Genomic DNA, 60948 nt, shown 5'->3' on the forward strand with positions numbered 1-60948 from the left:
GCCTTAGGGTTAGGGTTGGAATTAGGGCTAGGGTTGGAATTAGGGTTACGATTAGGCTTGTGGTTAGGGTTATGGTTGTGGTTAGGGGTGTGTTGGGGTTAGGATTATGGTTAGGGTTGGGATTAGGGTTAGGGGTGTGTTGGAGTTAGAATTGAGGGGTTTCCACTGTTTAGGCACATCAGGGGTCTCCAAACGCAACATGGCGCCACCATTGATTCCAGCCAATCTTGCATTCAAAAAGTCTAATGGCGCTCCCTCCCTTCCGAGCCCCGACGTGCTCCAAAACAGTGGTTTACCCCCACATATGGGGTACCAGCATACTCGGGACAAACTGGGCAACAACTGTTGGGGTCAAATTTCTCCTGCTACCCTTGTGAAAATAAAAAACTGCTTGCTAAAACATCATTTTTGAGGAAAGAAAAATTATTTTTTTAATTTTCACGGCTCGGCGTTATAAACTTCTGTGAAGCACTTGGGGGTTCAAAGTGCTCACCACATATCTAGATAAGTTCCTTTGGGGGTCTAGTTTCCAAAATAGGGTCACTTGTGGAATTTTTTACTGTTTAGGCACATCAGGGGCTCTGCAAACGCAACGTGACGCCCGCAGAGCATTCCATCAAAGTCTGCATTTCAAAGCGTCACTACTTCCCTTCCGAGCCCCAACGTGTGCCCAAACAGTGGTTTACCCCCACATATGGGGTATCAGCGTACTCAGGACAAACTGGACAACAACTTTTTGGGTCCAATTTCTCCTGTTACTCTTGTGAAAATAAAATTGCGGGCTAAAAAATAATTTTTGAGGAAAGAAAAATGATTTTTTATTTTCATGGCTCTGCGTTATAAACTTCTGTGAAGCACTTGGGGGTTTAAAGTGCTCACCGTACATCTAGGTTAGTTCCATGGGAGGTCTAGTTTCCAAAATGGGGTCACATGTGGGGGAGCTCAAAAGTTTAGGCACACAGGGGCTCCCCAAATCGACATGGTGTCCGCTAAAGATTGGAGCCAATTTTTCACTGAAAAAGTCAAATGGCGCTCCTTCCCTTCCGAGCCCTGCCATGCGCCCAAACAGTAGTCTCCCCCTCCCCCCACATATGGGGTATCGGCGTACTCAGGACAAATTGTTCAATAACTTTTGGGGTCCAGTTTATGTTTTTGCCATTTGGGAAAATAAAAAAATTGTTGCTAAAAGATCATTTTTGTGACTAAAAAGTTAAATGTTCATCTTTTCCTTCCATGCTGCTTCTGCTGCTGTGAAGCACCTGAAGGGTTAATAAACTTCTTGAATGTGGTTTTGAGTACCTTGAGGGGTGCAGTTTTTAGAATGGTGTAACTTTTGGGTATTTTCAGCCATATAGACCCCTCAAACTGACTTCAAATGTTAGGTGGTCCCTAAAAAAAATGGTTTTGTAAATTTTGCTGTAAAAATGAGAACGCGCTGGTCAACTTTTAACCCTTATAATTTCCTAGCAAAGAAAAATTTTGGTTCCAAAATTGTACTGATGTAAAGTAAACATGTGGGAAATGTTACTTATTAACTACTTTGTGTCACATAACTCTCATTTAACAGAATAAAAATTCAAAATTTGAAAATTGCGAAATTTTCAAAATTTTAGCCAAATTTCACAAATAAATAAACACAAAAATTATCGACCTAAATTTACCACTAACATGAAGCCCAATATGTCCCGAAAAAACAATCTCAGAACCCCTAGGATTCGTTGAAGCGTTCCTGAGTTTTACCTCATAAAGGGACACTGGTAAGAATTGCAAAAAACGGCAAGGTCATTAAGGTCAAAATAGGCTGGGTCATGAAGGGGTTAAAGGGAACTGTCACCACCCCCTGGCGTTTTTAAAAGAGCCACCTTGTGCGGCACTAATGCTGCTTTCTGTGAAGGTGGCTCTTATTTTTGTTGTCCCTTCCAATGCTGCAATATAACTTTTTATAATTTGTGCGCCATACCTTTAGTCTGTCCGGGGGGCACATCTTTTCCCCAGGACACAAACGACTCCCAGCCATCACTCAGGCCCTCCATGCGCCGGCGCCTGCAATGTGCTTTCCTTTTGCGGGCATGTGCAGTTTGCACGAAAAAGGAAAGCACAGCACAGGCCCCGAGTACGTTACTGAAGGTAGAGGAGGCGGCGCACGGAGGGGCTCAGTGATGGCTGGGAGTCCAGGGTATGGTGACAGTTCCCTTTAATGCTTATTTGTTAGTGCGCCGGTGACATACACAGGAGCTCTGTCTATAGTGTACAGGTAATACCTGGATTACCAGTGAAATTATACGCAGGAGCTCTGTATATACTGTCAGTGTACAGGTAACACAGTGATCTCCGGGGACATTATACACAGGAGCTCTGTATATAGTGTACAGATAATAGTGATCACCAGTGACATTATACAGAGGAGCTCTGTATATATTGTATAGTGTACAGATAATACAGTGATCACCAGTCCACAAGATCCCCTCCCCAGGGTCAGTAGTCCCACTGCTATTTTATCAGGAGATACAAAAACTGTGGGCCAACTAAAAGTTTGGAGACAGTAAGTATCTCCTGCCAGTATAGTCTGTAGTCACAGTCTAGGCTCCTCCAGATGACAAAGACCACAACCCACATTCATGTATCCAGGACCCAAAATCCTTAAGAATGTTTGTGAAATCCAGATGACAGATCTCTCAACCGTAGAACAGGGAACCAGCCCAGCTGGCAACTGATCTCCAAAACTCCATAGGCCATCCATCCATGGCTCAGCCTAGATTCTATCCCGTCATCACTCCAACAACTGTCTACCTGACGAAACATATGGCTTTTCCTGCCTCATCCTTAAACATTTTCTTTTAGGTCAAAGAATGAAGAATATTTTAAAAGCCCTTCACCTGGGACTGCATGTGAGACCCCTGTGGTGATGGCTCCCCTGGGTCTACTATCCCCATACACACAATAGGCCTAGTTTCTGAGAGCACAATGACCTGAGACCCTGAGATACTGATGAGATTAATAGAATGATTGCTTTACATTTACCTTTATCAATCTCCTTTCTGGCCTTAAGGTACCGTTACACTAAGCGACGCTGCAGCGATATAGACAACGAGCCGATCGCTGCAGCGTCGCTGTTTAGGTCGCTAGGAGACGTCAAACACGTCAACACCAGAACGATGCAGGAGCGATCCAGTGACGTACCTATCGTTCTCGCCGGTTGTTAGCTCCATGTTAAAACGTTGCTGGCATCGTTGCTTTTGCTGTCAAGCATGACGAATCACGCCGACCTGACAACCAAATAAAGTTCCGGACTTCTAGCTACGACCAGCAATATCACAGCGGGATCCAGATCGCTGCTGCATGTCAAACACAACAAAATCGCTATCCAGGACGCTGCAATGTCACGGATCGTTGCCGTTCTTGTTGTAAAGTGGCTCAGTGTGAAGGTACCTTTAGGCTTACATAAGATCTAGCCTGCACGCTGTCCTCTGCTCACTGTCAATGAATGAAAACATTGATTCCTGAGGCTGAACTAACGAGCAAGCAAATCACTCAAAATACATGAATAATATAGACATAACCGGTGTTCCGTGCCGGAAAATGTCTTTAGCACTTAGAGCTATGGATTCTGCTCTACAAGCATTGATCCAATAATCTTTAATAAGTGGCCTGCTCCTCACAACAGGGAGCACTTGTGAAAATATACACAGGTGCTCTGTATATAGTGTACAGGAAATACAGTGATCACTGATGACGTCTATAGCTGAAGCTATTCATGTTCGCTTTTCTTCATACAGCACAGACCACCCTCACTTCTTCCAGCCAGGACTCGTCCCTGCAGAAAATAAGTTATCTACAGCTGATCGCTTTCAGAGCACATTCCACACTTTACCCCAACTTCTACACTGCCCCAGATGAAGAAAGAAAAGCGACAGTGCCAACCTGCACATTAACAGGACCCCCCACTGAAAATTGTATCTTCAAAAATAAAATATATCATGGCAATAATATCCCTTAATTAGCCCCTACAGTAATCACGTCCTACATCCTGCCATTTTCCTGTTAGGATGTTCCCCATCCAGGTCCCCATGTCTTATTACTGCCCCCCCCCCCCCCCCATTTTGCAAATTTCAGTGCAAAAAAACAAAAAAACAAAAACAGTTTCTCCTTACCTGGCCGTGGCCCAGCACACAGTTACTGAGTGAAAAGATGCCCCAGAGGCAGGATTCAGCTGGAGGGGGGGGGGACCTGGAATGGGCCACTCTCCTCACCTGGCCCCATACACCAGTAATGGCAGTAATGTCCTGATCCGCATTATTGATTATTGGCAGACAGATGAAGATTACATTTTTATCCTAATAAATGGGAAAAGAGGGTAATTGTCAGGGAGTGTTTTGTTCAAACAAAGGACTTTTTTTCTCCTCATGTGTTGAAGTTAGTAATGAGGGCATCTTAGTTGTTGGGACCCCTCTATTTTTGATAAGCAACTACTATAAAGCTGACCACTGCACTGGATCTCACACACAGCAGACCATGGCTTTAGTGGAATGGGTGTTATACGCCTACATTTTTATAAAGAAGAAGTTTTGTTTTTTTCTTGCAAGAGGATTTTATTCTGTCTATAAGATTAGTAATGGATATGCTTCTTATAGACACTTCTCAATTGCTAAGCCATAGGTTTGTTGTCACCGGACAAAACAAAAGGTGACATCAACCCCACTTGCCACTGTTCCAGGGCAAGTGGGAAGAGCCAGGCAAAGCACCAGAATTGGGGCAGCTAATAGATGTGCCTTTTCTAGGAAGCTGATATTTTGCCATGGCACCTTACCAGCCCCCAGCTATTTTCCCTTACTTGACTGGTTGTCAAAAGCAGGATGAATCCAGTTTTATTTAAAAAAAAAAAAAAGTTCTCTATTTTTGATAGCCAGGCAAAACTCACATCTGCAGGCTGCAAGGCCAACTATCAAGAGTAGAGGGGTCCCCATGCTTGGTGTGTGGGGTTGTTTTTGTTTTTTTCATAAATAGGACTGGCTGATAAGTGCACCCATCAGTGGCACCTGCTCTCACTGTTAGCAGCCAGTGCCTGTGACCAGAGGTAAGCTTTACTGCCCGTCAATTAGCGTCAGAACTGACCGGTGGTAATGATCCTACTGTCGTTTAGAGTCGCTGGTGTTTCTGCAGGAGACACTGGTGTTTGGGGTGCTGAATCTGAACTGCTAACACCATCTTCCTGGTGAAGTCAGTTTTCAGGGTCTGTGTCTGAACAGTAGGTGTTCGGTACCGACTCCACAATTACTATTTGGGATCAGCCACGCCTAGTTTTGGCAAACCAGTAACAGTTACCTTTGGCTTGCACAGGCTCAAGGCCTTCACAGTACAAGGCCACACACCCAACCGCGTTCTTCACTTTCATGTAGCGCGCCAAGTGCCTTAGACAAGTACCTTGCCCACAGCTGCTGCCCTGCGCCATTTTGCACTCTTTCAATCTTTGAGGGTCAGTAAAGACAGCGCTGCACTGGTGGAGGAATGAAGACTGCCCTCAGCCCTCCTACTTCTCCTTAGACAAACAGCACCCTCTGCTGCCCATGTGCAGAGCTGCCTTACATGACTAGGTGACTCCCAGATAGATGGGGCTTGGCCCAGACACTGCTCTGCCCCTAGTTGTAGCTGCCCAGTGGGGTCCAGCACTTAGCCAAAGAATCTTTTGTTAGAAATATATATAGTTTTGATCCAGAAGATGTGAAGAGCTACAAGCAATGCAGTGGAGGAGTGTCCAGGGACAAGAAAGCCATTGACACCTCCACGGCCAGTTTGAGGAGGCAGAAGCTGTGACCAATGATAATGCAGAAGACGTGTCTCGGACTACCACAGACTCCCTGCGTACACTGTATCTGAGCTGTAGTCACAATCACAGCTGGGAACTAATGAGAAGGTAACAGCAGCCAAGCAACAAGATCTAAGGACAATGAGCCGGTATGTGCACAACTCACGTCTGAGCTCCTGATTGGACATCAGTAAGTAACGAAGACATAGGGATGGCTTAAAGAGAACGGTTTATTTTGAGATTTAGACAATTCAGAGGTCATACACCAAAAACCATCAGCTGAAGGCAACGATGTGATGTTCCACCTCTACCAGCAGACAATGCTCTTATTCCTGATAGTGACCGAGTAAGAATAAGCCTCAACCTCGCACATGGACAGGTACTCTGAGCGTCCGGGAATCACCACGCTGATGTACCGACCCTCCATCCCAGTACAGCAGAAGGTCAAGGTGGAAGAAGCAACACTGGAGACACTGCCGCACCTGAAAAACAGAAAATTATAATATATATCTCCATCAGCAGATCAGATCCATCACGTGCAGATCAGAAGGCCCTGAGCCTAGCAGATAAACCACCAGGAAGGCCACCACCTTACCTCCTACCCTAAGCCCAGTCTGTTCACCCCACCACCCACCAGGATTTTGTTGCATGAACTTACACCGGGTTGTTGTTGTCAGGGGAGTTTCCGATTCGGACCTCAGCCCCCATCAGTTTCTCCGGACAACAGTCCATCCTGTTTGTCAGGACAACGATGGAGATCTTGTAGCTCTGCTTCAGGTCCAGCTTCCACCAGGGATCCTTCTCCAGGTTGGTGTGAGTGCAGGATTCACTATTGAAGTCGGTGTCTTTGTTCCCATCGATGGCGTTCTTGGCCACTCCGCTCCTGGTGGAATACGGATAGTCCGACACCTGGGAGGCCACGCCGGTCCGTGCTAGATTCGTGGCTGAGGAGAGAACAGAAGAGATCACATATGGAGGAGATGTGGGTGCTGCCAGCACCGGTGACATCTGTTCCCACCACGCCATAACCAGAAAATGGTGACTGTGCCCCATGGGACATAGGAAGGAGATAAGACGTCCTGCCAGGCCTCAGTCTACTGGAGGAGGTGCCACATTACACCATTGTCAGCCATGTCACCCAGCAGTGCTTGGTCATTATATGTAACTACCGGGGTGGGGGAGGGTACAGGGGCAGTTTTATTGCTCTGGTCACAGACTACTGACAGTATAGAAGATACCAAGAAATGAATCCACAAGTGTTACCACAAGAGATCCCTCCTAAAAGGTGGAAGCCCTCTCGGACGCTTGTGTCACTCACCATCTGGGGATTTATTTATAAACTTCAAATTTGATGTTAAATTTAGGTAAAAAAAAAAAAAAAAAAAAAGAAAGAAAACTAGAGACAAGTGGAGAAGATGCGAGTGTTAGACCCCACAATGCGGTGGTGAGGGTGCAGATTAGCTGCCCGACACTGGTGGTGGAGTCACCGAGTAGAAGCAGCTCCAGACATCTCATCTATCTGCACAAGCAATGATCCAACCCCGGGTACAGGATCTCACCTCCAGGTGCAGGATCACATCCCAGAACCACAGATGCCAGCAGAACCAGACACAGCAGAGGATTCATCCTGAGGAAAAAGGAGCAGAGACACCAGAGTCAGTGACATCCACAGATGAGTCACTGGTCCCCACTTCTGGCTTTTCCTCCAGCCAGTTACTTATTGCTCCTTGGAACACGTGAGCGCCGAGATGCATCGGTACTGCCGTCAGCTCCTCAGCCAAGGTGGCCGATAACGGAGCAATAGCTTGTAGGACAGATGAGTGCAGTCACCTGTACCCAGTAATGGCTGATAATCTTTTAGAGGGACTCCTCAGCGCAGGATGACTGTTCAAACCAAGCCCTGCCACTCGGTGCTTTGACGTGGCCATTTAAATCCACCTGCCTCTTTCTAGCAATCTCCACCCCCACATCTGTGATTGACAGCTCTGTCTTATAGAGGCACAGGAGGTGGAGATAGAGGGAACCAGGCAGGTGTGAACAAGCACTGAACGGTTTGGCCGCCACAATGCACCAAGCACCTGATGTGAACGTGCTGAGCAGACAGACTCCCACTAATCACCTGGTGTAGTCAGTCAAGGCTGATAACAGAGGACAATAGCTTGCATTTACCTGTAGGAGACGTAAGTGAAGGTCTTGTGCGATCTCCACACCTGCTGGTTCCTTGTAGTCAGTGACTATTCCCTGCAGCATCTGGGACTGGAGCCCTCAGTGCTGGGTATTTATACCTTCCTAGTCTACAGCCACGCCCAGTCCTGGCCATAACCACGCCCCTTTTGCCAATAGCCACACCCTCATGTTCATAGCTCCACCCCCCTGAGATCACAGTCTGACAACCTGTGAGTGCGGAGCAGCCGATGTCCTGTAGGTTAGGCTACTTTCACACTGGCGTTTTTTTTTAATACGTCGCAATGCATCGTTTGGGGGAAAAAAACGCATCCTGCAAAGTTGTTTGCAGGATGCGTTTTTGCCCCATAGAGTATCGTTACCGACGCATTGCGATGTATTGACACACGTCGCAACCGTCGTGTGACAGTTGCGCCGTGTTGTGGCGGACCGCCGGGAGCAAAAAACGTTACATATAACGTTTTTTGCTACCGACGGACCGCTTTTTCCGACCGCGCATGCACGGCCGGAACTCCGCCCCCACCTCCCCGCGCCTCACAATGGGGCAGCGGATGCGCCGGAGAAATGCTAGCGACGCAATGCGACGGGCCGAATCTGACGCTAGTGTGAAAGTAGCCCGACGCACGTTGTAAAAGAAATGAACAACGGGGGCAGCGGATGCAGTTTTTCAACGCATCCGCTGCCCCATTGTAATGTCCGGGGAGGAGGGGGCGGAGTTTCGGCTGCGCATGCGCGATCGAAAATGGCGGACTTGACTCACAAAAAAACATTACATGTAATGTTTTTGGCTACTTTCACACTAGCGTTGTATGGCGTACGTCGCAATGCGCCGTTTTGGAGAAAAAACGCATCCTGCAAATGTGCCAGCAGGATGAGTTTTTTCTCCATAGACTTGCATTAGCGACGCATTGCGACGTATGGCCATTACATGTAACATTTTTTTGTGCGTCGAGTCCCCCATTTTCCGCCCCCTCCTCCCCAGACATTACAATGGGGCAGCGGATGCGTTGAAAAACTGCGTCCGCTGCCCCCGTTGTTCATTTCTTTCACAACGTGCGTCAGTACGTCGGGCCGACGCATGGCGACGGTCCCGTATCGACGCTAGTGTGAAAGCAGCCTTTTTGTGCCGAGGGTCCGCCAAAACACGACGCATCCGTCGCATGACGGATGCAACGTGTGGCCATACGTCGCAATGTGTCGCTAATGCAAGTCTATGAAGAAAAAACGCATCCTGCGGGCACATTTGCAGGATGCGTTTTTTCTCCAAAATGACGCATTGCGACGTACGCCAAACAACGCTAGTGTGAAAGTAGCCGTAGTCGCGGTTCTCCTGGCTCGGTGCTGCTGATGTTCGCTGTTCTCTGTGCTCCTCTCACTGCCCTGGGAGAATCCGCCATGAAAAGTGTTTCCTGTGCCAGTTATCGTCCTCGTATATGACACCGCTGGAACCGCGCCCACTGCACACTCCGCGCCATCCCTGAGGCACGTGGCTCCCCTGGGCAGACCTCACCTGGAGCCACCAGGATGGAGATTTTTGAATAGTTCAAACAGTACAAGTTTTACAAGCAGAAACAGGTTCAGAAGTTCATCCTTTTCGGGCCACGTGCACACAGTGCCCCCCAGACCCAGCGCAGCCGCCGAGGTGTCCCAGGTAGAATGGCGGTGGTCGTCTGCTGACGGTTCCTTCTCAGAGTTGGCAATTCTCGAGAACGAGAGGTTTCTGAGCGAACGCCACCTCAGGAATGAGCGACACTTCTCTAAAATGCCGCAAGATCTCCAAACCCTAAAGTGGTAAAAGAAGCAACCGAAGACGGAACGACGTGAGCGCCGCGGTTCTGACATCGCTGAGCGCTATGATCACCTAATGGGGTGAGAGGTGCAGTGTGCACACACCCCACAAACTCAGTAGAAACTCCATGGATTTTAAGATTTGGAGAGTTTTCACTCAGATTCTATTCAAAAAAACTCCTTGAAGAGCTCAGTGTGCACACAGCCATAGGGAGCGTGGGGGAGGTTTTACTTCCCTGGAGAGTTTTGGAAGTTTTGTCCGGCAGCGTTCTTTGCAGTTTTGAGATTGGACACTGTCCAGTTTGTGGAGGTTTCTTTTAGGCCTCGCTCTCTAGAAGCAACAGGGACTTTCCTTATTCCACCAGGAGATTTTTAAAGTCTCTTCAGTAAAAAAAAACTCCTATGAAAAGCAAAGTGGATTTCATACAGAAATGAGTAAGAAGACATTTCCAAGAGTTTTTGAAGCCTTTTTTGATGAGAATCTTGGAGCAGCGCCCCTCCATAAAAATCCTCAAAAACTGTGTGTGAACAAAGCAAAAGGTGACGGTCACAGAGAGTTTTTTTAGATGGATATTTCATACTGAAAAACTCACACTTAAGATTTTGTGCTCACCAAGTGAGTTTTTGGAGCATAGACTGAGTGAAAACCTGAGCAGGACCTCTACAAATCTTCCTCCAACTGTAAAAACTTTTTTTTTTGCTTGAGAACTGAACCATGAGACGCCATGTGCACACGGCCTAAAACCACTTCTTTAAGACCTTTATTTGCAGTGTGGGTTTTGGTGCATTTTATAATATGAGAGGCAACACTAGGGGGTTTCTCTGCACAACTCTTACCAAAAAGCATAAGAAACCAAAATGTGCACGCAAAGTCACCAAGGTGTTTCCACCAGCCTTGTGGCTTTTTTTAACCTTTGGTCACCGATCCTTGACAGCTTCTCCAGAGTGGACAGCGCTTGGGCGTGATGTGGCCGGTCGAAGCTCTCCCGATAAATTAATAAAAACTTTGGTCATTTTGATGGTGATGCTTGTAGGGCGCAGTTTTGTAAGTAGATTTAGGCTTGGAATCTGCACCATGTCGACCTGCCACACCCCAAGGTTTAGCTCACACTGAGGTTTTTGTTTGTAGAGTTTTCGAAGCAGAAATTCTGCAGTCAAAACCCAACGTTTTTGAATTCCTTGCGGTTTTGGGAGAGTTTCTGCTAAGGATACTGTATGTGCTTATGATATTTTTTAGGCTGGCAAATCACTGAGTATTTGAAGAGATGACATTTCAGCAAACACTGGCAGCTTTTGCTTTCTTTGACGTTGTCCTGTCCCACGGCTTTGGAATCGTACAGTATTCTATTGCCATTGTATTGTTGCTGATAATCTGCTATGATATCAGTTTGCTATTTCTAGAAGTTTGTCCTGTCTCTCTCCCTGTAGCCCAGCTCTGATATAAGTGTCTCCCCTTCTTTCCCAGTTAGGGTTTGTCAGCCATCTTTCTAGGTTCATCTCTGGTTCAGAATTGTGTATGGTATGGTCTGAAGCCAGAAGATAAACACCTCACGGGCACCCAATTCTGGACCAGACTGGGTCAGTGAACTATGGAAGGAAATATGAGAAATCAGAGGAGAACTACGGAGAATAAGAAGAACCCCAGCAGCATCCAGTACCCTGGCATGAGAAATGACTAGAGAAGGGGTACTCCCCTCCTGGAGATCAATGATATAGATCTAAGCCCCCACCAGACAAGCACAAAATTGAATGTGGAACTTGTGGAAGAATAGGACATGTCAAGGAATTGCCCCACGAGAAACAGTCCGCAGTGATCAGCCATTAAACTAATGTGCCTCGTGTCCAGGGAGCAAACCGCAGGGCTAGATCCCACAAGACTGAGGACTGAAGACTCCAACAACATAGTTTCTGAGTTAATTGGACAAAGGATGTGTTGCTTAATGTATATTGGGTCTCTGATAGGGTTGAGCGAAACGGGTCGTTCATTTTCAAAAGTCGCCGTCTTTTGGCAAAGTCGGGTTTCATGAAACCCGATCCGACCCCTGTGCGGGGTCGGCCATGCGGTACGCGACTTTTGCGCCAAAGTCGCGTTTCAATGACGCGAAAAGCGCCATTTCTCAGCCAATGAAGGTAAACGCAGAGTGTGGGCAGTGTGATGACATAGGTCCTGGTCCCCACCATCTTAGAGAAGGGCATTGCAGTGATTGGCTTGCTGTCCGCGGCGTCACAGGGGCTATAAAGGGGCGTTCCCGCCGACCGCCATGTTACTGCTGCTGATCTGAGCATAGGGAGAGGTTGCTGCCGCTTCGTCAGAAGCAGGGATAGCGTTAGGCAGGGTCCATTAACCACCAAACCGCTTGTGCTGTAGCGATTTCCACTGCCCAACACCACCTTCGGTGTGCAGGGACAGTGGAAGCTACATTTTTTTTTTTCCTCAGCGCTGTAGCTCATTGGGCTGCCCTAGAAGGCTCCCTGATAGCTGCATTGCTGTGTGTACGCCGCTGTGCAAACCAACTGCTTTTTTCAAAGCACAAATCCTCTTGTTCCTTCCTTTCTGCACAGCTATCTTTTTGGTTTGTACACACTTTTTATTTAATTTGTGCATCAGTCCACTCCTTATTGTTGCCTGCCATACCTGGCTGAGATTACTGCAGGGAGATAGTAATTGAAGGACACTCCCTGTTTTTTTTTTTTTTTTGTGGGAGATTAAGATTGGCATTTCTGCTAGAGTGCCATCCCTGTCTGTGCCATCTCTCACTCAGTGGGCCATAGAAAGCCTATTTATTTTTTTGCTTGATTTGGGTTCTAAAATCTACCTGAAAAAATCACTACATCAATCAGTGGGAGACTAATATTGGCCTTTGGGCTTGTGTGCCAGTCCTGAGCGTGCCATCTCTCTCACAAATAGTGGGCCATAGAAAGCCTATTTATTTTTTGGGTTGATTTGGGTTCTAAATTCTACCTGAAAAAATCAATAAATCAATCAGTGGGAGATAAATATTGGCCTCTGGGCTTGTGTGCCACTCCTGACTCCTGTGTGCGTCATCTCTCACTCAGTGGGCCCTAGAAAGCCTAGTTTTTGTTTTATTTGTTTTCTAAATTCTCCCTGAAAAAATCATTTTATTTTATTTGGTTTCTAAATTATTCCTGAAAAAATCATTTTTTTTGTATTTTTTTTTTCTAAAGTCTCCCTGAAAAAAAAAAAAAAATCAAATCAGTGGGAGATTAATATTGCCCTTTCTGCTTGTGTGCCAGTCTTGACTCCTGGGTGTGCCATCTCTCTCTCTCTCTCTCTCCATTTGTGGGCCATAGAAAGCCTATTTATTTTTTTGCTTGATTTGGGTTCCAAAATCTACCTGAAAAAATCACTAAATCAATCAGTGGGAGATAAATATTGGCCTCTGGGCTTGTGTGCCACTCCTGACTCCTGTGTGCGTCCTCTCTCACTCAGTGGGCCATAGAAAGTATTTTTTTTTTTTATTTGTTTTCTAAATTCTCCCTGAAACAATCATTTCATTTTATTTGGTTTAAAAATTCTTCCTTAAAAAATCATTTTTGTTTAATTATTTTTTTTTCTAAAGTCTCCCTGTTAAAAAAAAAACAACAAATCAGTGGGAGATTAATATTTACATTTGCGCTTCAGTGACAGTCCTGTGTGTGTGGCATCTCTCTCATTTGTTGCCACCAACAACAGTGTGTAACATTGTGCCTGATTTTCGTTGTGGTCTCACCCACCTGTAAAGGGGTAGCTAAATCATACTGAAGTTATAGCTCACCGTGTAATTTGTGTGACAGCAACAAATACCGTTAGTTTGGTAACGTTTTTAAAACAATGAGGAAGTCTGGTGGAAGAGGTCGTGGCCGGGGGCGTTCATTGTCAGCTGGTAATGAGGGTAGTGGTAGTGGTGGAGCATCAGGTGGTCGTGGGAAAAAAAATATTGCACCTAAGTCTGGAGCTGTGGAGCCACGTTCGTCGTTTGGCTACACAAGGCCTCGAACGCTCCCTTTTCTGGGAGTATGAAACCGCTTTTAAAGCTGGAGCAGCAAGAGCAAGTTTTGGCTTATCTTGCTGACTCAGCCTCTAGCTCTTTTGCCTCCTCTCGTGAAACTGGTAAAAGTAAAAGCAGCGCGTCGTTAGTGGATGTTCACGGTCAGGGACAAGTCGCTTCCTTGTCCTCTTCAGCAAAAACAACAACAGAGAAGAATGCAGCAGGCGACACAACGGGTTACTCCATGGAGCTCTTTACACATACCGTCCCTGGCTTAGAAAGTGAAGCAGTTAACAGTCCATGCCCATTACAAGTTGAATCTGACATGGAGTGCACTGATGCACAGCCACAGCCAGACTACTATGCTGGTCCTTTGACTCAGACCACAACATTGCCCTCGCAGGGTGCTGATCAAGAATCAGACCCTGATGAGACTATGTTGCCCCATCACGAACGCTATACCACCGACCGACACGGTGACACAGACGAAGTTGCACACGAGCTACAAGAAGAGGTAATAGATGACCCAGTTCTTGACCCCGACTGGCAGCCATTGGGGGAACAGGGTGCAGGCGGCAGCAGTTCTGAAGCGGAGGAGGAGGGGCCGCAGCAGGCATCAACATCGCAACAGGTTCCATCTGCCGGGCCCGTATCTTGCCCAAAACGCGTGGCAAAGTCAAAACCTGTTGGAGGACAGCGTGGCCATCCGGTTAAAGCTCAGTCTGCAATGCCTGAAAAGGTATCCGATGCTAGAAAGAGTGCAGTCTGGCATTTTTTTAAACAACATCCAATTGATCAGCGCAAAGTCATCTGTCAAAAATGTTCAACTACCTTAAGCAGAGGGCAGAATCTGAAAAGTCTCAATACAAGTTGCATGCATAGACATTTAACCACCATGCATTTGCAAGCTTGGACTAACTACCAAACGTCCCTTAAGGTTGTAGCACCCTCGGCCAATGAAGCTAGTCATCAACGCAACATCCCTTCCGGCAGTGTAGGGCCACCATTTTCTGCACCACCTGCAGTATCTGTGCAGGTTTCTTTGCCAGGCCAAAGCAGTCAGGGTCAGGGAATCACCAGTTTCGTAGTAGGAAACACTGCATCTAGGGCACCGGCGGCAACAATACCATCTCCCACCGTCTCTCAGTCTGCCATGTCCACCGGCACCCCCGCTAGTTCCACGATCTCCAGCTCTCCAGTCCAGCTCACCCTACATGAGACTATGGTTAGAAAAAGGAAGTACTTAGCCTCGCATCCGCGTACACAGGGTTTGAACGCCCACATAGCTAGACTAATCTCGTTAGAGATGATGCCCTACCGGTTAGTTGAAAGCGAAGCTTTCAAAGCCCTGATGGACTACGCTGTACCACGCTACGAGCTACCCAGTCGACACTTTTTTTCCAGAAAAGCCATCCCAGCCCTCCACCAGCATGTTAAAGAGCGCATCGTCCATGCACTCAGGCAATGTGTGAGCACAAAGGTGCACCTGACAACAGATGCATGGACCAGTAGGCATGGCCAGGGACGTTACGTGTCCATCACGGCACACTGGGTAAATGTGGTGGATGCAGGGTCCACAGGGGACAGCAAGTTTGGGACAGTTCTGCCTAGCCCACGGTCTAGGAAACAGTTGGCTGTAGCTGTTCGCACCCCCTCCTCCTCCTCCTCGTCCTCCTGCAGAAGCGAGACCTCGTCCACAGACCGCAGTCGCACAACCACTCCATCCGCAGCTGCCACTGTTGCACACCAGGTCTCCCATTATGGGGCAGCTACTGGCAAACGTCAGCAGGCTGTATTGGCTATGAAGTGTTTGGGCGACAACAGACACACCGCTGAAGTTCTGTCCGAGTTCTTGCAGAAAGAAACGCAGTCGTGGCTGGGCACTGTAGATCTTGAGGCAGGCAAGGTAGTGAGTGATAACAGAAGGAATTTCATGGCTGCCATCTCCCTTTCCCAACTGAAACACATTCCTTGCCTGGCTCACACCTTAAACCTGGTGGTGCAGTGCTTCCTGAAAAGTTATCCGGGGTTATCCGACCTGCTCCTCAAAGTGCATGGACTTTGCTCGCATATCCGCCGTTCGCCCGTACACTCCAGCCGTATGCAGACCTATCAGCGTTCTTTGAACCTTCCCCAGCATCGCCTAATCATAGACGTTGCAACAAGGTGGAACTCAACACTGCACATGCTTCAGAGACTGTGTGAACAGAGGCGGGCTGTTATGTTTTTGTGGGAGGATACACATACACGGGCAGGCAGTAGGATGGCAGACATGGAGTTGTCAGGTGTGCAGTGGTCGAAGATTCAAGACATGTGTCAAGTCCTTCAGTGTTTTAAGGAATGCACACGGCTAGTTAGTGCAGACAACGCCATAATAAGCATGAGCATCCCCCTAATGCGTCTGCTGATGCAAAGTTTGACGCACATAAAGGATCAGGCGTCTGCAGCTGAGGAAGAGGAAAGCCTTGATGACAGTCAGCCATTGTCTGGCCAGGGCAGTGTACAGGACGAGGTAGCGGGCGAACAGGAGGAGGAGGACGAGGAGGATGATGGGGATGATTATATTTTTAATAAGGAAGCTTTTCCGGGGCCAGTGGAAATTGTTGGCGCGGCAAGGCCGGGTTCTAGTTTTTGGAGGGACACAAGTGACGTGGATTTGCCTGAAACTGCCCCTCAACCAAGCACAACCACAGATTTGAGAACTGGAACTTTGGGCCACATGGCGGATTATGCCTTACGTATCCTCAAAAGGGACACACGCATAACAAAAATGATGAACGATGACGATTACTGGTTGGCCTGCCTCCTTGATCCTCGCTATAAAGGCAAATTGCAAAATATAATGCCACATGAGAACTTGGAACTAATATTAGCAACCAAACAATCAACTCTTATTGACCGTTTGCTTCTGGCATTCCCTGCACACAGCGCCCGTGATCGTTCTAACACGAGCTGCAGAGGCCAGCAGACCAGAGGTGTTAGAGGGGCAGAAATCAGAAGTGGCGTTGGCCAGAGAGGTTTTCTGACCAGGTTGTGGAGTGATTTTGCTATGACCGCAGACAGGACAGATACTGCAGCATCAATTCAAAGTGACAGGAGACAACATTTGTCCAGTATGGTTACAAACTATTTTTCATCCCTTATCGACGTTCTCCCTCAACCGTCATTCCCATTTGATTACTGGGCATCAAAATTAGACACCTGGCCAGAATTGGCAGAATATGCATTGCAGGAGCTTGCTTGCCCAGCAGCTAATGTCCTATCAGAAAGAGTATTCAGTGCTGCAGGTTCAATACTAACAGAAAAAAGGACTCGTCTGGCTACCCAAAATGTAGATGATCTAACCTTCGTTAAAATGAACCACAACTGGATTTCGAAATCTTTTGCCCCACCTTGCCCGGCTGACACCTAGCTTTCCTATGTAAAGGTCTTGCCTGTGGACTATTCTGAATGACTTTTCCAATCTCGTAATTTGCAGCACCTGATTGTCCAGCATCCGACATGTTAACACCTCCCTAAATGGCCAAAGTCCCCACACGGGGCCGTGGTATCGCCACTTGGCGCCAGCACCCGTGAGAGTACTGTTTGTCTGAAGAGGTGGGTGTGCCCGCTTTTGGTCGACGGCACTGCCACTAGGTCCCTCATAGTACAATAAAGTGTCTGGCGGTGGTGGTGCGCACCCAACGTCAGACACACCGTTGTAATATGAGGGGCCCTGGGCCTGTACCGCCGGCCACAAGACAGTCCCCCCCCCAGGTCAAACAGTGCTCTACCACTTGCAAAATTTTCTCTCACAGCTCCACCAATGTTTAGTCTATGCGCTGACATCCTTCAATGCCTGGCACTGTCAATACCATTGTATTGACATTTTTCTTATGTTAGGCCTTCGAAGACTGTCTGCGGTCACTCCTTCCACTAGGCCTCCACTGACCTGTCTACTGTCGCCCGTGTTCCCCTGGTACCAATTTTAAATTGCCTACAGCCCAATTTTTGTTATGTTAGGCCTTCGAAGCCTGTCTGCGGGCCGTTCTTTCCACTACTACTACACTGACCTGGCTACTGCCGCCCGTGTTCCCCTGGAACCAATTTTAAATTGCCTACAGCCAGCCCAATTTATTATGTTAGGGCTTCGAAGCCTGTCTGCGGTCCCTCCTTCCACTAGGCCTCCACTGACCTGTCTACTGCCGCCCGTGTTCCCCTGGAACCAATTTTAAATTGCCTACAGCCAGCCCAATTTATTATGTTAGGGCTTTGAAGCCTGTCTGCGGTCCCTCCTTCCACTAGGCCTCCACTGACCTGTCTACTGCTGCCCGGGTTCCCCTGGAACCAATTTTAAATTGCCTACAGCCAGCCCAATTTATTATGTTAGGGCTTCGAAGCCTGTCTAAGGTCCCTCCTTCCACTAGGCCTCCACTGACCTGTCTACTGCCGCCCGTGTTCCCCTGGAACCAATTTTAAATTGCCTACAGCCAGCCCAATTTATTATGTTAGGGCTTCGAAGCCTGTCTGCGGTCCCTCCTTCCACTAGGCCTCCACTGACCTGTCTACTGCTGCCCGGGTTCCCCTGGAACCAATTTTAAATTGCCTACAGCCAGCCCAATTTATTATGTTAGGGCTTCGAAGCCTGTCTAAGGTCCCTCCTTCCACTAGGCCTCCACTGACCTGTCTACTGCCGCCCGTGTTCCCCTGGCACCAATTTTAAATTGCCTACAGCCCAATTTTTGTTATGTTAGGCCTTTGAAGCCTGTCTGCGGCCCGTTCTTTCCACTACTACTACACTGACCTGGCTACTGCCGCCCGTGTTCCCCTGGAACCAATTTTAAATTGCCTACAGCCAGCCCAATTTATTATGTTAGGGCTTCGAAGCCTGTCTGCGGTCCCTCCTTCCATTAGGCCTCCACTGACCTGTCTACTGCTGCCCGGGTTCCCCTGGAACCAATTTTAAATTGCCTACAGCCAGCCCAATTTATTATGTTAGGGCTTCGAAGCCTGTCTGCGGTCCCTCCTTCCACTAGGCCTCCACTGACCTGTCTACTGCCGCCCGTGTTCCCCTGGAACTAATTTTAAATTGCCTACAGCCAGCCCAATTTATTATGTTAGGGCTTTGAAGCCTGTCTGCGGTCCCTCCTTCCACTAGGCCTCCACTGACCTGTCTACTGCTGCCGGGGTTCCCCTGGAACCAATTTTAAATTGCCTACAGCCAGCCCAATTTATTATGTTAGGGCTTCGAAGCCTGTCTGCGGTCCCTCCTTCCACTAGGCCTCCACTGACCTGTCTACTGCCGCCCGTGTTCCCCTGGAACCAATTTTAAATTGCCTACAGCCCAATTTTTGTTATGTTAGGCCTTCGAAGCCTGTCTGCGGGCCGTTCTTTCCACTACTACTACACTGACCTGGCTACTGCCGCCCGTGTTCCCCTGGAACCAATTTTAAATTGCCTACAGCCAGCCCAATTTATTATGTTAGGGCTTTGAAGCCTGTCTGCGGTCCCTCCTTCCACTAGGCCTCCACTGACCTGTCTACTGCCGCCCGTGTTCCCCTGGAACCAATTTTAAATTGCCTACAGCCAGCCCAATTTATTATGTTAGGGCTTCGAAGCCTGTCTGCGGTCCCTCCTTCCACTAGGCCTCCACTGACCTGTCTACTGCCGCCCGTGTTCCCCTGGAACCAATTTTAAATTGCCTACAGCCAGCCCAATTTATTATGTTAGGGCTTCGAAGCCTGTCTGCGGTCCCTCCTTCCACTAGGCCTCCACTGACCTGTCTACTGCTGCCCGGGTTCCCCTGGAACCAATTTTAAATTGCCTACAGCCAGCCCAATTTATTATGTTAGGGCTTCGAAGCCTGTCTAAGGTCCCTCCTTCCACTAGGCCTCCACTGACCTGTCAACTGCCGCCCGTGTTCCCCTGGAACCAATTTTAAATTGCCTACAGCCCAATTTTTGTTATGTTAGGCCTTCGAAGCCTGTCTGCGGCCCGTTCTTTCCACTACTACTACACTGACCTGGCTACTGCCGCCCGTGTTCCCCTGGAACCAATTTTAAATTGCCTACAGCCAGCCCAATTTATTATGTTAGGGCTTCGAAGCCTGTCTGCGGTCCCTCCTTCCACTAGGCCTCCACTGACCTGTCTACTGCTGCCCGGGTTCCCCTGGAACCAATTTTAAATTGCCTACAGCCAGCCCAATTTATTATGTTAGGGCTTCGAAGCCTGTCTGCGGTCCCTCCTTCCACTAGGCCTCCACTGACCTGTCTACTGCTGTCCGTGTTCCCCTGGAACCAATTTTAAATTGCCTACAGCCAGCCCAATTTATTATGTTAGGGCTTCAAAGCCTGTCTGCTGTCCCTCCTTCCACTAGGCCTCCACTGACCTGTCTACTGCCGCCCGTGTTCCCCTGGAACCAATTTTAAATTGCCTACAGCCAGCCCAATTTATTATGTTAGGGCTTCGAAGCCTGTCTGCGGTCCCTCCTTCCACTAGGCCTCCACTGACCTGTCTACTGCCGCCCGTGTTCCCCTGGAACCAATTTTAAATTGCCTACAGCCAGCCCAATTTATTATGTTAGGGCTTCGAAGCCTGTCTGCGGTCCCTCCTTCCACTAGGCCTCCACTGACTTGTCTACTGCTGCCCGTGTACCCCTTGAACCAACATCAGAAAATATAAAAATAAGTATTTTGCTTATAAAAAAAGAAAATACTGGAGAGATATCAAATGCAGACATTTTAACATTAAAAACAAACACATACAACAAAAATCTGGTACAGTACTAAAAATGGCCACCAGCTACAATAACTTTCTCCTGCAAGTAGTTAACTGAAAGTTTTTTTCAATTTAAAACACAGATATGGCATTCACCGAGTGTTGTCCTGTCGCGTCTTCTTTATATTATTGCCAAGAAGATGCAAAACAATGAAAATAATAAAATCATTATTTACCAAAAAAATAGAGTAAGTCAAAACCACATTGCAAATAAACATTCATTACAAATAAAGAAGCAGGGCGCGTCCGAGGGTGAGTATATACCTAATAAGAATATAATCACCCTCGGACGCGCCCTGCTTCTTTCCGACAGCCTTCCTTCCTAAGAATCAGCCCTTTCGTGGTGTAGAGAGAGGGTGTGTTACACTCCAAGGTGTTCCCCAGGTTGCCTTGCCATTGCTTCGGTCTTCCGACTCTCGTTTAGTAGTTATAGAAAACTACACTGCATTAGGCCTACAAAATGGGTATCGGGTGGAGAGAGATGGTGTGTTACACTCCAAGGTATTCCCCAGGTTTCCTTGCCATTGCTTTGGTCTTCCGACTCTCGTTTAGTAGTTGTAGAAAACTACACTGCATTAGGCCTACAAATTGGGTATCGGGTGGAGAGAGATGGTGTGTTACACTCCAAGGTGTTCCCCAGGTTTCCTTGCCATTGCTTCGGTCTTCCGACTCTCGTTTAGTAGTTGTAGAAAACTACACTGCATTAGGCCTACAAAATGGGTATCGGGTGGAGAGAGATAGTGTGTTACACTCCAAGGTGTTCCCCAGGTTTCCTTGCCATTGCTTCGGTCTTCCGACTCTCGTTTAGTAGTTGTAGAAAACTACACTGCATTAGGCCTACAAATTGGGTATCGGGTGGAGAGAGATGGTGTGTTACACTCCAAGGTGTTCCCCAGGTTTCCTTGCCATTACTTCGGTCTTCCGACTCTCGTTTAGTAGTTGTAGAAAACTACACTGCATTAGGCCTACAAAATGGGTATGGGGTGGAGAGAGATGGTGTGTTACACTCCAAGGTGTTCTCCAGGTTGCGTTTCCTGAGCTTCTATCTTCAGGCTCTCGTTAAATTGTGGTTAAATGGAACAACTGCATTTGGCGTACTAGTTGGTTTGGGGACTACTAACAGTGTCTGCCGCTGTTCTCCTGGTTTCCTGTCCTGAAATTCCGTTTTCAGGCGCTCGTTAAGTAGTTGTTAATGTTAGACTGCATTTGGCCTACTAGTTGGGTTGGGGCCTACTATCGGTGTCTGCCACTCCTTGCTGTTCTCCTCCACTGAACAAAGCTGTGCCGCCTGTTTACTACTGTTGCCAATTTTGAACTGCATTTCGACTACTTACTGATTTGGGCCTACTCTCTGTGTCAGCCTCTCATTCCAGTTGTCCTCCACTGCAATGCCCCCTGATTAGTCCTGTGTTACCAATTTTGAACTGCATTTAGCCCACTTTATTATTATTTGAGATAGTCGGGTTTCGCGAAACCCGGCTCGACTCTAAAAAGGTCAAGGTCGCTCAACTCTAGTCTCTGATAACCACAATGCCAGAAATACGGAATATTTCCATCAGCAGTTTCCAAATGTTGCCCAATCCAATTGAGGCACAATTATACAACTAATGGCAGGCAACCAGCTACCCATCCCAGTAGCCGGGGTGGTATGGATGGAGATACTGGTGAAACCTGGGAAAGAAGGGGATCGTTCTGGTAAAAGGCCCCGTTGTGGGGTGGACCCATCATGATTTGGGGGATAAATGTCCTTAAGGAAGTAGGACAGTTTCTATGGAACAGCTGTCAGGGAAGCTTCTGGAGGCGGACGAGACGACATATTCCCAGTGGCAGGGTATTCCAACAGCTAATTTGGTCTAGTCAAATCCAGAGGTCTCCAGGCATCGCTAAACCCCTGAGAAAAGAGGTGGTACAACCTACTACCCCCGTGACACTATCACATGGTCAGACAGTGCTCATTATGCCCGTCTGGGTCTGGACACCTCTGGAAGGAGTGGAGGTGCAAATTAAACCCCATGGAAAGGGGGAAGTAATGCCGGGGATGCTTGTTGCCTACTCCCTGGTGACTGCGTGGCAGGAACGTGTGTTGGAGAGATGCATTCATTTCAGCAGGACAAGCCTACTTCTGACTCCCAGGATGGAAGTGGTGCAAGTCTATGTCTATTGCCAGAATGGATGTCATGAATTTAATCCTTGTGAATTCAGATCCATGGACCTTGTCAGTGTCCAGGGACCGGAAAAAGGAGTACAAAGTGAGTAAAGGCTGTGAAATACTGAAGCAGATTGCAGTAGACTTATCCGGGTTTACCCCCAGACAAGTGGCGCATGTGGAAGACCTGTTAGGGCGATATCAGGAACTGTTCACTCGTCATGACTTCAGGTGTACGGTGGCTATCCAACATGAGATCCATACAGGAAGTGTGGACATCATGTGGAAAAAATATTGTCAAATTCCGCCCCAGATGTATCAGGAAGTGAAGGATCTGTTAGGCCACATGTTTCAGAACAGGTGATACGAGAGAGCCAGAGTCCCTGGGCTGTGCTCATCGTCTTGGTCTGGAAGAAAATCGAGACCCTAAGGTTCTGTGTGGATTATCGACAATTGAACGCCTGCAAGATCTGAGACTTCAACCCTTTGCCAAGGATAGAAGAATTCGTGTCAGCATTGGGAAAAACAAAATATTTCTCCTTTGAGAAATGACCGGCCTAAGATAGCTTTTTTCCTCTCTATGGGACTATTTGAGTTCTATCGGGTGCCGTTCAGGTTAACTAATTCCCCAGAGATGTTCCAGTGGTTGATGGAGAGATGTCTTGGAGACTAGTGATCAGTGAGTGAGCTTGCCACTGCTTGATACTCGATCGAGTATCGCGAATGCATGTTGGATACTGGCCTTACATCGCATCATGGGGTTTTATATAGGATACGTGATGCAATGCTTGGCAAATGTCCTGAGGAAGCAGCTCAAAGAGAGTTGTTATAGGAGGGAGAGCGTATTATAGAGCAAGTTTGTAGGAAGGGTTTAATATTGCTTCAGCAGTACTTGCTTACTGCTGTTGCAGCAATGAAGTAAAAGTCCTTTTCAGGGCTAAATATTTTCCCTTTTTAGTAAAACCGCTGTTTCCTGCATTCAGTGGAGTGATAGTTTGGATTACAATTATAAAGGCCGTTTGTTTAATATTCCTGTTGCACTACTTGTATATGTATACTGTTGCTCCACCATTAAAAGAAAAGTCCTTGTCAGGGCTACATATACTATTATTATTATTACAATTATTTATTGTTATAGCGCCATTTATTCCATGGAGCTTTACATGTGAGGAGGGGTATACATAATAAAAACAAGTACAATAATCTTAAACAACACAAGTCATAACTGGTACAGGAGGAGTGAGGACCCTGCCCGCGAGGGCTCACAATCTACAAGGGATGGGTGAGGATACAGGAGGAGAGAGGACCCTGCCCGCGAGGGCTCACAATCTACAAGGGATGGGTGAGGATACAGGAGGAGAGAGGACCATGCCCGTGAGGGCTCACAATCTACAAGGGATGGGTGAGGATACAGGAGGAGAGAGGACCCTGCCCGTGAGGGCTCACAATCTACAAGGGATGGGTGAGAATACAGGAGGAGAGAGGACCCTGCCCGCGAGGGCTCACAATCTACAAGGGATGGGTGAGGATACAGGAGGAGAGAGGACCCTGCCCATCAGGGCTCACAATCTACAAGGGATGGGTGAGAATACAGGAGGAGAGAGGACCCTGCCCGCGAGGGCTCACAATCTACAAGGGATGGGTGAGGATACAGGAGGAGAGAGGACCCTGCCCGTGAGGGCTCACAATCTACAAGGGATGGGTGAGGATACAGGAGGAGAGAGGACCCTGACCGCGAGGGCTCACAATCTACAAGAGATTGGTGAGGATACAGGAGGAGAGAGGACCCTGCCCGTGAGTGCTCACAATCTACAAGGGATGGGTGAGGATACAGGAGGAGAGAGGACCCTGCCCGCGAGGGCTCACAATCTACAAGGGATGGGTGAGGATACAGGAGGAGAGAGGACCCTGCCCGCGAGGGCTCACAATCTACAAGGGATGGGTGAGGATACAGGAGGAGAGAGGACCCTGCCCGTGAGGGCTCACAATCTACAAGAGATGGGTGAGGATACAGGAGGAGAGGACCCTGCCCACAAGGGCTCACAATCTACAAGGGATGGGTGAGGATACAGGAGGAGAGAGGACCCTGCCCGTGAGGGCTCACAATCTACAAGGGATGGGTGAGGATACAGTAGGAGAGAGGATCCTGCCCGCGAGGGCTCACAATCTACAAGGGATGGGTGAGGATACAGGAGGAGGGAGGACCCTGCCCGCGAGGGCTCACAATCTACAAGGGATGGGTGAGGATACAGTAGGCGAGGGTAGAGCTGGTCATGCAGCGGTTTCGTCGATCGGTGGTTACTGTAAGTTGTAGGCTTGTGGGAAGGGGTAGGTCTTCAGGTTCTTTTTGAAGGTTTCGATGGTAGGTGAGAGTCTGATGTGTTGTGGTAGAGGGTTCCAGAGTAGGGGTGATACACGAGAGAAATCTTGTATGGGATTGTGGGAAGAGGAGATAAGAGGGGAGTAGAGAAGGAGATCTTGTGAGGATCAGAGGTTGCGTGTAGGTAAGTACCAGGAGACGAGGTCACAGATGTATGGAGGAGACAGGTTGTGGATGGCTTTGTATGTCATGGTTAGGGTTTTGTACTGGAGTCTCTGGGTAATGGGGAGCCAGTGAAGGGATTGACAGAGGGGAGAGGCCGGGGAATAGCGGGGGGACAGGTAGATTAGTCGGGCAGCAGAGTTTAGAATAGATTGGAGGGTGCAATTATTAGGTTCTGTAGAAGGACGTAGATCTGGGGATTTATTATGATGGAATATAGGCTGAACTGGATGGACAAATGTCTTTTTTCGGCCTTACTAACTATGTTACTATGAGAGTGTTAGAGGGGAGGCCACAGAGCAGGAGGTTGCAGTAGTCAAGGCGAGAGATGATGAGGGCATGGACTAGGGTTTTTGCAGATTCTTGGTATAGGAATGTACGGATCCGTGAAATATTTTTGAGTTGAAGGCGGCAGGAAGTGGAAAGAGCTTGGATATGTGGTTTGAAGGAGAGATCAGCGTCAAGGATTACCCCGAGGCAGCGAGCTTGTGGGACTGGGGAGGGTGGGCAGCCATTTACTGTAATGGATAGTTTCGTTGGGGGGGTCACGTGAGATGGGGGAAAGATGATGAATTCTGTTTTGTCCATGTTAAGTTTCAGAAATCTAGCGGAGAAGAAGGATGAAATAGTGGACAGACATTGAGGGATTCTGGTTAGTAGGGTGGTGATATCTGGTCCAGAGATGTAGATCTGTGTGTCATCAGCGTAGAGGTGATACTGAAAGCCATGAGATTCTATGAGCTGTCCCAGGCCAAAGGTGTAAATGGAGAAGAGCAGGGGCCCTAGGACTGAACCTTGTGGGACTCCGACAGATAGGGGGCGAGGTGAGGAGGTGGTGTGTGAGTGGGAGAAGCTGAATGTCCGGTCTGTTAGGTATGATGAGATCCAGGATAGGGCCAAGTCTGCGATGCCAAGGGATGAGAGGGTCTGTAATAATAGGGAATGGTCCACTGTGTCAAAGGCAGAGGACAGGTCCAGGAGGAGGAGGACAGAGTAGTGTCACTTGCTCTTGGCGACATATACATACATATTATTTTCCCTATTTGTCACGATAATGTAAAATACCATGGTTTGAGGGATTTTTGCACATGTGACCCTGGTCTTAGACACACACTGCTATGTTGACCCTGCCTTCTTTCTCTCCCCACTGCATTTGCTGGTATAGACACAAAGCCCTATGGCCAGTACACTGGGCAACTTGATACTAATGTGTGAGCAGGGTGTGGCTTTTAAACTGCAGGCGACCAATCCGATAAACTCCTCGCTCCCTCCTCCCCTTGGCAAAAGAATGCCTGTGTTAGATGGACTCCAAAACGTAAATTCTGAGAAAAGCAGTGCATATCATTACTCAGCTCACTTAGTGATGTCAAGACAGAGGGCATATCTTTTACACCTGCTAGGAAGTTGTTTAGTCTTGGTCCAGGAGGTGAGCTAACATCAGCTCAGCAAGGCTCAGCTAATGCACCTGGATGTATCTCCTGAGCACACGGCCGCCATGCTGATTTGAAATGAGCTGAATGACCTTTAAGTGTGTTTTTCTTCCCTTAATCCTATTTTATTTTGTAATCTGTAATGTACGCATGTATTGTCCCCTTTATAATATATTTTTAATACTTTGTAAACACTGCCTAATTTTTTAAGGAGTAAAATATATAATTGCTAGCTTGTCTCTCTCTGCTCTATGAACGAACTGTGTGTCCTCTAAGGTGAATTACGCTGCTGATTGGAGTTGGCTCCGGACCGGTTAACCTTTGGTGAAAATCGGAGCTGGTGGCAGCATAACTTGTCCTGTGCGATTGGGAAACTTTCTAGCGACGGCAGCATTGTTAATTATTGTTCCCGCCTGGGTGGCAGTAGTAAATCGCCCTCGCTGCAGTGACCCCAATAACCAGTACATAGCAGGCAGCCTTTCTGGTGACAGATTACCCTAGGTGCAGTACCTAATCTGACCTGAGGGTAAGGGAGTGCCAGAGAGCTGCGGGTTCCAAACTGGAACTGGGAAGTGGGATATAGATAAATCCCCTTCAGAAGGAACCAGGGGGCAACCAAACAACCCCGGTTCGAGACAAATTGGTGTGAGGAGTGGGGACGATAAAGATATCCTGGTTATGGGGGACTTTAACTACCCGGATATTAACTGGGAAACAGAAACCTGTGAAACCCATAAAGGCAACAGGTTTCTGCTAATAACCAAGAAAAATTATCTTTCACAATTGGTGCAGAATCCAACCAGAGGAGCAGCACTTTTAGACCTAATACTATCTAATAGACCTGACAGAATAACAAATCTGCAGGTGGTTGGGCATTTAGGAAATAGCGACCACAATATTGTGCAGTTTCACCTGTCTTTCACTAGGGGGACTTGTCAGGGAGTCACAAAAACATTGAACTTTAGGAAGGCAAAGTTTGAACAGCTTAGAGATGCCCTTAATCTGGTAGACTGGGACAATATCCTCAGAAATGAGAATACAGATAATAAATGGGAAATGTTTAAGAACATCCTAAATAGGCAGTGTAAGCGGTTTATACCTTGTGGGAATAAAAGGACTAGAAATAGGAAAAACCCAATGTGGCTAAACAAAGAAGTAAGACAGGCAATTAACAGTAAAAAGAAAGCATTTGCACTACTAAAGCAGGATGGCACCATTGAAGCTCTAAAAAACTATAGGGAGAAAAATACTTTATCTAAAAAACTAATTAAAGCTGCCAAAAAGGAAACAGAGAAGCACATTGCTAAGGAGAGTAAAACTAATCCCAAACTGTTCTTCAACTATATCAATAGTAAAAGAATAAAAACTGAAAATGTAGGCCCCTTAAAAAATAGTGAGGAAAGAATGGTTGTAGATGACGAGGAAAAAGCTAACATATTTAACACCTTCTTCTCCACGGTATTCACGGTGGAAAATGAAATGCTAGGTGAAATCCCAAGAAACAATGAAAACCCTATATTAAGGGTCACCAATCTAACCCAAGAAGAGGTGCGAAACCGGCTAAATAAGATTAAAATAGATAAATCTCCGGGTCCGGATGGCATACACCCACGAGTACTAAGAGAACTAAGTAATGTAATAGATAAACCATTATTTCTTATTTTTAGTGACTCTATAGCGACAGGGTCTGTTCCGCAGGACTGGCGCATAGCAAATGTGGTGCCAATATTCAAAAAGGGCTCTAAAAGTGAACCTGGAAATTATAGGCCAGTAAGTCTAACCTCTATTGTTGGTAAAATATTTGAAGGGTTTCTGAGGGATGTTATTCTGGATTATCTCAATGAGAATAACTGTTTAACTCCATATCAGAATGGGTTTATGAGAAATCGCTCCTGTCAAACCAATCTAATCAGTTTTTATGAAGAGGTAAGCTATAGACTGGACCACGGTGAGTCATTGGACGTGGTATATCTCGATTTTTCCAAAGCGTTTGATACCGTGCCGCACAAGAGGTTGGTACACAAAATGAGAATGCTTGATCTGGGGGAAAATGTGTGTAAATGGGTTAGTAACTGGCTTAGTGATAGAAAGCAGAGGGTGGTTATAAATGGTATAGTCTCTAACTGGGTCGCTGTGACCAGTGGGGTACCGCAGGGGTCAGTATTGGGACCTGTTCTCTTCAACATATTCATTAATGATCTGGTAGAAGGTTTACACAGTAAAATATCGATATTTGCAGATGATACAAAACTATGTAAAGCAGTTAATACAAGAGAAGATAGTATTCTGCTACAGATGGATCTGGATAAGTTGGAAACTTGGGCTGAAAGGTGGCAGATGAGGTTTAACAATGATAAATGTAAGGTTATACACATGGGAAGAGGGAATCAATATCACCATTACACACTGAACGGGAAACCACTGGGTAAATCTGACAGGGAGAAGGACTTGGGGATCCTAGTTAATGATAAACTTACCTGGAGCAGCCAGTGCCAGGCAACAGCTGCCAAGGCAAACAGGATCATGGGGTGCATTAAAAGAGGTCTGGATACACATGATGAGAGCATTATACTGCCTCTGTACAAATCCCTAGTTAGACCGCACATGGAGTACTGTGTCCAGTTTTGGGCACCGGTGCTCAGGAAGGATATAATGGAACTAGAGAGAGTACAAAGGAGGGCAACAAAATTAATAAAGGGGATGGGAGAACTACAATACCCAGATAGATTAGCGAAATTAGGATTATTTAGTCTAGAAAAAAGACGACTGAGGGGCGATCTAATAACCATGTATAAGTATATAAGGGGACAATACAAATATCTCGCTGAGGATCTGTTTATACCAAGGAAGGTGACGGGCACAAGGGGGCATTCTTTGCGTCTGGAGGAGAGAAGGTTTTTCCACCAACATAGAAGAGGATTCTTTACTGTTAGGGCAGTGAGAATCTGGAATTGCTTGCCTGAGGAGGTGGTGATGGCGAACTCAGTCGAGGGGTTCAAGAGAGGCCTGGATGTCTTCCTGGAGCAGAACAATATTGTATCATACAATTATTAGGTTCTGAAGAAAGGACGTAGATCTGGGTACTTATTATGATGGAATATAGGCTGAACTGGATGGACAAATGTCTTTTTTCGGCCTTACTAACTATGTTACTATGTTACTATGTTACTATGTTACTATATCCTCCCCGGGATCCCTGACATATTGCTGTGATCCATGACATAGTGTTGGCAGCACGGTGTGAACCGTGACATATTGGTGGTAGAGCAGTGGGATAATAGAGCATTAGTGATCTGGTTTGAGCAATCATTCCTCTCACTAAAAACTTGCACAGTTCTAGCGAGGACTATGCACAAATAAGTTTGGAGAACAAGCTCAGTGTTTACTAGTCCTGAGACAATTCCGTGTGTACTTGCGATTACCCTCTGCCCTTCTCTTTGTTTTTCCAACCTTTCTTTTATTTGGCAATGATGGCCGCAAGAGGAGAAGGCTGGTATAAGCAGCATAACAATGACACTCTTATTGCTCTCTGTGGGTTGATGCAGATTGACGCCACGGGCAAAAACAGAAATCCACTGATCACGGCTCTGGTGCAACAGGAAATCGCCCAGAGCCCAGCGGACGCAGAAACAAAACAAAAATAGGGCTGCAGCAGAGGTCCCACCACTGAATGCCACTACTAGCAAACAGGGCGAATTGGACCCCAACCTGCTGGCGGCCATCCCCAGCAACTCTGGAAAGCAATACATCGTCACTGTGGTAGACTACGCTACCTGGTACCCAGAAGCAGTGTCTCTGTGCTCAACTAGGGCAGATAAGGTGGCGGATGCGCTGTTGGCTATTTTTTCACGGGTAGGATTTCACAGGGAGATGCTTAACGATCAAGGAACCCAATTCATGTCTCACCTAATGGAGGTTCTCTGTAAGAGAATGCAGGTGAAGCGTCTGGTATCGAGTGCGTATCACCCATAGACCAATGGCTTGTGTGAGCACTTCAATGGTACCGTCAAACAGATGCTCAGCATGCTGGTTGAGACCCAAGGACACGACTGGGAGCAGTACCTCCCACACCTGCTGTTCGCTTACCAAGAGAGCTTCCGCAGGCCTCTACGGGGTTCTCCCCCTTCGAGTTACTGTACGGCAGGCGAGTCCGGGGACCCCTTGGGTTGGTAAGAGAATCCTGGGAAGAGGAGCCGAACCCTTCTGAAGTGTCCATAGTGGAGTATGTCATGCTCTTCCGTGACAAAATGCAGACTTGACGCAGTTGGTGCATGACAACATGATGCAGGCTCAGGCTGACCAGAAACCCTGGTATGACCAGAACGCCTGGGAACGGACCTACCACGTGGGTCAAAAAGTGTGGCTGCTGACCCCATACCAAAGGATAAGCTTCAGGGAGCCTGGGAAGGCCATACGTCGTCCACCAACAGCTCAACCCGGTCACCTACGAGGTCACACTTGACCACGCATGGGGTAGGCGAAAGACCTTTCACATCAACATGATGAAGGCTCATCATGAACGTGAACCTTACATTCTACCGGTCTGCAGCTTGCCCGAAGAAGGGGAGGAACACTCCCTCCTGGACATGCCGGCCCAAGCCAAGGCCGGTGGGTCTGCAGCGCCCCAGGGTCCTGGTCGTTACAGTAGTGTCATTCTTCCACCACGGGGAGTGATGTTACGTCTGATGGCAATAAGGGAGATCACTTTACCAGGTATCACAAACCATACACCACACTTCACACTCCAGTCCACCGGGGGGAGCTTTGCTCCTATCTATTAGGGCACTCTTCACAATTAGGTAAAACTGGTGGGCTGGATAGGAAGTTAGGCAGAAGCTAACTGAGCTTCACCCAAGCAGCACCTGTCAGGCAGACAGGGGGAAGGAGGAACATCTAAGAGTGGTCCCTGACAGGGGTGGGATCCTGTCAGAGGCCTAGACAGAAGGCCACGGAGCTGCGCCTGCTTACCAATGCGGCAGCATCCTGAGAAAGGACTCAAAGAGAATTGCATTGTAGCGGGTGAGAAACGAAGTCATAGCAAAAGGAGAGGAAACCAGAAGGAGTTCTGCCCTGTAAAAGGCTGCCTCCTTTCTGAGGCGCAGAAGCCGATAGCCAGAACACCGAGGGAGCAATTGTCTCCAAGCCTTGCTTCAGAGACTGGCAGGACAGCTAGTTTCATATTAGTTGCCCGACCCATACCCAGGAGGCACGGTGGCAGCTTGTGGGGGCTGGGGCATCGTAGGGTCCCTGTAAAAAGCCTCAGGCCATCAGTCATACGGGTTGTTCCTATCCATCTGGGGGACAGAGAGAAAGACTTAACATCTAGAACACCAACAACAGTTGTGAGGACCTCACCGAGAAGCTCAGCAGGGAGGGACTACAACACCCAGGCGCTAGAGGAAGGCTACTGATTTCCACCTGGATAAGGGGACTCTGGAATTGCCTTCAGACCGGCCGAATTCTGCCTGCCCTGTCATCTGGTGCTCTGGACTGTGGATGCTGAAGCCTTCAGTAAAAAGGTAAAGAGACTGCAACCTTGTGTCCTTGTTCTTCACTGCGCCTCACACCATCACCATCTACCCTCTGGGAAGCCCTGGGGACATACTTCACCTGTGGGAAGGTACACCATCTAGCTGCCATAACATCACCCCAGTGGACCCCTAAGCAGCGTCGGTCACCCTGACCGAATACCGCAGGTGGCGTCATGAACATTATCCCTTTAAAGACCTTTCCCCCCCATTTATCAACGGACGTCCCCTAGGGCCACGGACCGGGTCAGCCACCATGACATCCCCCTTGAGAACTGAAGGGCCCGGATCTGAGTACCCCATTGCCCTACTGGGGGGGCGATCCAGGTCCATTGAGGACGTGGAGGTGAGCGCCTCACTAACCGAATCCCTGGGCCGTGTTCTTCAGACAACTTGGAAGGACTGATTTAGCGATCCACGAGGTGGACACCGGGAATCATGCTCCACTATGGCAAACACCCTATCAGATCTCCGACAAGGTGCAGCAGGTTATGCGCCAAGAGATCGATGAGATGTTACAGCTGGGGGTGATTCAATGGTCAAAGAGTGCGTGGGCCTCACCTGCAGTTCTCGTGCCAAAGAAGGTGCTGTATGCCCCCACAGCTGAATCTGGAGGGCAGGGAACTGCAGTCTCCCTGGCCACATTGAATGCCTGGAGGCTCCGCAGCAGACCAAGAACCGGGGCTGCGAGTGAAAAGGCTGTGCTCATGATAGGCTCACGCTGCCTGCCACACAGGTTAGAAGCAACACGAAGGAGAGGAACTTGAGCAGAGCTTAAAGCAGCAAGGACCTAGAGAATAGCGCAGAAGGAAGGCCTCCGAACCCGCTAGGTGTATCCTAAGTAACTTCCAGGCTGCCTGGACCCCATCATTACCTGTCACCTGTGCCTCGGACTACACATGCAATTAACAAGTCAAGGTAAAGGAAACTGCAATCCTTGAGTCCTCCAGTCATTTCCGGCACCCTCAGTCCTGCATCCCATCATCTACAATCCCTTACCAACTATTCCGGTAGCCCTGGGGCCCCCCTCCACCTGTAGGGAGCAGAACCATCCCAGCTGTGTCACTATCGGCCCCAGCAGTCCCCTTAAGCAGTGTCAGCCATCTATGGCTGAACATCACAGGTGGCGTCAGGAACTAACTCCCTATAGACTCTATTTCCCCTTCATTTCATTACTTTTATTGGACGTCCAGGGCCACGTCACTGCTGCCATGTCAGGGCCACGTCAGGACCACCAGGTCACTGCTGCCATGACCACCCCCTTAAGAACCGTCGGACCCGGCCCGAGTGCCCGACGGCCCTAGCGGGCGCTTCAACTGTATTGTATAGAGGGTGGCATGGTGGGTCCGTGGTTTGCACTGTACTATATAGACGGCGGCACAGTGACTCAGTGGTTTATTATTATTATTATTATTATATATTATTATAGCGCCATTTATTCCATAGCGCTTTACATGTAAGGAGGGGTATACATAATAAGAACAAGTACAATAATCTTAAACAATACAAGTCATAACTGGTACAGTAGGAGAGAGGACCCTGCCCGCGAGGGCTCACAATCTACAAGGGATGGGTGAGGATACAGGTGGAGAGAGGACCCTGCCCGCGAGGGCTCACAATCTACAAGGCATGGGTGAGAATACAGGAGGAGAGAGGACCCTGCCCGCGAGGGCTCACAATCTACAAGGGATGGGTGAGGATACAGGAGGAGAGAGGACCCTGCCCGCGAGGGCTCACAATCTACAAGGGATGGGTGAGGGTACAGGAGGAGAGAGGACCCTGCCCGCGAGGGCTCACAATCTACAAGGGATGGGTGAGGATACAGGAGGAGAGAGGACCCTGCCCGCGAGGGCTCACAATCTACAAGGGATGGGTGAGGATACAGGTGGAGAGAGGACCCTGCCCGCGAGGGCTCACAATCTACAAGGGATGGGTGAGGATACAGGAGGAGTGAGGACCCTGCCCGCGAGGGCTCACAATCTACAAGGGATGGGTGAGGATACAGGAGGAGAGAGGACCCTGCCCGCGAAAGCTCACAATCTACAAGGGATGGGTGAGGATACAGGAGGAGAGAGGACCCAGCCCGCGAGGGCTCACAATCTACAAGGGATGGGTGAGGATACAGTAGGTGAGGGTAGAGCTGGTCGTGCAACGGTTTGGTCGATCGGTGGTTACTGCAGGTTGTAGGCTTGTCGGAAAAGGTGGGTCTTCAGGCTCTTTTTGAAGGTTTTGATGGTAGGCGAGAATCTGATGTGTTGTGGTAGAGGGTTCCAGAGTAGGGGTGATGTGCGAGAGAAATCTTGTATACGATTGTGGGAAGAGGAGATAAGAGGGGAGTAGAGTAGGAGATCTTGTGAGGATCGGAGGTTGCGTGTAGGTAGGTACCGGAGACGAGGTCACAGATGTATGGAGGAGACAGGTTGTGGATGGCTTTGTATGTCATGGTTAGGGTTTTCTACTGGAGTCTCTGGGCAATGGGGAGCCAGTGAAGGGATTGACAGAGGGGAGAAGCTGGGGAATAGCGGGGGGGACAGGTGGATTAGTCGGGCAGCAGAGTTTAGAATAGATTGGAGCGGTGCGAGAGTGATAGAGGTGAGGCCACAGAGCAGGAGGTTACAGTAGTCGAGGTGGGAGATGATGAGGGCATGAACTAGGGTTTTTGCAGATTCTTGGTATAGGAATGTATGGATCCGTGAAATATTTTTGAGTTGAAGTCGGCAGGAAGTGGAAAGGGCTTGGATATGTGGTTTGAAGGAGAGATCAAGGATTACCCCGAGGCAGCGAGCTTGTGGGACTGGGGAGAGTGGGCAGCCATTTACTGTAATGGATAGGTTCGTTGGGGGGTCGCATGAGATGTTAAGTTTCAGAAATCTAGCAGAGAAGAAGGATGAAATAGCGGATAGACATTGAGGGATTCTGGTTAGTAGGGAGGTGATATCTGGTCCAGAGATGTAGATCTGTGTGTCATCAGCATAGAGATGATACTGAAAGCCATGAGATTCTATGAGCTGTCCCAGGCCAAAGGTGTAAATGGAGAAGAGCAGGGGCCCAAAGACTGAACCTTGTGGGACTCTGACAGATAGGGGGCAAGGTGAGGAGGTGGTGTGTGAGTGGGAGACGCTGAATGTCCGGTCTGTTAGGTATGATGAGATCCAGGATAGGGCCAAGTCTGTGATGCCAAGGGATGAGAGGGTCTGCAGCAACAGGGAATGGTCCACTGTGTCAGAGGCGGAGGACAGGTCCAGGAGGAGGAGGACAGAGTAGTGTCGCTTGCTTTTGGCGGTTAATAGGTCATTGGTGACCTTAGTTAGGGCAGTTTCAGTGGAGTGGTGTGACCGGAAGCCTGATTGTAAGTTGTCGAAAAGGGAGCAAGAAGAGAGATGGGAGGACAGTTCAAGATGGGTGTGTTGTTCCAGTAGTTTTGAGGCATAGGGGAGAAGTGATATAGTGCGATAGCTAGATACAGAAGATGGGTCAAGAGAAGGCTTTTTGAGGATAGGTGTGATTGAGGCATGTTTAAAGGTTGAGGGGAAAACACCAGTTGTTAGTGATAGGTTGAAGAGATTGGTTAGAGTTGGGATGAAGACTGGTGAGGTTTGGAATGAAGTGGGATGGGATCGGGTCAAGTGCACAGGTGGTGAGATGCGATCTGGAGAGTAGAGTGGAGAGTCGATCTTCTGCAATGGTGGAGAAGTTGGTTTTGGAGGTGGAGGGCTGGGAAGTCGGGAGGAAGGCCTCTGGGGGTTGTCGACCAAAACTGTCTCTGATGTTATCAATGTTTGCATTGTACTATATTGAGGGCGGCACGGTGACTCAGTGGTCAGCACTGCACTATATTGTGGGTGGCACGGTGGCTCAGTGGTCAGCACTGTACTATATTGTGGGCGGCACGGTGACTCAGTGGTCAGCACTGTACTATATTGTGGGTGGCACGGTGACTCAGTGGTCAGCACTGTACTATATTCTGGGTGGCACGGTGACTCAGTGGTCAGCACTGTACTATATTGTGGGCGGCACGGTGACTCAGTGGTCAGCACTGTACTATATTGTGGGTGGCACGGTGACTCAGTTGTCAGCACTGTACTATATTGTGGGCGGCACGGTGACTCAGTGGTCAGCACTGTACTATATTGTGGGCGGCACGGTAACTCAGTGGTCAGCACTGTACTATATTGTGGGCGGCACGGTGACTCAGTGGTCAGCACTGTACTATATTGTGGGCGGCACGGTGACTCAGTGGTCAGCACTGTACTATATTGTGGGCGGCACGGTGACTCAGTGGTCAGCACTGTACTATATTGTGGACGGCACGGTGAGTCAGTGGTCAGCACTGTACTATATTGTGGGCGGCACGGTGACTCAGTGGTGAGCAGTGTACTATATTGTGGGTGGCACGGTGACTCAGTGGTCAGCACTGTACTATATTGTGGGTGGCACGGTGACTCAGTGGTCAGCACTGTACTATATTGTGGGCGGCACGGTGACTCAGTTGTCAGCACTGTACTATATTGTGGGTGGCACGGTGACTCAGTGGTCAGCACTGTACTATATTGTGGGTTGTGGGTGGCACGGTGACTCAGTGGTCAGCACTGTACTATATTGTGGGTGGCACGGTGACTCAGTGGTCAGCACTGTACTATATTGTGGGTTGTGGGTGGCACGGTGACTCAGTGGTCAGCACTGTACTATATTGTGGGTGGCACGATGACTCAGTGGTCAGCACTGTACTATATTGTGGGCGGCACGGTGACTCAGTGGTCAGCAATGTATTATATTGTGGGTGGCACGATGACTCAGTGGTCAGCACTGTACTATATTGTGGGTGGCACGATGACTCAGTGGTCAGCACTGTACTATATTGTGGGCGGCACGGTGACTCAGTGGTCTGCACTGTACTATATTGTGGGTGGCACGGTGACTCAATGGTCAGCACTGTACTATATTGTGGGCGGCACGGTGACTCAGTGGTCAGCACTGTACTATACTGTGGGCGGCACGGTGACTCAGTGGTCTGCACTGTACTGTATTGTGGGCGGCACGGTGACTCAGTGGTCAGCACTGTACTATATTGTGGGCGGCACGGTGACTCAGTGGTCTGCACTGTACTATATTGTGGGTGGCATGGTGACTCAATGGTCAGCACTGTACTATATTGTGGGTGGCACGGTGACTCAGTGGTCAGCACTGTACTATGTTGTGGGCGGCACGGTGACTCAGTGGTCTGCACTGTACTGTATTGTGGGCGGCATGGTGACTCAGTGGTCAGCACTGCACTATATTGTGGGTGGCACGGTGACTCAGTGGTCAGCACTGTACTATATTGTGGGCAGCACGGTGACTCAGTGGTCAGCACTGTACTATATTGTGGGCGGCACGGTGACTCAGTGGTCAGCACTGTACTATATTGTGGGCGGCACGGTGACTCAGTGGTCAGCACTGTACTATATTGTGGGCGGCACGGTGACTCAGTGGTCAGCACTGTACTATATTGTGGGTGGCACGGTGACGCAGTGGTCAGCACTGCACTATATTGTGGGCGGCATGGTGACTCAGTGGTCAGCACTGCACTATATTTTGGGCGGCATGGTGACTCAGTGGTCAGCACTGTACTATATTGTGGGCGGCACGGTGACTCAGTGGTCAGCACTGTAGTATATTGTGGGCGGCACGGTGACTCAGTGGTCAGCACTGTACTATATTGTGGGCGGCACGGTGACTCAGTGGTCAGCACTGCACTATATTGTGGGTGGCACGGTGACTCAGTTGTCAGCACTGTACTATATTGTGGGCGGCACGGTGACTCAGTGGTCAGCACTGTACTATATTGTGGGTGGCACGGTGACTGAGTGGTCAGCACTGTACTATATTGTGGGCGGCACGATGACTCAGTGGTCAGCACTGTACTTTATTGTGGGTGGCACGATGACTCAGTGGTCAGCACTGTACTATATTGTGGGCGGCACGGTGACTCAGTGGTCAGCACTGTACTATATTGAGGGCGGCACGGTGACTGAGTGGTCAGCACTGTACTATATTGTGGGCGGCACGGTGACTCAGTGGTCAGCACTGTACTATATTGTGGGCGGCACGGTGACTCAGGAGGGCGTTAAACTAGAAGAAGAGGGGACGGGAAGAAAAACATTAGACTTGAACAAAGAAGACCCAGGAAAACATACTCAGATGGGAGGTAAGAACATTTCTAAAGCAATCCACAGCGAGGAGATTGGAACAAAACAAAATCCTCTAAACTGCATGCTCGCAAACGCCAGAAGCCTGACAAACAAGATGGAAGAACTAGAAGCAGAAATATCTACAGGTAACTTTGACATAGTGGGAATAACCGAGACATGGTTAGATGAAAGCTATGACTGGGCAGTTAACTTACAGGGTTACAGTCTGTTTAGAAAGGATCGTAAAAATCGGAGAGGAGGAGGGGTTTGTCTCTATGTAAAGTCTTGTCTAAAGTCCACTTTAAGGGAGGATATTAGCGAAGGAAATGAGGATGTCGAGTCCATATGGGTCGAAATTCATGGAGGGAAAAATGGTAACAAAATTCTCATTGGGGTCTGTTACAAACCCCCAAATATAACAGAAACCATGGAAAGTCTACTTCTAAAGCAGATAGATGAAACTGCAACCCATAATGAGGTCCTGGTTATGGGGGACTTTAACTACCCGGATATTAACTGGGAAACAGAAACCTGTGAAACCCATAAAGGCAACAGGTTTCTGCTAATAACCAAGAAAAATTATCTTTCACAATTGGTGCAGAATCCAACCAGAGGAGCAGCACTTTTAGACCTAATACTATCTAATAGACCTGACAGAATAACAAATCTGCAGGTGGTCGGGCATCTAGGAAATAGCGACCACAATATTGTGCAGTTTCACCTGTCTTTCACTAGGGGGACTTGTCAGGGAGTCACAAAAACACTGAACTTTAGGAAGGCAAAGTTTGACCAGCTTAGAGATGCCCTTAATCTGGTAGACTGGGACAATATCCTCAGAAATAAGAATACAGATAATAAATGGGAAATGTTTAAGAACATCCTAAATAGGCAGTGTAAGCGGTTTATACCTTGTGGGAATAAAAGGACTAGAAATAGGAAAAACCCAATGTGGCTAAACAACGAAGTAAGACAGGCAATTAACAGTAAAAAGAAAGCATTTGCACTACTAAAGCAGGATGGCACCATTGAAGCTCTAAAAAACTATAGGGAGAAAAATACTTTATCTAAAAAACTAATTAAAGCTGCCAAAAAGGAAACAGAGAAGCACATTGCTAAGGAGAGTAAAACTAATCCCAAACTGTTCTTCAACTATATCAATAGTAAAAGAATAAAAACTGAAAATGTAGGCCCCTTAAAAAATAGTGAGGAAAGAATGGTTGTAGATGACGAGGAAAAAGCTAACATATTAAACACCTTCTTCTCCACGGTATTCACGGTGGAAAATGAAATGCTAGGTGAAATCCCAAGAAACAATGAAAACCCTATATTAAGGGTCACCAATCTAACCCAAGAAGAGGTGCGAAACCGGCTAAATAAGATTAAAATAGATAAATCTCCGGGTCCGGATGGCATACACCCACGAGTACTAAGGGAACTAAGTAATGTAATAGATAAACCATTATTTCTTATTTTTAGGGACTCTATAGCGACAGGATCTGTTCCGCAGGACTGGCGCATAGCAAATGTGGTGCCAATATTCAAAAAGGGCTCTAAAAGTGAACCTGGAAATTATAGGCCAGTAAGTCTAACCTCTATTGTTGGTAAAATATTTGAAGGGTTTCTGAGGGATGTTATTCTGGATTATCTCAATGAGAATAACTGTTTAACTCCATATCAGCATGGGTTTATGAGAAATCGCTCCTGTCAAACCAATCTAATCAGTTTTTATGAAGAGGTAAGCTATAGGCTGGACCACGGTGAGTCATTGGACGTGGTATATCTCGATTTTTCCAAAGCGTTTGATACCGTGCCGCACAAGAGGTTGGTACACAAAATGAGAATGCTTGGTCTGGGGGAAAATGTGTGTAAATGGGTTAGTAACTGGCTTAGTGATAGAAAGCAGAGGGTGGTTATAAATGGTATAGTCTCTAACTGGGTCGCTGTGACCAGTGGGGACCGCAGGGGTCAGTATTGGGACCTGTTCTCTTCAACATATTCATTAATGATCTGGTAGAAGGTTTACACAGTAAAATATCGATATTTGCAGATGATACAAAACTATGTAAAGCAGTTAATACAAGAGAAGATAGTATTCTGCTACAGATGGATCTGGATAAGTTGGAAACTTGGGCTGAAAGGTGGCAGATGAGGTTTAACAATGATAAATGTAAGGTTATACACATGGGAAGAAGGAATCAATATCACCATTACACACTGAATGGGAAACCACTGGGTAAATCTGACAGGGAGAAGGACTTGGGGATCCTAGTTAATGATAAACTTACCTGGAGCAGCCAGTGCCAGGCAGCAGCTGCCAAGGCAAACAGGATCATGGGGTGCATTAAAAGAGGTCTGGATACACATGATGAGAGCATTATACTGCCTCTGTACAAATCCCTAGTTAGACCGCACATGGAGTACTGTGTCCAGTTTTGGGCACCGGTGCTCAGGAAGGATATAATGGAACTAGAGAGAGTACAAAGGAGGGCAACAAAATTAATAAAGGGGATGGGAGAACTACAATACCCAGATAGATTAGCGAAATTAGGATTATTTAGTCTAGAAAAAAGACGACTGAGGGGCGATCTAATAACCATGTATAAGTATATAAGGGGACAATACAAATATCTCGCTGAGGATCTATTTATACCAAGGAAGGTGACGGGCACAAGGGGGCATTCTTTGCGTCTGGAGGAGAGAAGGTTTTTCCACCAACATAGAAGAGGATTCTTTACTGTTAGGGCAGTGAGAATCTGGAATTGCTTGCCTGAGGAGGTGGTGATGGCGAACTCAGTCGAGGGGTTCAAGAGAGGCCTGGATGTCTTCCTGGAGCAGAACAATATTGTATCATACAATTATTAGGTTCTGTAGAAGGACGTAGATCTGGGGATTTATTATGATGGAATATAGGCTGAACTGGATGGACAAATGTCTTTTTTCGGCCTTACTAACTATGTTACTATGTTACTATGACTCAGTGGTCAGCACTGTACTATATTGTGGGCGGCACGGTGACTCAGTGGTCAGCACTGTACTATATTGTGGACGGCACGGTGACTCAGTGGTCAGCACTGTACTATATTGTGGATGGCACGGTGACTCAGTGGTCAGCACTGTACTATATTGTGGGCGGCATGGTGACTCAGTGGTCAGCACTGTACTATATTGTGGGCGGCACGGTGACTCAGTGGTCAGCACTGTACTATATTGTGGGCGGCACGGTGACTCAGTGGTCAGCACTGTACTATATTGTGGGCGGCACGGTGACTCAGTGGTCAGCACTGCACTATATTGTGGGTGGCACGGTGACTGAGTGGTCAGCACTGTACTATATTGTGGGCGGCACGGTGACTCAGTGGTCAGCACTGTACTATATTGTGGGCGGCACGGTGACTCAGTGGTCAGCACTGTACTATATTGTGGGCGGCACGGTGACTCAGTGGTCAGCACTGTACTATATTGTGGACGGCACTGTGACTCAGTGGTCAGCACTGTACTATATTGTGGATGGCACAGTGACTCAGTGGTCAGCACTGTACTATACTGAGGGCGGCACGGTGACTCAGTGGTCAGCACTGTACTATATTGTGCGCGGCACGGTGACTCAGTGGTCAGCACTGTACTATATTGTGGGCGGCACGGTGACTCAGTGGTCAGCACTGTACTATATTGTGGGTGGCACGGTGACTCAGTGGTCAGCACTGTACTATATTGTGGGTGGCAGGGTGACTCAGTGGTCAGCACTGTACTATATTGTGGGCGGCACGGTGACTCAGTGGTCAGCACTGTACTATATTGTGGGCGGCACGGTGACTCAGTGGTCAGCACTGCACTATATTGTGGGTGGCACGGTGACTGAGTGGTCAGCACTGTACTATATTGTGGGTGGCACGGTGACTCAGTGGTCAGCACTGTACTATATTGTGGGTGGCATGGTGACTCAGTGGTCAGCACTGTACTATATTGTGGGCGGCACGGTGACTCAGTGGTCAGCACTGTACTATATTGTGGGCGGCACGGTGACTCAGTGGTCAGCACTGCACTATATTGTGGGTGGCACGGTGACTGAGTGGTCAGCACTGTACTATATTGTGGGCGGCACGGTGACTCAGTGGTCAGCACTGTACTATATTGTGGGCGGCACGGTGACTCAGTAGTCAGCACTGTACTATATTGTGGGCGGCACGGTGACTCAGTGGTCAGCACTGTACTATATTGTGGACGGCACGGTGACTCAGTGGTCAGCACTGTACTATATTGTGGATGGCACAGTGACTCAGTGGTCAGCACTGTACTATACTGAGGGCGGCACGGTGACTCAGTGGTCAGCACTGTACTATATTGTGGGTGGCACAGTGACTCAGTGGTCAGCACTGTACTATATTGTGGGTGGCACGATGACTCAGTGGTCAGCACTGTACTATATTGTGGGCGGCACGGTGACTCAGTGGTCAGCAATGTATTATATTGTGGGTGGCACGATGACTCAGTGGTCAGCACTGTACTATATTGTGGGTGGCACGATGACTCAGTGGTCAGCACTGTACTATATTGTGGGCGGCACGGTGACTCAGTGGTCTGCACTGTACTATATTGTGGGTGGCACGGTGACTCAATGGTCCGCACTGTACTATATTGTGGGCGGCACGGTGACTCAGTGGTCAGCACTGTACTATACTGTGGGCGGCACGGTGACTCAGTGGTCTGCACTGTACTGTATTGTGGGCGGCACGGTGACTCAGTGGTCAGCACTGTACTATATTGTGGGCGGCACGGTGACTCAGTGGTCTGCATTGTACTATATTGTGGGTGGCACGGTGACTCAATGGTCAGCACTGTACTATATTGTGGGTGGCACGGTGACTCAGTGGTCAGCACTGTACTATGTTGTGGGCGGCACGGTGACTCAGTGGTCTGCACTGTACTGTATTGTGGGCGGCATGGTGACTCAGTGGTCAGCACTGTACTATACTGTGGGCGGCACGGTGACTCAGTGGTCAGCACTGCAATATATTGTGGGTGGCACGGTGACTCAGTGGTTAGCACTGTACTATATTGTGGGCGGCACGGTGACTCAGTGGTCAGCACTGTACTATATTGTGGGCGGCACGGTGACTCAGTGGTCAGCACTGTACTATATTGTGGGCGGCACGGTGACTCAGTGGTCAGCACTGTACTATATTGTGGGTGGCACGGTGACGCAGTGGTCAGCACTGCACTATATTGTGGGCGGCATGGTGACTCAGTGGTCAGCACTGCACTATATTGTGGGCGGCACGGTGACTCAGTGGTCAGCACTGTACTATACTGTGGATGGCACGGTGACTCAGTGGTCAGCACTGTACTATATTGTGGGCGGCACGGTGACTCAGTGGTCAGTACTGTACTATATTGTGGGCAGCACGGTGACTCAATGGTCAGCACTGTACTATATTGTGGGTGGCACGGTGACTCAGTGGTCAGCACTGTACTATATTGTGGGTGGCACGGTGACTCAGTGGTCAGCACTGTACTATATTGTGGGCAGCACGGTGACTCAATGGTCAGCACTGTACTATATTGTGGGTGGCACGGTGACTCAGTGGTCAGCACTGCACTATATTGTGGGTGGCACGGTGACTCAGTGGTCTGCACTGTACTATATTGTGGGCGGCACGGTGACTCAGTGGTCAGCACTGCACTATATTGTGGGTGGCACGGTGACTCAGTGGTCAGCACTGTACTATATTGTGGGTGGCACGGTGACTCAGTGGTCAGCACTGTACTATATTGTGGGTGGCACGGTGACTCAGTGGTCAGCACTGTACTGTATTGTGGATGGCACGGTGACTCAGTGGTCAGCACTGTACTATTTTGTGGGCGACACTGTGACTCAGTGGTCAGCACTGTACTATATTGTGGGCGGCACGGTGACTCAGTGGTCAGCACTGTACTATATTGTGGATGGCACGGTGACTCAGTGGTCAGCACTGTACTATATTGTGGGCGGCACGGTGACTCAGTGGTCAGCACTGTACTATATTGTGGGCGGCACGGTGACTCAGTGGTCAGCACTGTACTATATTGTGGGCGGCACGGTGACTCAGTGGTCAGCACTGTACTATATTGTGGGCGGCACGGTGACTCAGTGGTCAGCACTGCACTATATTGTGGGCGGCACGGTGACTCAGTGGTCAGCACTGTACTATATTGTGGGCGGCACGGTGACTCAGTGGTCAGCACTGTACTATATTGTGGGCGGCACGGTGACTCAGTGGTCAGCACTGTACTATATTGTGGGCGGCACGGTGACTCAGTGGTCAGCACTGTACTATATTGTGGGCGGCACGGTGACTCAGTGGTCAGCACTGTACTATATTGTGGGCGGCACGGTGACTCAGTGGTCAGCACTGTACTATATTGTGGGCGGCACGGTGACTCAGTGGTCAGCACTGTACTATATTGTGGGCGGCACGGTGACTCAGTGGTCAGCACTGTACTATATTGTGGGCGGCACGGTGACCCAGTGGTCAGCACTGTACTATATTGTGGGCGGCACGGTGACTCAGTGGTCAGCACTGTACTATATTGTGGGTGGCACGGTGACTCAGTGGTCAGCACTGTACTATATTGTGGGCGGCACGGTGACTCAGTGGTCAGCACTGTACTATATTGAGGGTGGAATGGTTGCTCAGTTGTTAGCACTGTAATATATAGAAGGCGACACAGTGGCTCAGTGGTTAGCACTTTACTATATTGTGGGCGGCACGGTGACTCAGTGGTCAGCACTGTACTATATTGAGGGTGGAATGGTTGCTCAGTGGTTAGCACTGTAATATATAGAAGGCGACACAGTGGCTCAGTGGTTAGCACTTTACTATATAGAGGGCGGCACAGTGGCTCAGTGGTTAGCACTTTACTATATAGAGGGCGGCACAGTGGCTCAGTGGTTAGCACTTTACTATATAGAGGGTGGTGTAAGAGGGTGAACTGTAGTCCCACTGAGAGGGCACTAGGACCCTGTGGTTTTTGCCTATTGCAGAAGAGAACAGACCGTGCAAAACTCCCAGAGACAATGTGTGCTGCTGGGTGGGGTCTAGTGTCTCGGGTGTAAAGTGAAACTGGGAAGTGAGAGCTGAGAGAGAAAAAGGCGGGAAGCAAAGGCAGAAGCTGCTGTGATATCTTAAAGAGAGACTGTGTGGATTTACTGCAAGTGTTTTTGGAGGAAAAGAAGCTTTTGAGAGACTTTTTGTTGCTAACGTTCCCCTGGAGAAGAATTAACCTTTTGTTTAACTCTGTGAGAGACTTGTGTGGCTAACGTTTCCTGGAGAGGAGTTAACCCTTTATTTAACAAAAGACTGAGTCTTTACTAAGAACCCAGTACGTATTTGGAAGTCTGTGGATTCCCTGTGCATTGAGTGGAGAAACAAGTCTGGACAGACTGCTGATACAGAGACAGACGGATTGTCGTGGAACCATTCCTAGGAGCTACAGAAGCAGAGACAACATCGTGAGACCACTAACTAAGTCCCCGGCGTTTGGGCTCGGCATCGGCCGACAAGACAAGACAAGAGGAGTTTGCTGTAACTTATTGGCGCTGAAGATATGGACTGGCTGCAGCCTGTGCGGATTCCTGCCTGAGAGGAAATCCATCTCAGGATACGGTACCATAGTTATAGATACCCGGGTATCTCTGCTCAGAGTGTTAAATTGTTACTTTAGAGGTGTATCTTATATTAGAGTTGTGTAAGTTATACTCAGTGTGCCATTCCAGGGGCTCCCTTAATAACACTACATTCAATTTACACTTGTTCCTGTTTTTAGTTGCCTGTTAGGTAAATTTCTTACTAGTCTGTTGTAGTACACAGTTCTCAGGAGACCTTTGAGTGGCACAGTGATTTCAGCTGCTGCTGAGCTAGTGTATCTTTGGGGTGCATCTGTCTTAATATTCTCCATATTACCTTGATTATTTTGCCTTTGAGTAAATACCGTTGGAGATTTCTGCCTTGGTCTTGGTTTGTGACTCACTGGATCTTATTCGGACCTCTGGTCATTACATTTTTGGCGTAGTCGGCAGGATCCAGTGTTTGTCATGGACGAGGGCGAGGGTGGAAATGACCCCGCTGTATCCGCATCCTCCTCAGGGGTTGGGGTTCCCTTGGCAGCCGCTGCGACTCCGGGAGGGTATGTGCCTGTAGGGGCTTTACTTCAGCACATGCCGAAATACGATGGGCGCAATATGGCGTTGCAAGATTGGGCTGAGAGAATCCGGAGTATTCTGCGCATGTGTAATTTGACCCCCGCGTTACGCGCTGAGCTGGCATTAAATGCACTGGAGGGTGATATTAGGCGTATGGTGATGGTGCGCCCAGAATCAGAGAGGGATACATTAGAAAAGATTTTGGAACTGTTAGAGGGGAGTTTGGGGGGCCGAGCGCGTGAGGCTCAGCTTCGGTCCCTATTCTTTAATCGTCCCCAGAGAGAGTGTGAGTCCCTGATGCAGTACTCTAATATTTTGCAAGAGATGTTGAATGAGATGCAGCGACTAGACCCGGGGGCCATGGGGGCATTCCGGGAGGTAGACCGCTTGCTCCGGGACCAATTCATCACCGGTGTAGCCAATAGACTTCTCCGGGACAAACTGTTGGAAATGGCCCGGGTTGCACCAGAGTTATCTTTCTGGCAGATTTACCGAGCTGCAGTGGAAAGGGAAGAGAAATCGGCCAATGTTCCCGAGGGGTCAGTGAACAGTGCCCAGCTGGAGGAAGGTGGTTCATCAGGGTCGGGGGGAGAGGGGCTGGTAAGCGTGGTACAAGCTCTGCGTGCTGAGGTGAAGGAGTTGAAGCTGAAATTGTCTCAACTGACAGTTGATCCCGCCTCTACCCCCTCGCGGGAACCTCCTGCCTCACCCCCTGGAACGGTGACCCCGCAAATGGCCAGGTCGTCCTATCAGAATGAGTCAAGCCCTCGCCCACGAGGAACAATCACCTGCTGGAAGTGTGGCCGCCAGGGACACATCTCGCGTTACTGCCGGGCGCTTACAGCCCCAGAAACCCCGTCGCCGGCTTTAAACTTCCGGCCGCTGCCATGAGAGGGCAAGCAGCAGCGGCCCCACCCACACAAAGCCCTCGACGGAATGAACAAGATTTGTTTGCATGTAGTCCAGTGATAGAAGCAGAGTTTGAAGGGCGGAAGATGAGGTGCTTGGTTGACACGGGATCCGAATGTACTATAATGCCTCTAGAAGTATATGAGAGATACTTCAGTCGACTAGTGATTCCAGAGGATGGCCGAGTGATACGACTGACCGCCGCAAATAATGGTCAATTGTCAGTAAAAGGGATCGTGTGGATGCAACTAAAAATGTTTGGTCAAGAGCTGGGGCAGAAAGGGGTAGTACTGGTGGATCACCCCCCTAGAAGAGGGATGGAAGTGACGCTCGGAATGAACGTGCTGCGAGATTTGAATCACCAGATGTATGCCAGTGAAGGACCCCGATACTGGGCCCGTGCGACAAGACACCGACCCACACAGAGAATTCTACACCGTCTAGTGCTGAGTTGCGACTTGCTGAAAAGTGCGGTCCCAGGTGGCCGGGTGGGCCGGGTCCGAGTGACTTCGAGGGCCCCGATCCTGCTGGGACCCAGACAAGAGGAACTCTTAATGCTGCCTGTGGGAGCTGCACAGAGATTGAATGGGCTTGAAGTGCTACTTGAGCCCGCCCGAGAGGGTTCCTCATTTGCCAAGGTACATGTGGCCCGTTCTTTGGCGATTGTGAAGAATGGACGAGTACCGGTCCGATGCATCAATGTTTTAGATGAAGCTGTTGCAATTCCCGCTGTGACCATACTGGCTGAACTGTTCGTACCGGCAGAGAAGGTGCCGGAAAATGCAGGGTTCGAATTGCGACCAGACCAACAGTCATCCTGGACATTCGCGGTCGAGGTAGGCCGGACTGAACCTCCTACGGAGGAATGGAATGTTCATGTGATCATGGAGCAGATGGGAGTGGATCGGGAGAAGCTGACCCCCGTGCAGTTGGAGCAGTTGGAGAGAGTTTTGTGGGAACATCAAGAGACCTTTTCCCGACATGGAGAGGACTTCGGGTGTACCCAGACGATTGAGCATGAGATTCCAACGGGGGATACTCCACCCATTAGAGAAAGATATCGCCAAATTCCTCCGGCGCTCTATCAAGAGGTGAAGAGCATGGTGGCCAGTATGCTGGACAACCAAGTGATCCGAGAGAGCCGGAGTCCCTGGGCGGCCCCTGTAGTCTTGGTCCGCAAGAAGGATGGGACACTCCGATTTTGTGTGGACTATCGGAAATTGAATGCCCACACCGTACGGGATGCCTATCCTTTACCCCGTATTGAAGAATCCCTGTCGGCCCTGGGTCGGGCCAAGTATTTCTCAACGTTGGATTTGGCAAGCGGGTACTGGCAGGTCCCAATGGCTGAAAAAGATCGGGCCAAGACGGCGTTTGTATTGCCAATGGGGCTCTTTGAGTTCAACCGGATGCCCTTTGGCCTCGCTACCACCCCGGGAACCTTCCAACGCCTGATGGAACATTGCTTGGGTGATCTAAATTTTGAATCAGTCCTGATATATTTGGACGACATTGTGGTGTTCGGAACCTCATTTGAAGATCATCTGGAGAAGCTGCGTCAAGTTCTCCGGCGGCTCAAGAGCTACGGCCTGAAAATAAAGCCAAAAAAATGTCAGCTGTTACGAAACCAGATTGAATATTTGGGGCATCTGGTGACCCCGGACGGGGTACTACCTTTAGCCAGTAAGATTAAGGCGGTACAAGAGTGGCCACCTCCTTGTGACCTGCGAGAAGTGCGGGCCTTCCTGGGCCTAGCAGGATACTATCGGCGGTTTGTGCCTAAATTCTCACAAGTGGTGAGTCCCTTGAATGAACTTTTGAGAGGGACAGCGCTGGGTCCTCGAAATCGCCCCATTCCATGGGGGCCCCTACAGAAAAAGGCATTTGATGGAGTGAAAACCGCCCTAACGAGTGCCCCATTGCTGGCCTACGCCCGGTTTGACACCCCTTTTTTGTTGTATACCGATGGTAGTCTTCATGGGTTGGGGGCAGTACTAGCACAGGTGCAGGACGGCCGAGAACGAGTGATTTCTTATGGCAGCAGATCTTTAAGAGACTCCGAGCGAAATCCGGCTAACTACAGCTCATTCCGTCTGGAATTGCTGGCCCTGGTGTGGGCAATGACAGAACGCTTCGCCGAGTATCTAACAGGAGCTGAGGTGCTAGTCATGACAGATAACAACCCGCTAGCTCACTTAGAGAATGCAAAACTGGGGGCGTTGGAGCAGCGGTGGGTCGCCAGACTGGCCAGGTTCAATTACCGCATTAAATTTCGCTCTGGTCGAGAGAACGGCAATGCAGATGCATTGTCAAGGGTGCCCCTTGGGTCATCCGGGGAAGATGTTGATGAACAACTTGAGGATACTGAAACTCCAGCTTTGGGGCAAATACCTATCTTCCAAAGTGTGGTACACTCAAGTGGGGTGGCCACCGGGATGCCCTGTGTCCTGGGTAAAACACCCTCAGATTGGACAAGAGTCCAGGATGAGTGTCCGGACGTTGCACTTGTGCGCCGTTGGGTACAAAACAAGGCCTGGCCCAGTGCAGAGGACAAGGCTCAGTTGTCCATGGAAGGAATGAAACTCCTTCGACAATGGGATAAATTGTGTGTGGAACAAGGTCTTTTGTATCGTAAGGTGTACCTGCCATCGGAGCTGCAGCATCGGTACCAACTGATAATTCCTGTGGGGATGGGGCCGGTGGTCGCTCGTGAGGCGCATGAGAAGGGGGCCCATTTTGGAAGTGAAAAGACACTTCAGTGGTTGCAGCGAGTCCTCTACTGCCCTGAGTTGGGAGGGATGGTGGCCGACGCGTGTCGGCAGTGCCGAATTTGTGGGCTCAACAAAAGCCCTGAGCAGCGGGCTCCCACACAGTCTATTAAGACTTCAGCTCCACTGGAACTACTCATGATTGACTACGTGTTGATAGGGTACTCTACATCAGGGTACTCCTACTGCCTGGTGATGACAGATCACTTTACCAAGTATGCTGTAGCGGTGCCGACAAGAGATCAGACGGCCAAGTCGGCGGCTGAGGCAGTGTGCCGACATTTCTTCCAAGTGTTCGGGTGTCCGCAGAGAATACATTCAGATCAAGGGGCCTGCTTTCAGGGAACGCTGATGAAAGAGTTGCACCAGCTCTATGGTATCGAGCAGTCGAGAACAACGCCTTACCACCCTCAGGGTAACGGGGCGTGTGAGCGTTTTAATCGGACCCTGTTGCAAATGTTGAGGTCCTTAGAGAGTCAGCAACAGACATGCTGGCCTGAGTATCTCCCCGAATTGATGTGGGCTTACAATAACAGGGTGCACAGTACTACTGGTTACTCACCACACATGTTGATGTTTGGTAGACCTGGCCGAGACATTGAGGATTTGAGCATGCCAGATCCCTCCTCCGCCCCCCTTCGGACTGCATCCGAGTGGGTACGAGAGCATCGGCGGCGGTTGAGGGTGGTGCATCAGGTGGTGGGTGACCGCCTTCGCCAGGTGGTCCATAAGGACACGCGACCTGTACAAACAGAGCTGTTCTCTCCGGGAGACAGAGTGTTGGTGAGGACAAAACGACGGTCAGGAAAGCTGAGTGACCGATGGGAGGCGATACCGTATCTGATAAAAAAACAGGTGAACCCTGAGATTCCAGTGTACGAGGTCGAACCGGTGGGGACAGGGGGGCCAACCCGTAATTTGCATCGTAACATGTTACAGCGGTGCTGGTTTGAAGATTCGGCGCCTACCCCCCTAGAGCCAGAGGCCATGTTTCAAGGGGCGGAAGCTCTGAATGATCTTGAGTTTGATGGTGTGCTTACTCCTGCGCCTGCTTATTTGCCCCCTGTGACCGATCTGGCCTCGGGTGATGAGAATGTTGGGGATATGGAGGATGTTGTTGAGGAGAGTGCATCAGGTCAACTGCTTGGTCCTGACGCTGTATCACAGGACATCGAGCCGCTGGAGGAGACAACTCCACTTACGCCCACTGACACGACCATGGAAGAGACTCTAGCTCCCTCTAAGGTCGCACCTGTTGATGTAGGACTCAGGAGAACTACACGATCTACGGCAGGAATACCGCCTCAGCGATATGCTCAAGATGAATTTGAGTGGGAAGGTATGTCGAGGACGCCAACCTCTAGTGGGGTGGCATGTAAGAGGGTGAACTGTAGTCCCACTGAGAGGGCACTAGGACCCTGTGGTTTTTGCCTATTGCAGAAGAGAACAGACCGTGCAAAACTCCCAGAGACAATGTGTGCTGCTGGGTGGGGTCTAGTGTCTCGGGTGTAAAGTGAAACTGGGAAGTGAGAGCTGAGAGAGAAAAAGGCGGGAAGCAAAGGCAGAAGCTGCTGTGATATCTTAAAGAGAGACTGTGTGGATTTACTGCAAGTGTTTTTGGAGGAAAAGAAGCTTTTGAGAGACTTTTTGTTGCTAACGTTCCCCTGGAGAAGAATTAACCTTTTGTTTAACTCTGTGAGAGACTTGTGTGGCTAACGTTTCCTGGAGAGGAGTTAACCCTTTATTTAACAAAAGACTGAGTCTTTACTAAGAACCCAGTACGTATTTGGAAGTCTGTGGATTCCCTGTGCATTGAGTGGAGAAACAAGTCTGGACAGACTGCTGATACAGAGACAGACGGATTGTCGTGGAACCATTCCTAGGAGCTACAGAAGCAGAGACAACATCGTGAGACCACTAACTAAGTCCCCGGCGTTTGGGCTCGGCATCGGCCGACAAGACAAGAGGAGTTTGCTGTAACTTATTGGCGCTGAAAATATGAACTGGCTGCAGCCTGTGCGGATTCCTGCCTGAGAGGAAATCCATCTCAGGATACGGTACCATAGTTATAGATACCCGGGTATCTCTGCTCAGAGTGTTAAATTGTTACTTTAGAGGTGTATCTTATATTAGAGTTGTGTAAGTTATACTCAGTGTGCCATTCCAGGGGCTCCCTTAATAACACTACATTCAATTTACACTTGTTCCTGTTTTTAGTTGCCTGTTAGGTAAATTTCTTACTAGTCTGTTGTAGTACACAGTTCTCAGGAGACCTTTGAGTGGCACAGTGATTTCAGCTGCTGCTGAATTAGTGTATCTTTGGGGTGCATCTGTCTTAATATTCTCCATATTACCTTGATTATTTTGCCTTTGAGTAAATACCGTTGGAGATTTCTGCCTTGGTCTTGGTTTGTGACTCACTGGATCTTATTCGGACCTCTGGTCATTACAGTGGCACAGTGGCTCAGTGGTTAGTCTTGTAGCCTTGCAGCCCTGGGTTCAAATCCCACTAAGGGCAACATATGGAGACTGTATGCTCTCCCTGTGTTTCGCGGGTTTCCTCTGGTTTCTCCGGTTTCCGCCTACACTCCAAGGATATAATCATGGGGAGGCACTTGAGATTATGAGCCCCAATGGGGACAGTGATTATCAAGTCTCCCATTCTCCATGTGCGTCTCTAGCGCAGCAATATCCAGTACAGTCTGTGCTCTGTGACCTCCTGTCCCTCCGCTGTCACAGCCTAGAAAGCCCCCGTCCACTGGCTGCGATCCCCTAAGATGTGATGGCTGCAAGGTATAATGGGAAAGCCCACCGCGCCGGCCATCATTGCCCCTCTGACTCTCCAGCAGTGCGTTACATGGCGCCCGGCATTTGTTTCTGTCTGATCTGTGCGAATTTCAGGATATTTTACTGGAAATCGATCGTCTGCAGATAAATCATCTCATCTCCGGTCACTGGAGCCAATCTCCCACGTTCGGAGATCTCGTCCCACTGGTTACGATCCTTTAAGACGCTGCGCGGAGCAGGGAGTTCACTGCTGGGACGTCCCGAAATGTCTCACAGAAACTGTCCTCCCTGCTAGAAATGACCATGTCCAAGCATTCCTCCGGCTGTCGGCCATAATCGGCCTGATCTTCTTCTTGTTGGGTCTAAACAAATTACTGTAAATGTTCTGCTCCTCCAGATCATCATCGTTGTGTCATCTGTAGAATGTGGCCATAACAGGAGCACAAGGCGGCCCCCGGAGCTGTCCCCGGGGCGGTGGGTTAAGGGTCTCCTGAAGAAGGAAAAACAGCAAAACAGAGTCAGCAGAAATGGAACCAGACCTGACCATGAGACTTCCTTCATCTCAGGGTCATACTCATTTGTGTGAGAAATGGAAGAGTGCAATCCGAGAAAAAATCAGACTGCACTCGAACCAATGTTAGTCAATAGGTGACATCTCATTTGCAAGTTTTATCGCAGCCAAAATTGGACTGAGAAAAAAATCGCAGCATGGTATTCTCGGACGAGACTCGCCAATGTGAGACAATAGGTGCGGGAAGAAAACGCACAGCACTCGCACCATACGAGTGCTGTCCGATGTTCAGGCACCGGTGTCCTTTGAAAAGCCGGTAATTCATATGCCGCTACTGTAAAGTCACACTGAATAGGTTAGAAATAGAAAAGAACGGATAGATATATACACATAGAATAGGTATATATATGTCAGTGACACACACACATATACTAGATAGCAGAAAAGCCGGTAATTCATTTGTCGGCTTTTCCTATCTCCTTACCGAACCCGACAGGATATGACACATGGTTATATACAGTAAACCATTGCATAACCGTTATATTTTTACTCAGTAATAATGTTAGAAGTGTTTATGTGTAACATTTGGGAGCTGTAAGTGATAAATGAAAGTGGTTTTATACTGTAACATTTCTCATTTCCACCAATAAGCTCTACTTTCGTCTCATCCATCTACAAAGCATTGTCTAGATGATACTTAGCAAATTGTAGATGGGCAGCAATGTTCTGTTTGCAAACCTGCCATGTACACCTTTGTTGTTCCGAGTCCTCCTGATGGAGCACTTATGAACATTGGCATTAGCTAATGTAAGGAAGGCCTTTAGTTGCTTAGATGTGACCTTGGGTTCCTTTGTAATCGTGTTCACTCTTATACTATTGGATTGAAATCGCATTTATTTATGCCATGATACAAATGTGTGTTGAACAGAATAAAACATGTGGATCCCTCACACCTGCTCGTCATCTCATTAACTTAAAACACCACATTCTAATTTCACCTTTAAATTATCTGGGTCACAGATAAGTCATATTTTAATATTCTCCACAATAAAAAAAATGACAAAGGCTATTTTTTTTACTCATTTGTTCTTTATCTCCTTTTTGAAACTGTTTGAAATACTTATTTAGTTTTACGTCGAAATTTTGCAGAAATATGGACATTTCTGAAGGGTTCACTAATGTTCAAGCTGGATGGTAAGACCTGATCGGCAGCGAAGCATTTGCTCATTTGTCAGCTGTTTATTTATGCTCAGTGACCGGGAACCAGCGCTCCTATACATTTTCATTTCGCAGATCATTGCCCAATGTGTAAGGGACTAAAATCCTGCAACATCATCGACCATCAGTGACGTCACCTGAGTCTGTCCCATAATAATCCATGAAATCGCTACAGTCCCAGGGCAGGTGGCAAGTATTTGTCAGAACGAAGGTGTCTCCATCTGAATGCAGTCAGTTATCTACTGATTACGGGTGCAGGGTGGACAGTATTTCATCTATTTCATGCTTTAGGAAGCGATGCCAGTCGCCCCAAGAAGAGAACTGAACGCTCTGTAAACTATCAGACCTCTGGTAAAAAGCAATCTGTAAGAGGTAGGGAGAAGAATGAGAAGAACTCGCACCCTGCAGCCATGTCTGCAGCGGAAATCCATGTTATCTGTCATTAGTGGGACTAGACAAGAGATGGATTATCAGAGGCTCTGAACTAATAAGTTCTGGTAGATCAGAAGGTAATAGAAATCCTTTTATTTATAGCTTGGTGTGGGAATTTTGAGAAGAAACAGAAGGCCAAAATAAATTGTTCGCCCCGAACCTGCTGCTGTCACCTAATGCACTAAATGGATAAAAGTATTAGGCTGCTCATCTTAGTCACTAAATGTAGGTTTCTCATTTTGTCAAATTACCTCTGGTGTATAACATCCAACCCCAAATCCACTGGCATGTAATATCTAGCCCCCTGATATATAAATTCTGGCCTCATTGACCCAAGTGTACTGTATAACCTGCCACCAGTATATACCAGTTTATAAAAATCCTACCCCTTGCCTTCCAGTGTTTAACCTCCTTCCCCCCAGTGTATAATATCTGGACCCCAATTACCCATTGTACAGGGTGGAGCGCGGTAATTTGCTGATTTGGGAATGAAATAAAAAAATTATGATCATTAGAAAAATTTATTTTATATTTTAATTATACTGAACAGTAATGGAATTTTTAAATTACATGGTTTTAAATAGTGTATCTGGCAAATGTCGACCTTCGCTATCCACACACTGCTGCATACGTTTTCTGAAGTTTTCATGAACTCTAACAAGCATGTCCACTGGTATTCTGCCAATTTCAGCTTCAATATTGTTCCTTAGGTCTTCCAAGGTGTTGGGACGGTTGATATACACCTTAGACTTCAGGTAACCCCAAAGGAAAAAATCGCATGGGGCTAAATCTGGTGAGCGTGCTGGCCAGTTCACATCTCCCCTCAAAGAGATAAGCCGTCCAGGAAACATTTGCCTCAAACAATTCATGGTAACCCTCGCTGTGTGTGCAGTGGCACCATCCTGTTGGAACCATGTATCCTCTAGTTCCATTGCCTCAAGAGCCGGCTGAAAATAATCCTGTATCATAGACAAGTACCGTTCGGAGTTCACAGTTATGGCACGACCATTATCCTGAAAAAAGTAAGGACCAATGATGCCTACTCGTGATATGGCGCACCACACAGTGACGCGGTCCGAATGCAGAGGTCTCTCGTGAACTTCTCTGGGGTTTGTTTCACTCCAGTAACGCATATTTTGTTTGTTTACACACCCACTGAGGTGAAAATGTGAAAATTCACCCAATTTACAATTGATTGCCGTCCAGGAACACGTCCGCGTGGAGGAACAGCGAATTGTAAACGAAAAGCACGCTGCACTGCAATGATTGAGTGGGCATTTGAAAAATACGCTTCAACACAAAATGACCTCTCCTCACGTGTCCACTGCATGATGGCAACTGAAAGGCAGAGGAATACAAATCTCCCATCAGCCACTGTAAGCCACACCCACTCTCCCCTCTCTTCGACCGACAGTGCCGCCACAGCATGCAGTGCAAAAAAGCAAATTACCGCGCTCCACCCTGTATAACCTCCAGCCCTCCATCCCCAGTATATAACCTCTGGTTCCTCATTCCCAAAGTGTATAACCTCCAGCCCCTTATTCCCAGTGTATAACCTCCAGCCCCTTATTCCCAGTGTATAACCTCCAGCCCCTCGTCCCCAGTGTATAACCTCCGGCCCCTCATTCCCCAGTATATAACCTCCGGCCCCTCGTCCCCAGTGTATAACCTCCAGCCCCTTATTCCCAGTGTATAACCTCCAGCCCCTTATTCCCAGTGTATAACCTCCAGCCCCTCGTCCCCAGTGTATAACCTCCGGCCCCTCATTCCCCAGTATATAACCTCCGGCCCCTCGTCCCCAGTATATAACCTCCGACCCCTCGTCCCCAGTATATAACCTCCGGCCCCTCGTCCCCAGTGTATAACCTCCGGCCCCTCGTCCCCAGTATATAACCTCTGACCCCTCATCCCCAGTATATAACCTCTGACCCCTCGTCCCCAGTATATAACCTCCGACCCCTCGTCCCCAGTATATAACTTCCGGCCCCTCATCCCCAGTGTATAACCTCCGGCCCCTCGTCCCCAGTGTATAACCTCTGACCCCTCGTCCCCAGTATATAACCTCTGTCCCCTCATCCCCAGTGTATAACCTCCAGCCCCTTATTCCCAGTGTATAACCTCCAGCCCCTCATCCTCAGTGTATAACCTCCGGCCCCTCGTCCCCAGTATATAACCTCCGTCCCCTCATCCCCAGTGTATAACCTCCAGCCCCTTATTCCCAGTGTATAACCTCCAGCCCGTCATTCCCCAGTGTATAACCTCCGTCCCCTCATCCCCAGTGTATAACCTCCGGCCCCTCATTCCCCAGTATATAACCTCCGGCCCCTCATTCCCCAGTATATAACCTCTGACCCCTCGTCCCCAGTGTATAACCTCCGGCCCCTCGTCCCCAGTGTATAACCTCCGGCCCCTCATTCCCTAGTATATAACCTCTGTCCCCTCATCCCCAGTATATAACCTCCGTCCCCTCATCCCCAGTGTATAACCTCCAGCCCATCATTCCCCAGTGTATAACCTCCGTCCCCTCATCCCCAGTGTATAACCTCCGGCCCCTCATTCCCCAGTATATAACCTCCGGCCCCTCATTCCCCAGTATATAACCTCCGGCCCCTCGTCCCCAGTATATAACCTCCGGCCCCTCATCCCCAGTGTATAACCTCCGGCCCCTCATTCCCCAATGTATAACCTCCGGCCCCTCGTCCCCAGTGTATAACCTCCGGCCCCTCATTCCCAGTGTATAACCTCTGTCCCCTCATCCCCAGTATATAACCTCCGTCCCCTCATCCCCAGTGTATAACCTCCGGCCCCTCGTCCCCAGTATATAACCTCCGTCCCCTCATCCCCAGTATATAACCTCCGTCCCCTCATCCCCAGTGTATAACCTCCGGCCCATCATTCCCCAGTATATAACCTCTGTCCCCTCATCCCCAGTATATAACCTCCGTCCCCTCATCCCCAGTGTATAACCTCCGGCCCCTCGTCCCCAGTATATAACCTCCGTCCCCTCATCCCCAGTGTATAACCTCCGGCCCCTCATTCCCCAGTATATAACCTCCGGCCCCTCATTCCCCAGTATATAACCTCCGGCCCCTCGTCCCCAGTATATAACCTCCGGCCCCTCATCCCCAGTGTATAACCTCCGGCCCCTCATTCCCCAATGTATAACCTCCGGCCCCTCGTCCCCAGTGTATAACCTCCGGCCCCTCGTCCCCAGTGTATAACCTCCGGCCCCTCGTCCCCAGTGTATAACCTCCGGCCTCTCATTTCTCAGTGTTTAACCTCCAGCCTCTCATTTCTCAGTGTATAACCTCCGTCCCCTCATCCCCAGTATATAACCTCCGGCCCCTCGTCCCCAGTGTATAACCTCCGTCCCCTCATCCCCAGTGTATAACCTCCAGCCTCTCATTTCTCAGTGTTTAACCTCCGGCCCCTCATTCCCCAATGTATAACCTCTGTCCCCTCATCCCCAGTGTATAACCTCCGGCCCATTGTCAACAGTGTATAATCTCTGGCCCTATTCCCCATTGTATAATGTTACACTCGGTCCGGTCCCTGTACCTTCGCAGGGTCCCCGTCGGGACTCCCGCTCTGTGTCGGCTCCACACTGTCCGGACGGGGCCTCTGCTTCCTCTCCCTCCTCTGCTTCCTGGCATGCAGCCAGCAGGTCCTCGGGCTGTGTGCTTAGGTCGTGCGCACGCTCATTCCTGGTCTCTTAAAGAGACAGATCGCATTTCCCAAAAGGTGCTTCTGACCAATGGCGTGTTAATGATTACTATTTCTGGCCCCTCCACCATAGGGAGGGTGGCGGAGCAGCAAGTATCCTCAGCTGCTAACTACCGGTTTCTGCTAGCATGTGCTTCTGTTTCTGAAGTCTCTGTCAGTGCTCCGCTTACACTGTCTGTCTTCACAGACTATCTGCTACCCATTACTTGGCTTTCCTGGACGATCTCCAATCTGCCTACTCCAGTTCCTTCTCGTCCCACCACTCAGTCACCAGAACCTCAGGAGAACATCAGTACCGCTGGAACCAGCTTCTACACGTACCCCGGTACCCACCGGTTAGCTCTACATCACCTGCTAACCCTGCTTGTCCGTCTATCCCGCAGGGTCAGCTACCACGAGTCTGGGGTCTAACTGCACCCTTGTCCCCCAGGTATCCCATTCTGACCCTGTTCGAGGGGTCTTACTTACCACAGGTGTCTGGGGCTAACATTGTCACACCCCCTTCCGAGCCCCCCGGACCGTGGTCCAGAGGTTCCACGTTTAATTACAATAAAAACTAATGTGAACTTCGCCATTTGTGCCTCCGTTTCCATTCCTTACATATAACCTCCGGCCCCTCGTCCTCAGTGTACAGTATAATCTCCAGCCCCTCGTCCCTAGTGTATAACCTCCAGACCCTCATTCCCAGTGTATAACTTCCAGCCTCATATCCCCAGAGTCCCTTGTCTACAGTGTTATCTCTGACTCCTCATTCCCCTAGTGTATAACCCCTGGTCCCTCATTCCCCTAGTGTATAACCTCCAGCCCCTCAACCCCTAGTGTATAACCTCTGACCCCTCAATCCCTAGTGTATAACCTCTGACCCCTCAATCCCAGTGATCACTGTATTACCTGTACACTGACTGTATATACAAAGCTCCTGTGTATAATGTCACTGGTGATCACCGTGTTACCTGAACACTATATACAGAGCTCCTGTGTATAATGTCACTGGTGATCACCGTATTACCTGAACACTATATACAGAGCTCCTGTGTATAATGTCACTCGTCATCATTGTATTAATAATAATAATAATAATTTTTTATTTATATAGCGCCAACATATTCCGCAGCGCTTTACAAATTATAGAGGGGACTTGTACAGACAATAGACATTACAGCATAACAGAAATACAGTTCAAAATAGATACCAAGAGGAATGAGGGTCCTGCTGCTCGCAAGCTACAAACTATGAGGAAAAGGGGAGACACGAGAGGTGGATGGTAACAATTGCTTTAGTTATTCGGACCGGCCATAGTGTAAGGCTCGGGTGTTCATGTAAAGCTGCATGAACCAGTTACCTGCCTAAGTATGTAGCAGTACAGACACAGAGGGCTATTAACTGCATAAAGTGAATGAGAACATGATGCGAGGAACCTGATTGTTTTTATTTATTTTTTATATATAAATAGGCCACACAGGGATCGTTAGGTTAATGCATTGAGGCGGTAGGCCAGTCTGAACAAATGAGTTTTTAGGGTACGCTGAAAACTGTGAGGATTGGGGATTAATCGTATTAACCTAGGTAGTGAATTCCAAAGAATCGGCGCAGCACGTGTAAAGTCTTGGAGACGGGAGTGGGAGGTTCTGATTATTGAGGATGCTAACCTGAGGTCATTAGCGGAGCGGAGGGCACGGGTAGGGTGGTAGACTGATACCAGGGAGGAGATGTAGGGTGGTGCTGAGCCATGGAGTGCTTTGTGGATGAGGGTAGTAGTTTTGTACTGGATTCTGGAGTGGATGGGTAGCCAGTGTAATGACTGGCACAGGGTAGAGGCATCGGTGTAACGGTTGGTGAGGAATATGATCCTGGCTGCAGCATTCAGGACAGATTGGAGCGGGGAGAGTTTGGTAAGAGGGAGACCGATTAGTAGAGAGTTACAATAGTCCAGACGAGAATGAATAAGTGAAACAGTCAGAGTTTTTGCAGAGTCGAAAGTAAGAAAAGGGCGAATTCTAGAAATGTTTTTGAGATGCAGGTAAGAAGAGCGAGCCAGTGATCGGATGTGGGGGGTGAATGAAAGGTCAGAATCAAGGATGACCC

The 60948-nt window shown here is 48.6% G+C and overlaps 1 protein-coding gene across 1 annotated transcript; it reads right to left on the reverse strand.

The window, feature by feature from the left end:
* Window positions 1-6019: 6019 nt before the first annotated feature.
* Window positions 6020-58775, reverse strand: LOC138643222 (fucolectin-like). Its single transcript, XM_069732083.1, has 4 exons — window positions 58699-58775; window positions 7363-7430; window positions 6462-6747; window positions 6020-6285 (listed from the first exon to the last, which is right to left on the reverse strand). Exons 2-4 carry the CDS (start codon window positions 7427-7429, stop codon window positions 6111-6113), a joined length of 528 nt encoding a protein of 175 aa, XP_069588184.1. The 5' UTR covers window position 7430; window positions 58699-58775; the 3' UTR covers window positions 6020-6110.
* Window positions 58776-60948: the final 2173 nt, after the last annotated feature.

This window comes from Ranitomeya imitator, chromosome 6, assembly GCF_032444005.1.
Source record: "Ranitomeya imitator isolate aRanImi1 chromosome 6, aRanImi1.pri, whole genome shotgun sequence".
Lineage (NCBI taxonomy): Eukaryota > Metazoa > Chordata > Amphibia > Anura > Dendrobatidae > Ranitomeya > Ranitomeya imitator.

Excerpts from the sequence above, each read along its gene's own strand:
- LOC138643222 (XM_069732083.1), bottom strand. The coding sequence starts at position 7,429 with ATGAATCCTCTGCTGTGTCTGGTTCTGCTGGCATCTGTGGTTCTGGGA. Across the intron at positions 6,748-7,362 it reads ATGTGATCCTGCACCTGGAG|CCACGAATCTAGCACGGACC; the intron begins GTGAGATCCTGT and ends TTCTCTCCTCAG. Across the intron at positions 6,286-6,461 it reads CCTGACAACAACAACCCGGT|GTGCGGCAGTGTCTCCAGTG; the intron begins GTAAGTTCATGC and ends TCTGTTTTTCAG.